This window comes from Giraffa tippelskirchi, chromosome 8 (genome assembly GCF_054371585.1).
Source record: "Giraffa tippelskirchi isolate mGirTip1 chromosome 8, T2T-mGirTip1v1.2.pri, whole genome shotgun sequence".
NCBI classification, from domain to species: Eukaryota; Metazoa; Chordata; class Mammalia; order Artiodactyla; family Giraffidae; genus Giraffa; species Giraffa tippelskirchi.
Window position 1 is genome coordinate 52,932,991 of NC_137282.1, and position 72,089 is coordinate 53,005,079.

The window sequence follows — 72,089 nt, forward strand, 5'->3', positions numbered from 1 at the left end:
TGTTAAGTTGTTTCTGTAGTTTTTTGGTTTTGAGTTCATTTCCAGTGGAGAATAATTTGATTGATTAACTGATTGTTTGGCATATTCATGTCCATGGCTTAAAACTCAACATTCAAAAAACTAAGATCATAACATATAGTCTCACCATTTCTTGGAAAATAGAAGGGAGAAAAGTGGAAAAGTGACAGAGTTTACTTTCTTGGGCTCCAAAATCACTGCAGATGGTGACTGCAGCCATGAAATTAAAAGGTGCTTGCTCCTTGGAAAGAAAGCTTTGACCAACCTAGATAGCATATCAAAAAGCAAAGACATCACTTTGCCAACAAAGTCCATATATGTAAACTCTGTCTCCCACAGACAGAACTCTGGCTTCCAAACATTTATATAGTTATTCACATACTTGAATGTACTCTACAGATAATGTTGTTTAGAATTTCTTCTTTTTTTAATTTTACTGGAGTATAGTTGATTTACAATGTTATGTTAGTTTCAGGTGTACAGCAAAGTGATTCAGTTATACAGATATATACATTCATTCTTTCAAATTCAAAAGAATTTCTACTTCTATGATATTAATAACAAAAGCTTACTAAATAAATTTCAAAATTTTCTCTTTTTTCTTTCTGTCTTCAGAATACATTCTTCCAAGAGTATATATAACTGAAGGTACAGGCTGTTGAAATTTAGTTTTGTATTTCTTTTTTGAGATGTTGTTGCCAGTGTATGGAGAAGGAAATGGCAACCCACTCCAGTATTCTTGCCTGGAGAATACTATCGACAGAAGAGCCTTGCAGTCTCCAGTCCACGAGATCACAAGACTCGGATATGACTTAGTGACTAAACCACCACCATGACTGCCAACGTAATATTCAGATTTAAGACTTTTTTTCATATACTTGCTGATATCAATACATACATATATTTTTTAATTTTTTTGTTTTTAGATTCCTAAGCCCATCTCTTTTGTTTTACAAAGGGGTAATTTACATAGCACAACATTCTCTTATTTTATATATAAAACTCAATAATTTTATTAGATTACAGAATTATACAATGATCACCACAATATAACATGAAACATTTCCATCACTCCAAGACAAAATCTCATGCCATCTGTGTCCATCTTAATTCCCACAGCCAACCCCAGGCAGCCAAAAATTTTCTGTCTCTGCTCTTATTCTGAATCGGAACAAAGGTCCACTCTAATAAGAAAAAAAAAAAAAAAACACTAAATTAATTAAATATTGACATTTTAAAATTCATGACATAAAATTTGACAACAAAGAATATCAGTTATAAACACAATTGTAAATCATTAAAAAATATCATATGGTGAAATGTGCTTTATCAGTAATGCACTAAATAACAGTATGTAGTATTGGTTCTAATAACAACTGCAATTTTAAAGTAATGGCAACTACTAGTGATAATTTTAGTATCTGCAACAAGTATGACACAAAAGAAAGATGATTTCTATTGGTGATAAAGACTCATTATTCTTATGGTTTTATACTTAGATTTGTAAATGAAGAAAATGTCAGAAGTCAGAAAATAAAATATATGTGTCTTCTATGTGGTAAAGAATCCACCTGCAATGCAGGAGATGTGGGTTCAATCCCTGGATTGGGAAGACCCTCTGGAGAAGGAAATGGCAACCCACTCCAGTATTCTTGCCTGGGAAATCTCGTGGACAGAGGAGCCTGGCGGGCTACAGTTCATGGGGCCGCAAAGAGTCAGACATGACTGAGCACTCACTCACACACCATACCCTAAGAACTATTAGACTTTTAAAAGAGAACAATGCTATTATGGGCCAGTCCCTTTGGGATTTCTATGAATGTAGCCCTACTTATGACACAATTTTATTAAATTTACATTATTTGAAAAAAATTCAGCAAAATAATCTTACAGGAAAAAATATTCCCACTGAAAGCCATCTATGAGACTTTTCCATCTTCAGGTTAGAAAATTTCTTTAGCCAAAAAGAAAGTCAACAAAAACTATTTTAGAAGGAAAACTTGGGCCTGACATCAGATATTCCTTTACTACCAGCTGCAAAGAATTTTGCTCTATCCTCTGTTTTCACAGGAGGGTGTCAATTCCATCTTAGTTCAACTAATATTTTAAAATGTGTTTAGTACTTAACAAGAGCCATGAAATATTATCATAAGTAACCGTAGGGAAATATGATGTATAACTGGCTGCCATTTTGTATTCTCTATAAGTTTGATTAATAAAAAACATTCTAATATGATAAGCAAGATTAATAAAGATCTGACCTTCAGTTGATTTTAGATCAGTGTTGCATATATAGAAAAATAGTTTTCATGTTTTCTTACACCTTTTTAAATTTACTGAAAAAAATATATATATAGCTAGTCATATCTCTTCCCCATTTTTAAACTTATTAGTGTAATTAATCATGTTTTAATACTAATTCAGTATTACTAGAGTTTATATTTATAAACACACTGATAGTGGTATTGAACATTTGTCTTTTGGGTTAAGGCATAATTAATATGGTGTTAATTTCTAAAATTCCTGCCCCACATTGTAACAGGATAAGCAGAGAAAGAAAAAATATACTTCACAGATCTTCCTTGATATCTTAAAGAAAGTATACCTGAAAGGAAACATTATATAACCATCAAAATATAAACTGATCATAAATATAGCTAAAGTTACCAACAAAATAAAGCTATAAATAAAAAAAATATGAATCTCTACCTGCTTCAGGTACCAGCTCAGACAAAAAAGAAAATTTTTTTAAATAATGTCATTCTGTCTTCAATTTCCTTATCATTTAACTGGTTTATCATACAGTAAACCAGTTATCTTACATACATTTAAGCCTCCATAGAATCTAAGGTCAAATCAAGAGCTTCTCACATTGAAATCAAAGAATATACTTTTTTCAAAACAAAGCAAAAATGCCCATATGAAAAGTCAAAGATTCTCATACTCTATGATCACATTCCTCAGCCCCTTCCAGTTGAAAAATATCAGCGTAGTTAAACTGAATTATCTTTTCATGTATTCTCTACCATTAAATATTAATAATTAAAAATCCATTAATAACATCAGATTTTTCTTTACCCAGTAGAGGGCAGTGCTAGATATGGAAACCAATATATAACTAGGTTCCGCCAGAGTTAGTGAATGGATGACCCCATTAATTCCCATGCCTAGATTTACTTAATTTGGCTTCTGAAAGCAGAGCATCAAATCCAAAGGAAATAAGTGGCAATAGAGATGCAGAGACATAAAACAAGCACATAGCTTAGCAATAACTACAGGGTTGGGCAGCATTGATAACACCTGTCTTCCTGTTTAATATGAGTTATGGTGTTTTCCAATAATGGATCAAATAGTTATGTACACGAGAGTGATAAACTAGACAGAGTTGCAGAATTAATATTCAAGAGCATTTGAAAACATATAAATTATCTTTTATTTTCTTGTTGCCGACTAGAATTAAGATAGCAAATGCCATTGGAGACCAGTGTTCTGGATGACATCATAGCTTGATATGGTGTAAATTCTAGCTATCGATGTTTGTCTCCATTTGGATATGCACAGTCAGTGATTCATATTTTTGAATCAAAAATGCCCAATTCATGATCCAGTTTTACTTCACTCTATCTTATGATGACATCAATATCCTAGCTCCAAAAAAATTGAAGTAGTATTTCTTAATAAACCTTATTTTCAAAGATATTGAAATAATAATAAAGCAACTTTTTTCAGCACTTGAACACTTTATTATTCTTTTATTTTTTATGGGAGGATAGTTGGTTTACATTGCTCTGTTAGTTCAGGTGCATGGCAATGTGATTTAGCTAGGCACATACAGGTGCCTATTTTTGAGCATCTTAATTTAAAAAACTAGGAACTATTATGTGTGCTTGATCCTTAGGGGAAAACAACATCTACTCTTTTCTACTATATATAGTTTCATTTGTTTTTGCTCTATATACATATCAAATCAGCTCCTAAAAAATTGCGATGCTAATTTATCACTTTACCGCTTCGATACGTATCATCTTGGGTAGAATTTTTACTTTCAAACATCTCCACAATATGTTTTCATTTGAATCTTTTCTTTAGTACTTATTTGATTTTTTATTTTCTAAACGTAAATACATTTAATGAAAATGACCTAATTCTGTATGTTTAGAATTTAGACTGCCCTCTTTTCAGATTTCAGTTTTAGCAACCAGGAATTGTGTCTTCTGTATTTTGTAAAGTGCTTAGAGATAAATATTGGGTGGTGATAATGATGAAGCTTCCGTGGGATATCTCCTCTAGCCCATCATTTAAATCTTGACTAAGAGGAATGTCTGAAAAAAAAAAAAAAGATTTAAATAAGGAAGACTTAAACATTTCCAGCTAGTCTATGTGGCAGCAATTAAATCAACAGTGCCATATGCTGTCTCTCCTATTAAAGCACTCTGCAGGGGAGAAGAAATTGGTGATTTGACAGAAAACTACTGTTCAAAATAATTACTTTTAAAAAAGACACTGTCTACAGAAATCACCAGGAAACAACTATAAATCATTCCTTATTTAATCATTTGACCTGAAAAATATGGACCCAAATTATTCTGCTGTCATAAAAAATTCATAGATATAAGATATTGAATGAGGAGAAAAGAAACTAATATGAAAACTATTTCATGACTCACAGTGAGATGCTCTTAGTTTAGCTCTAGCCTCTGCCATTTACTTAGCTAGGTTAACCTCCATTCTCCTATCAGTTAATTGGTAGCAACATTAAATTCCTCGAAATGTTGATGCTAGCATTACAGGGCTATGTATACAGGGCACTTATTCTCATGGCCAGGCTGTTGGTTGCTTAGCAGATCCTGATGACTCTCATTACTTCTGCAAATGACGTTTTATTTGATGTCAGGCAAACGATTGACTTTTTGAATCTTTCCTTTGTCTCTAAATTGGAATTATAATGCCCACCAGCCTTACCACGGAGTACTGTTAATTTGAAATGAGACAATAATTGCGCAAGTGTGAAAACACTTTGCAAGCGATAAAGTACAGAATAAATATTAGGATATAGAATTAATTGGGAATATATACAAGAATTTAAACTGACATAAGAGAAGCTCTTTTGCATACACCATCTTCTGGGAAATTGTTAGAAAGATCACTTGGAATGAAAGGTTACATTGGCTTGTGGAGAGAAGTTCATTATTTATAGCACCATTATAATTTTTGTTTGTTTTGTGGAAATCATGTTTACATGATTCAGTGTTTTGCCTGAATACTGATGGATTGATTTAGTGGGTTGAAACTAACGGTGTTGACTCTACATATGAAGTACAAGACTCCCACAATACATCTGCATTTATCCTCCTAAAATAAACTTCATAGTAGGTGAGTTTCATATTTTCACTCAAGAAAATTTTGTTACTGCAAATTACTGATAAGAAAAGCAGGGTCAGTATTACAAGGATGTATTTTTAGAAGTACTGTATGTATTTGTTACTTTGGAGTTTCTTAAGAAGCAAAGGATATGGGTGCTTTAAACCTATAGTCTCTGAACAAAGCAGTACAAATGTGGAAAGGCAATCTTACATCCCTCTTTCACAGGAAAAGGGCCATCGAGAGCTAGGTCTTTCTTGAGGACTGTTTTAGAAAAAAGTGTTGAATAGCCTTTAACTCCTTTCAATATCTCTTTCCCTAGACAGTCGTGGCTTCCCTGTGTCCTCTGAGTGTCTATTCATATCTGCCTTCCTCAAAGGATAGGAAAAGACTATTTCTACACTTAAACAACAGATGATACCACCCTATGGTAGAAAGCAAAGAGGAGCGAAGAGCCTCTTGATGAAGATGAAAGAGGAGAGTGAAAAAAGCTGGCTTGAGACTCAACATTCAAAAAACTAAGATCACGGTATTCAGTCCCATCACTTCATGGAAAATAGATGGGAGGAAAATGGAAACAGTGACAGATTTTGTTCTGGGGGGCTCCAAAATCACCACAGTTGATGACTACAGCCATGAAATTAAAAGATGTTTGCTCCTTGGAAGAAAAGTTATAACAAAGATCGAAGCCAGGTCTCCTGTATTGCAGGTGTATTCTTTACCAGCTGAGCCTCAAGGGAAGCCCAACAATGCTGGAGTAGGTAGCCTAGCCCTTTTCTAGCAGACCTTCCCATCTCAGGAATCAAACTAGGGTCTCCTACATTGCAGGCAGATTCTCTACCAACTGAGCTATCAGGGAAGCCCTATGAACCTATGTGACAAAACTTCTCTAGAACCTAGAGAGTGTAAAAGCAGAAACATCAATTTGCTGACAGATGTCCGTATAGTCAAAGCTATGATTTTTCCGGTAGTCTGTACAGATGTGACAGTTGGACCTAAAGAAGGCTGAGAGCCTGAAGAATCGATGCTCTCAAACTATGGTGCTGGAGGGACTCATGAAGAGTCCCTTTGGACATCAAGGAGATCAAATCATTCAATCCTAATGGAAATCAACCCTGAATATTCATTGGAAGGGCTGATGCTGAAGTTGAAGTTCCAATAGTTTGGCCAACAGATGTGAAGAATTGACTCATTGGAAAAGACCCTGATGCTGCAAAAGATTGAGGGCATGAGGAGAAGGGGACAACAGAGGATGAGATGGCTGCATAGCATCACCAACTCAATGGACATGAGTTTGAGCAAGCTCCGGGAGATGGTGAAGGACAAGGCAGCCTGGCATGCTGTAGTCCATGGGGTCACAAAAAGTCAGACATGACTTAGCGACTGAACAGCAACACTTAACCACTATTAGTAATTATGAGGGTATTGGTAAGACATAGCTTATCTAATTTATCTACTTATTCAGTCTAGGATTCCTTAATCTTCTAAACACACACACACACTAATAATCACTATCAAATTTATATAGGCAATGAACAGATTGCTAAGTAGATAAACACATATACAGATAGGTAAATAGATAGATTGATAGATTTGAAACTTGTGGAACTGCCAAACCAAAATCTTTATAAGTGGCAGTAACTTATTCAACTGATGGTCCATATTTATTTATAAGAATGAATGCGGAATGGAATGGATACATTGCCCAGCCTCATGAGAAAATGCCCCGGCCAAGGGTAACATTGGAGACTTGCTTGCACTGTTCTCTCCATAAACATGAGAATGGGTATTAGATCACACATAAATCCAGCTGCCTAATATATCACTCAGAGCATCATACTTTAATACATGCATATCTTATAGTTTTTCCTTTTCTACACCTAACCACCATGCTGCTTCCAACCATAGGCCTGCTTACTCAACTGGTAATGAAATCTCTCTGTGTCAAAGTTAGGCTCTCTTCAGATGGGCTATCATAGAGCTGAGTCCCTTCCCTTGGGAGTACCTCTCTATAAACAGGCATTTTATGAAGAGGTCTATCAATGTGTCTTTCCCACTAGAATAGAAGCCACAGAAAAGCAGGACTGATGTCTGTTTTCTCATTATTGAACCTAGAGACCCTTGCACAGTGCAGGCTCATAGTAGGTGCCTGGTAAATATTGCTAAATCAATAAAGTTGAGAAGAATGAATGTGTTAATCAGAGAAGTAGGAATTCCCTTTTGCAAGAGTTTCAGGTTACAGTGTCTCATTTTAAAACACAAAAGATATGGGGCTGTTTTATGACTAGTTAAGTTGAAAAGAGGTAGATAAGCCGAGAAACAATGAGTGAGATTCTTGAAAGCATCTAGTTAATGCTGTGTGTAACAACATCAAACCTATGGAGAGTCAAAAGAGTAAGGCAACAATCTGGGGTAAATGATGTGGAAAAAATAAAAGTGCATTCCATGGAGAATTTTCTAAACAGTGTTGGAAACTGTACGTACATGGAAAGTTGCTCAGTGGAACTTAGGATTTTCAAATGGGAGGAGGGGATAGCAGAGAAGTATTATGATGATGAAAGAACCCTTGCTAGAAGAGTCTTGCTATTGTGAAATTATGCACATTTTCTCATACAGCTAATTAGGTGCTTATTGAGTTGTACTAATGTTTATTTAACCAACTTAACGTAATATCATGACAATATCTGAATAGAGAACAAGAAACATCATAGAAAGTGATCCATGGAGAGTCAACGAATTCATCTCCTTTGATAGCAAAACTCAGAGCCAGAGAGCTCACTGTTTAGTTTCAGATAACCCAAGAACTTTAAGGATATAAGTTGGACTGGTCAACTTCTTCTTCACCAAATTTTGCACCAAATATGACAAAGGCTTATTAGAATCTTTTGTGTATTTTCTCAGTATATTTTAAAGGGATAAGAAGTATAATAAGCCCTTGTTCTACAAAATTTGCTTTTGCTAATTAAATTGTAATTAGTTAAAGCCATGTGATTTGACTTAATTTTAATGATATGCCTTGATTCTTCAGAAGCAGAAAGAGTGTTCTATAGTCTTGCCTGCATTTTCTCTTTTGGTAGCTATCCAAGTACAGTTCTTTGCAAGTTATGTATCATAAAAGCTAAAAATAATGTCTGGGTATTTGTTTTGGAATAGAAGGAATTCTAGACTAATGTGATAAATGGCATTGCCCCAACTGCACCCATAATGATTCCATTTTGGTTATAGAGTCAGCTCCAAGACTAGATAGCATCTAAAATGTCTAGTTTAATGTACTGAATAGACATTTGCGACATTCAGAATTTTAGAGATGGGAATACATTTGCTTTTGTGTGCTTTGTTCCATACATATAATGGTGAATTCTGACTCAATTATTTTTCTTATTTTAATTTACTTGAGCAACATTTGAATGGTCAATATTCAGGTGAAAAGTATTAAAATAGGAACCATGGAGAGAAGAAAAAAAATATATATATGACATATACATATGTGTCCCAATGACCAAGTCACCTTATAGTCTAGTCAGGAGAATACCATGGTATATGGTTTTTTTCTCTTTTCTCTTTTCAAAAATTCATTTATACACCCTTGAAACTCACATAGATATTGTTGTTATGCCAAGTAAAAATGGAAAATCATTATTACTTAGAGAGCTAAGAATTTGATAACATTACAATTACACTATTAATGGTCAGAATTAAATTATTTTCTTTCAATATATTCCTTCTGAGTACAATCAAGTCTTCAGTTAGAACCACAGAAATCATTTCTAAATGATAAGGATTGGATTCTAAAAAATATCCAAAAAAGCAAAAAAAAAACAAAGAGTTCCTAAATTCCATTCTCTGATACATCTTTTTCAACATTTTTTTCAATGTGTTTTTCTCATAGTTAGAAATAAATCTTTCCAGCCAACCCAGAACTGATTCATCCTCAGCAGAGGAATAGGCATCATGGCAACCCTGAAATGAACAGACCATCCTATGTTCAAAGCTGTGACCAAGAAATGGTTACTGTACTTATTTGCATCAATTTCGTGGTGGTTCAGTGGTAAAGAATCTACCTGCCAATACAGGAGACACAGGTTCGGGAATGCCTGGGGAATCTCAGGGACAGAGGAGCCTAGAGGGGATGGGGCTATAGCCCATTGGGTCACAAAAGAGTCTGACACAACTTAGTGACTAAACAATAACATTGGGAAATGGTGTTGTGTAACCACTGGCAATGAGGAAAAGCTCTATAATCACTTGCTAGTTGTGACAGAGGCTTTGTCCAAAAGGAAGAATATTTTACTTTTGGCTGGAGAGGGATTGGCAAGAACTCGGCTCTGAACAAGCAGCCCCATGGATACTCATTAATTTTAATTGAATGAATTGAATGTCCAGTCTAGATACATAATTTTTCAAACCCAATTAATAAGGTACTTAAGGTATTGACAAAAGTCACTGCAAGGCTTCTAGCTACAATTTAGTGAATTTGAAAGGTGGGCAAGATGCCTAGAAATTATAAAAGAGTCAATGCGGTAATTCTAGTTGAAAGAGGGCTGGGGGAATGATGTTGTATGAACTAGAAAGCTCAATTTATTTATATACTTGTGCACAAGAACTTTGAATTTAAAATGTCAGTTCTAAAACACCTGGATGAGAGCAGAGTCCTAGAGAACAAACAACACTGCCTGAGAAAGAAACAGACATGTCAGATTCCTTCCCTTTCTCACTGTGCACAGGAGCCAAAATCAACATCTTGTGCTGGGAACACCTTTTATCTCTTCAAATGTTATCTGACTTGTTAAGGATATTCATATTTTTTTTCTTCCTTTGGCAAAATGTTTAATATTTTCTTTTCTAAACTGACCCATTAGTTATGCTTAATCAGCCCTCTCCAGGATAAATTTTACTGAAAGATTGATTTCTATATTCCAGCATGCATTTTTAAAACTGACATCATAATCAATGCCAATGTCACATGTCACACTTTCTAAAATAAATATATTCACATCTAGTTACTAGTTCAGTTTGATCTTCGCAAATGTCTTGCATGCAGAGCCGCATTGGTTTTGCTAAGTCAGTTCTAAGTAAGAGAAAGTTCTCCGGGCTCTGATGGTGGAGCTGAGAAGAAGCTGGCAGCAGGCTGGGGGAGAAGGAGGAGCAGGGCTGTCGCTGCTTTTCTGGAAGGTTCTGGAAATCCTATGGTGGGGGACAGTGATCCAGAGTTGACAATGAGGCTCTGGTGGAAGAGAAGCCTGAATGAAAGAAAGAGTGGATACAGGAGGAGGCGGCTGATGCCCTCCGTTAGGTTCAACAGACAACAAGAAGCAGTAAGGGCTGAATAAGCCTGGCTCTGGAGAGGGCAGAGGGTCGGGGAGTGGAATAGGTCCACATGGGACTCAGGTGGGGAGGTGGTATGGGACCAAGGCTGCAAATCATGTGAGGATGCAGAAGAACTATTTCACTTTGCCTGGGCTCCAGGCTTTAGAGAAGAGTTAATGCTTTCAGTTCAGTTCAGTACAGTCACTCAGTCGTGTCTGACTCTTTGTGACCCCATGGACTGCAGCACGCCAGGCTTCCTGTCCATCACCAACTCCCGGAGCTTGCTCAAACTCATGTCCACTGAACTGGTGATACCATTCAACCATCTCATCCTCTGTCATCCCCTTCTTCTCCAGCCTTCAGTCTTTCCCAGTTAATGCTTTATGAACCCTCAGACTGCAGACAGAAACTGAGGCCAGGGGAATGCAAATATTAATTCTTAACTTATTGAATTATATACTTTATATTAAGAGAGAGAGACCCTGCTGTGTATGTAGTAATGTGTTAGATTCTTTTTAATTTGTTTATTTTTTTCAAGTGTAAGGGCTCAGTCGCTCAGGCATGTCCAATTATTTGGGAACCCATGGACTGTAGCCCGCCAGGCTCCTCTATCCATGAGATTCTCCAGGCAAGAATACTAGAGTGGGTTGCCATTTCCTCCTCCAGCAGATATTCCCCGTGCAGGGATGGAGCCCATGTGTTCTGTGTCTCCTGCATTTTCAGGTGGATTCTTCATCACTGTGCCACCTGGGAAGCCCTTAATTCTATTTTATAGGCAATGTTATATTTATTTATTTTTTACTTGGGTGCTCAGGGTCTTCGTTGAGGTATGCAGTATCTTGTTCCTTGTCAAGGGATGGAATCCAGGCAGCCTGCATTGGGAGCACAGAGTCTTAACCAGTGGACCACCAGGAAAGTCTCTAGATTCTGATCATTTAAAAATAAAACCCTACATTCTGAGTGTGTAAATCTAAAAGATTGAATCTAATTTTAATCCAATTGAGAGTCAAGGCCAGGCGGTATACAATGGTCTCAGCCCTCCACTGGAGGGGGGCTCACTGTGAACAGGGGATGGGGGAACAAACCAGGAAGAGACTGAGGGGTCCCAGGACTCACCAAGAGGGAGGCAGCCCAGCCTCTGGGAGGGACCGCAAACAGGCATGGAAATCCCTCATGATTTTCTTCTCGACTCTAGCTCATCTGAGTTTTGTTTACTGAATCTCATTCCTCATCAGGCCTGCATCTTCTTCTTCCTTTTTTTCCCCCTGCCATATGGAAGAGAGAAACAAATATTCTCTCCATTGCCAAACTTACAGATGTAGACGAGCCGAATGCCTGAAGACAGCAATGCTTCTCGGAGCGAATCAGTCACCTCTAAGTCGGGCTGGGCGGGCCTGTGGCCGCTGCTGCATTGGAGCGGAGAGCTTTTAACACAAATGGGAAGTGCCAAGTTTTTCAGATGAGGTTGTTTTTATAGAGATTTCACATATGGTCAGTTTTGCTTAGATGCCTAATTATTTGTCTGGAATTATGAAATCACATGTATGAATGAAGGGGTCAGATGCTGTTTCAAAACATGTGGTAAATGGATGCATACATGCTAGGTCACTTCCGTCGTGTCCAATTCTTTGAGATCCTACGGACTGTAGCCTGCCAGGCTCCTCTGCCTATGGGATTTTCTAGGTAAGAATACTGGAGTGGGTTGCCATGCCTTCCTCCAGGGGATCTTCTCAACCCAGGGATCGAACCCGCATCTCTGCACTGACAAGCAGATTCTTTACCACTGAGCCACCAAGAAAGTGTTGTGGTTTTCTCATGGGCTTTGTCAAATGCCAAGCTGAAAGGGAAACAGTTGCTAAGTGGCAGGATCACTGAAGCTATGGATACCCCTACCTGGACGTGTTCCTTTTTTTTTTTTCTTTTCCTTTATTCTTTCCCTTTTGTCTTTTCCTTTCTTTCTTTTCTGAGGGTAGGCATCAGATGACTGGTGTCTTTTTTTTCCTAATTTTTCAAAATTTATTTTTATTTATTTGGTTGCACCAGGGCTTAGTTGCAACACACAGAATCTTTAGTTGCAGAATATGGGACCTAGTGCCCCAATCACTGCTCAAAACCAGGCCCCCTGGATTGAGAATGAGGAGCCTTGGCCACTGAACCACCATGGAGGTCCTTGTCTGGTGTTTTTAAAACAGGGCATAGGGAGTGCTGAAGGAATGAAAGCTAGAGTAAAGTCCACATTTTGGTTGGGATGTTCTGACTGCATTTCCTTTCACTAAGAGAGCTTCAGATGGTTATTTGTTTAATTCTCATTGTTGTTGAAGAGAAAAACCAGCTTCAGGCAGCAAAGCTCCCCCTGCAGCAGCCCTTCATGAGAGTTAGTGGAAAATTGCCCCAATGCAGCTGCCATTCTGCAAGCTTTTGGGACCAAGTGGCCCCTGGATACAATGCTTAAGTGATCTGACTTAACTGCTGATGAAATCAGAGGGATAGAGAGTCAGCTTGGTCTTCCACAGTCATCCATCATCACAAAGTCTCTCAAATCATCCTCTGATAATGCTACATAGAGACAGTTTCAGGTTGGCGAGGGACTGAACTATAAATTAAATAAATCTGCCCACTGATAGTTAACTGTATTTTATTTATTTTGAATAATGTCAAATGATATTTAAGTTTTAATATTTTTTTAGAATTTATCCAAAAGGGCATGATTACTTCCCCTGGAAAGTGGGATCCATACTTCTTCTATTGGGTAACCGGTCATTCCTTGCCCTTCTCATGTCCTCTTCTGGGTGTATCCCTAAGCATGTTATGGGTATACCCCCATACAGTGGCCTTTGGTCCATGCTTTGTGAACCAACAAGACTCTGTGAATTTGTTGGGTGAAAGATAGGATCCTGGCAAAAAAGTATTGTTCATCAGTGATATGTGACCTGTTTCACAAAGTTAAGCTGAGAGCATTATATTCTCTACCTTAAGAATCTGTACCCATGAAGACAATTTGAGGGTGAGGACTTGAGAAAACAGATCATGGAGCTCAGAGACTGGGACAGGCTTAATGGAGCAACAGGTACAGGAGAGGAGTAAATATCCGTGACACGACTGGTAAGAAGACACAGGTAAAAGGTAACAGACACAGCGAGAAAGGGAGCAGTCATGAGGAAAAGAGATGGGGAGAAAAGCTACTAATCTGTGAGCTGCCTGGAGTCCTGCCTTTGGTGAGCTCTTCTTCATTCAACTTCTCCTGTAATCAGAGAGATGCCTCCATATTGTTAGAGAACCAGAGAATTTTGGTCGTAACAATAACAACAAAAATGGTGCAGGCATGCAAAAAGCATCATACAAAAGCCCAATTGAAAGAGATCATCAGTGTCTTAATGATAAGAGAAAGTTAGCTTAGCCCCACATATTGCAGGTCTCAGGCCCAGCAACACTCTTCTTACTTTCTTAACCTCTGTAACGCAGATTCCTGTGGAATCTTTGCAGTGAGTCTTCTCATTTTTCTTTATCTAGCTTGAGGGTCTCTTTTCCTATGGAAAAAGAAATTCAATCTTAATTAGCATCTCTTTTGTTTACTAAGATAAATAATAAATGCATATCTATGTATTATATCTCCTTGTGAAAATATATCATATAAGTAATCCTAGCTGTTACTTATCCATTGTTTTCTGTATCAAATGTTATGTCTCAACTAAGCCTCACAAAGTATCTTTTTTTAAATTTTTAATTGGAAGATGATTGCTACAATGTTGAGTTGGTTTCTGCTGCACAATAACATGAATCCAAAGTATCCTTTTTGCAATGAGGAAATTGAAACATTAGTTGTTATTATTGCCACAATAAAAATTCACCTAACAACAGACCCTCTTGAAGAGATAAAAGAGAACACACCTTATACATTACATATAAGGTAACATATAAGATGACATGTAAGTTTAAGGCAAAATATTTAAAGAAACAAAGTAGAAAACTCTGTATGCAGATCAAACAGCAACAGTTAGAACTGAACATGGAACAATGGACTGGTTCCAAATTGGGAAAGGAGTATGTCAAGGCTGTATATTGTTACTCTGCTTATTTAACTTATATGCAGAGTACATCATGAGAAATGCTATGCATAAAACTCAACATCCGAAAAACAAAGATCATACCATCCTGTCCCATCACTTCATAGCAAATAGATGGGGGAACAATGAAAACAGTGACAAGCTTTAATTTGGGGGGCTGCAAAATCACTGCAGATGGTGACTGCAGCCATGAAATTAAAAGACGCTTGCTCCTTGGAAGAAAAGCTACAACCAACCTAGACAGCGCATTAAAAAGAAGACAAATTTGCTGACAAATGTCCATACAGTCAAAGCTATGGTTTTTCCAATAGTCATATAGTGATGTGAGAGTTGGACCATAAAGAAGGCTGAGCACCGAAGAATTGATGCTTTTGAATTGTGGTGCTGGAGAAGACTCTCAAGAGTTCCTTGGACTGCAAGGAGAGCAAACCAGTCAGTCCTAAAGGAAATCAATCCTGAATATTCATTGGAAGGAGTGATGCTGAAGTTGAAGCTTCAATATTTTGGCCACCTGATGCGAAGAACTGACTCATTGGAAAAGACCCTGATGTTGGGAAAGATTGAGGGCAGGAGGAGAAGGGGACAACAGAGGATGAGCTGGTTGGATGATATCACCAACTCAATGAACATGAGTTTGAGCAAGCTCCAGGAAATGGTAAAGGACAGGGAAGCCTGGAGTGCTGCAGTCCATGGGGTCGCAAAGAGCTGGACATGACTTGCAACTGAACAGCAACAACTAGTAATTTATTTCCCAGTACAAATTAAATTAATTTAAATGTTAATAAAGTAAATAAAAGAATTGACTGAGTTTGACTTACTGTTGTGAAATTTAAAGTTAGAGAGTTACATTTAAAAATAGAGAGTGAAATCAAAACATATTTCACATTATATCTTGTTTGTATGTAAAATTCAAAGCTTGAATCTTTGTCTTTTTCCTTACTATAGCACTTTTAGTTTGTTAAGCCTTTAGTTATAACATGTACATATACTAAAACACTTGGAAATGTATAAAACAAATTATAGCAATGAATAAATTCGCTTACACATGCTAACACGTAGTAAGCATGTTAGTTTTAATCACACTTAAATATTTGTTAACTATTGGGTATCAGAATTTTGTGCAATGTAATACATCAACAGCTTTGGTAAGTCCATTCCACTTGTTTGCACGAACTGTAGCAACAACAAAAGGAAAAAAAGCCAGAGAATCTGTAACTATATGAGAATAAGAGAATTTATAAACCAGCTTCCAAAGTCTCAACTGAGCATAGATTGTGGAAATCAAAAAATTTTGACTCAGAGTGTTATTCTCATGCAGACAGCAAAGTGAGAAAAACATAAAGTATCTATGGGATACATAGATACTGACATTACCCTGAAGAAATAGAAATGTTAAGAGAGGAAACTAGGACTCTCTACAAAAATGAGAAGCTAAAAATCCAAGGGCTGGAGGAGGCCACGGAGGAGATGGGCTGGTATTGATCTCATTGTCGACCAGTCTTGCATTCCTTGGCTGCGTCGTGTTCAGCTCCGTACTGGTTCCCATGCTTGGCCAACATCCTCCGTCTTTCTCCAGCCTTTTAAGAATCTCTCTGATTGATCACAAAGGGTTTGATGATTTTCTCAGCTGCTAATCCAAAGACAAATTTCCCAGGCTGGTTTCTAAATGTCAACCATGTTAACTAGATCTCAAAGATCTAAGGGAACTTGGGACCCAGGGAAGAGCCAGAATGTTGAAACCTTTTTATCCCACGGAAAATCTAGAGCATTAATATCAAATCAGAGATAATAAAAACCCAAAGATACTCATGAGGTCTCATTTAAATCAGTATTTTCAACTCCTTTCATTTTGAAATTGAGGCCAGATCTGAAACAGAGCAAGGAAATGAGTGCTTCGACCTCCGTGTTCTCTCCTACATTTGTCTCTGCGTTGTATGACTCACAAGATGATTGAAAGGGCATCATTTGGGGGCAAGGGAGGAAAGAAAAAGGATCAACAATTCCTTTAAACTCTTTAAGCTTTATAATTATATTAAAAATATAATGACTGTACTCAAGGATGTTTAATTAACAAAATAAATTGGGCAGGTAATATATATTATTCAAATGTGCTTTTCACATATAATTTTTTTTTTTAATTCATGTACCGTACACTAACTGGTCACTAGGAACACATTCAGTTACAAAGAGTTTGCTATGATTAGGACATGTCAGAAAGGAAAGAGAAATTAAAGTACACCTCCATCTCTTTACCCCTGGAAGAATATTTGAATATTAGTCAAATCAACTACTGTACTTTGATAGCATAAAGGAACTGTAACAATTTCTAACACATGGAAGGGGGTAGGAAAGAAGATAGAAAATACAAGGACTTAAAGTTTTCTGAGTGCCTACTCTGGACCAGAAACCTTAAGAGAAACTTTTCCATATGAGGTCTAACTTAAATGTTATACATATTTTACTGGGTATAATTATTCCCATTTAAAGGTGAGTGAAGTGAGGCCTAGAAAAACCAAGACTTGCTCTAGGTCACACAAGTAGAAAATTATTAAGATTTTCTAAAATTAATATTCAGGCATGTCTAGGCCAACAAATAAATCATCAATATTTTAAATCTGTCAACTTGTTTTTTAACTTCCTTATCAGATAAAAGAAACAAATTTGACGTTTGTGGATCTTTGAAGTCAATTCTGTTGCTAAAAAATTAGTTAGGAAAGTGGAAACCTAGAGCTGCAAGATCCCATCTACAACGTTAAACTGACAAAATTAGGAGAGCTCTTGAAGTAGGGGTACATTTCATGCATTTAAATCCATAAGTTCATAATGATGGGGAAAGCGCATTGAATATCTTTAAAGTGTACAAGGAAATTAAGCAGTCAGTTTCAAAACTGGTAGATAACCAGAAATGAATTCATTTTTCAATATGGTTTTCCTTTCCTATATGAACTATACCTTAAGGTAACCAAGCAGTTGATGTGGGGCAGTTCCTTACTGTAGAAGTATTCCAGATAATAAGTAAAGTACTGGTAGAAGTAGGATACCACCAATTAGTAACCTGGATGGAATTAAAAGAGTGTATCAAGTATCCATTATTCTGTAATAAATCTTACCCCCAAAAAATAGTGGTTTACAAGAACAGTCATGTGTTAGCGTACAGTTCTTTGGAGAGGCAATTCTGTGAACATAATGACTCAGCTGAACAGAACTTCTGTTGGTTTCTCCTGAGTCACATGTGTGGAATCAGTCAGAGACACTGCATGAGCGAGCATCACTCACACATCTGTCAGCTGGTACTGCCAGCTGGGCCTCTAGCCCCACACAGCGTGCTTCCCATTTCAGAGGCTACTCTAAACTTCTTTGACTAGTGGTCACAGGGTGACAGGAGGGCAAAAAGGTCTCTCTGGGGTCCTCAACTTCAAATCCCCAAATTCAAGCCCCTTGAATTATGCCAGTCATGCTGCTGCTGCTGCTAAGTCACTTCAGTCGTGTCTGACTCTGTGCGGACCCCATAGACGGCAGCCCACCAGGCTGCTCTGTCCGCGGGATTCTCTAGGCAAGAATACTAGAGTGGGTTGCCATTTCCTTCTCCATCATGCCTGTCATAGCAAGTCACAATACCAGCCCAACTGAATTCTTTATCTTCTTTTTAAGATTCTCACTAGTTATCTATTTTATATACAGTATCGATAGTGTATATACGTCAATCCCAATCTCCCAGTTCATCCCACCATCCACCTCCATTTTCCCCTTGGAATCCATACATTTTTTTTTTAATACATCTGTTTCTCTATTTCTGCTTTTTAAATAAGATTGTCTATACCAGTTCTTTTCAGGCGAATCCTATGGCTTAACAGGAGAAGTGAAAAAGTCCATTGCAGACAGAGCAGGGGTAAGGGGATGAGAAGAATTTGTGGTCATAGTTTGAAATCTGTCAATAGTTCATAGCAGCATTATTCATAATAGCCAAATATGGAATAATCCAAATGTCCCTCAGCTGATAAATTGTTAAGCAAAACGTAGTCTATCCACACACGGTTATTATTTGGCAAGGAAAAAAAAAAATATTGATATACTCTACAATATGAATGACCCTGAAGAACACTATGCTATGTGAATGAAGCCAGTCACAAAAGATGATACTGTATGCTTACTTTTCTATGAAATGTGCAGTGAAGAAAAATCTTCTGAAAGAATATAGATCAGTGGTTCTGAGGGACAGGAGAGTGGAAAATGGAGAGTGGCTATTAATGAATATTTCCTTTTTGGGTGTTGAGAATGTTGTCAAATCAAAGAATTTTGATCATTACACAGGTCTGTGAATGTACCAAAAAAACACCAAATTGTACATTTAAAAGACTGAACTTATATGTAGTATATGCCAATAGAGCTAATAGTTTTAAAAAATAGCAAAGTCTACATGTGACATCATTGTTACTTTCAACTCAAAATCTTTTTAGGAATAAATAAAAATGCTGCACAAATTTCTCAAGGGCAATTTGAAGATACACCAATTTCTTAGAAACTGGAATAAAAAGTATGTTATCACTGCTGAATTTTTAGACCCAGAGTGAGGCTTCCTTATCTTTTCATTTATTAAATTGTCCATTTTAGAATTAGCATTCACTGAACTGAGATAAATTGTCTATTTTTGCAGATGAATGAACCAAAGTCAAGGGAAAGAATTTAGAACTTTTAAATGATGTCCAAACTTTAAATTATAAAATGATCCTATTATGCATTTTAAAGAAATATCATTTCATTTTCCTCTCATGTTATTTTACATTCATATTGTTGATAGACCTAACAAATGAATGAAAAGTACTAACAGTATACATTTCAACAGAAGGAAAAAGGAGAAGATCCTGTATGGTAATTACATAACGCTAACCCATTTTAACCCAAACATTGTTTATAATCGTGTAAACATCTAGTTTTTGTTTATTATTTTGGGCAGATCCTGTTCACTTTCAATTATTTGAATGTTTTCACAGGGATATTTGCCCATTGCCTATTATCTTAGCTGCCATAAAATAGTGGTTTAAAATAGATTTCTACTTTGTCCTTTTAAGTTGTAAATAAAACCCCACCCAGGTTAGAATTATTGCTGGAACTAAATGAATAAAAGATTAAATACATTAGACTTGTCTTTGAAATGATTTATCAATATGCCTAGAAATAACTGGGCTGGTTTAAACATGAGTGCATTATTTAAAAATCATGGGACACACAGTTGCATGCAATGAAATCACTGTCAAGGTTTTACTACATTTAAATTCTCTTCTGAAGATATTATTTTCATAGTTGTTTAATTTGTGTATTTAAATAAGGAGCCTCATGATGAAAATGAAAGAGGAGAGTGAAAAAGTTGGCTTAAAACTCAATATTCAGAAAACTAAGATCATGACATTCAGTCCCATCACTTCGTGGCAAATAGATGGGGAAAAAATGGAAACAGAGACTTTATTTTTGGGGGCTCCAAAATCACTGCAGATGGTGACTGCAGCCATGAAATTAAAAGACGCTTGCTCCTTGGAAGGAAAGTTATGACCAATCTAGAGTATATTACAAAGCAGAGACATTACTTTGCTGACAAAGGTCCATATAGTTGAAGGTACGGTTTTTCCAGTAGTCATGTATGGATGTGAGAGTTGGACGATAAAGAAAGCTGAGCGCCGAAGAATTGATGCTTTTGAACTGTGGTGTTGAAGACTCTTGGGAGTCCCTTGGACAGCAAGAAGATTCGACTAGTCTGTCCTGAAGGAAATCAGCCCTGAATAGTCACTGGAAGGGCTGATGCTGAAGCTGAAACTCCAATACTTTGGCCACCGATGCAAAGAACCGACTGCTTGGAAAAGACCCGGATGCTGGGGAAGATTGAAGTCAGGAGAAGAAGGGGACGACAGAGGATGAGATGGTTGGATGGCATCACCGACTCAATGAACATGAGTTTGAGTCAACTCCGGGAGTTGGTGCAGGACAGGGAAGCCTGGCGTGCTGCAGTCCATCGAGTCAGAAACAGTCAGACACGACTGAGTGACTGAACTGAACTGAAATAAATTCTGTGATGTCCCTGCCGTGTTTTACTGACTCTCAATTTTTTGAAATTAACTTTTAGTTGGTGAATGTATGATTAATAATTTTTTGTTCAGTTCAGTTTAGTTCAGCTCAGTTGCTCAGGTGTGTCCAACTTGTTGTGAACCCATGGACTTCAGCATGCCAGGCCTCCCTGTCCAGCACCAACTCCCGGAATTTGCTCAAACTCATGTCCATCGAGTAGGTGATGCCATCCAACCATCTCATCCTCTGTCGTCCCCTTCTCCTCCTGCCTTCAATCTTTCCCAGCATTAGGGTCTTTTCCAAGGAGTCAGTTCTTCACATCAGTGGCCAAAGTATTGGGGCTTCAGCTTCAGCGTTAGTCCTTCCAATGAATATTCAGGACTGATTTCCTTTAGGATGGACTGGTTGGATCTCCTTGCAGTCCAAGGGACTCTCAAGAGTCTTCTCCAACACCACAGTTCAAAAGCATCAATTCTTCGGCGCTCAGCTTTCTTTATTGTCCAACTCTCACATCCACACATGACTACTGAAAAACCCATAGCCTTGACTGTATGGACCTTTGTCAGCAAAGTAATGTCTTTGCTTTTTAATATGCTGTCTAGTTTGGTCATAGCTTTTCTTCCAAGAAGCAAGCATTTTTTAATTTCATGACTGCAGTCTGACCATCTGCAATGATTTGGGAGCCCAAGAAAATAAATCTCTCACTGTTTCCATTATCTCCCCATCTATTTGCCATGAAGTGATAGGACCGGACATCACAATCTTAGTTTTTTGAATGTTGAGTTTTAAGTCAGCTTTTTCATTCTCCTGTTTGACTTTCATCAAGAGGCTCTTCAGTTCCTCTTCACTTTCTGCCATAAGGGTGGTGTCATCTGCATATCTGAGGTTATTGATATTTTGTTACTGTGGTTGACATCGTTTTTTTCCCCCTTGGCTCCTATCTGTTCATTGGGCCATATAGGGTTCATTGTTAGTCTGAGTTTCAGGTTTTGAAGCATCTGTTTAGTGCATTCATTTTATTTGATTAACACCTTGATTTGGATAGGATGAATTGAGAGGGTAGCATTCAATCATATACATCACCATATGTAAAATAGCTGGGTAGTGGGAAGTTGCTGTTTAACATAAAGAGTTGAAACTGGTGATCTGTAACAACCTAGAAGGGTGGGGTTGGGTGGAGGGGAAGAAGGAAGTTCAAGAGGGAAGGGATCAATTTTGTATTTTTGTAGATGAATGAGCCAAAATCAAGGGAAAGAATTTAGAACTTTTAAATGATGTCCACACTTTAAATTATAAAATGATCCTATTACCCATTTTAAGGAAACATCATTTCATATTCTTCTCCTGTTATTTTACATTCATAATATTGATAGACTTAACAAATCAATGAAAAGTACTAACGGTATATTGTTGATTCATACTGTTGCATGGCAGAAACCCACAAAATATTGTAAAGCAGTTATCCTCCAATTAAACATTTAAAAAAATTTCCATCTTTATTTTGTCTTGGCTAGATCAGTGAGTCAATGGATATGAGTTTGAGCAAACTCCAGGAGATGGTGAAGGACATGGAAGCCTGGTGCCCTGCAGTCCATAGGATGACAAAGGGTTGAACACAAATTAGCAACTGAAAAACAACAAAGATAAAGTACTTTAGGGTCACACTTCTTCCCCTCAGAATTTTAAACATTATTGTTTTTTCACTCCAGAAATTGCTGAGCAGAAATCCTTTTATAATGAAAAACAAAACACAGCTATGTTTAAAAATCATCTAGAAAATAGAATCAAAGCAATTTCCCTACTGATTAAAAAAGCAGCAGTATACATTATACCTAATAAGAACAACCCTTAAGTGACTTAGCATGTGTGCACACATATATTACTATATTGAAAATTATTTTATAATAATTTGATACTGGTATTTATAATTCCTCCTTTTGTAATCTTACTTATTTTATGAATCTTATTACATTATTTTGAGAAAGATCTATAGGCTTCATAAACATATTGAAAGAGCCCATGACACATATTTTTTAAAATGATTAACAACCTCTGTTTTACAGAATTATCTAATTCTATTCCATCCCTGTGGCCTTTCTGCTCAAACGTATGACAAATAGCATCAACTAGAAACTCCTTAGCAATGCGGAGCCTCCAGTCCCACTCCAAAACCCAAAATCAGAAACCTCATTTCAATAATATCTTTTGGTGATCTGGACATATTTCAGTGTATAATTCTTTAATTTTAACATATTTCCTAGAGCAAGCCCTCTTATTGTCTTATGCATTTATAGTGATATTACCTAAACTATAGTCAGTCTACCAAGATCAAAATAAAATGGAGAGAGAGGAAGGAAGCAAAGAAGGAAGAGAAAGAAAGAAAACAGAAAGAATAGCAATACTCTATTACCAACAAACAACGTATTTGCTAGATTCAAACAGACACAGACATGACTTATCTAAAATAATTACTCATTATATTTTACATGGAGAAAACAATCTTTCTAGGTTCCAAGAGATATGACTCAGGAACTGCCAAAAGAAAATAGACACCTCTTGTTTCGTTTTAGTCCCACTTTTTAATTTAAAAATCCATGAAGATATGTGTTTATTTTAGTGGCAAGAAAGAAGAAACAGATCACACGGGAACATGAGAGCGTTTGATTAGCAAAAGCATCTATGCTAAGACTTGTGAAATGAGAAACGAGAGGAGGCTAAGGAAAACTGACATTGGATAATTACTTCAGTTTTCTTTATCATTCAATTTTGAAAATTTAATGCATGTTTTAGTGTATTTGTTAATTTAAAGGGAACTTAGAAGTCATAGAAGTGCTTGCATGACTTTCATAGACATTCAAACTGATGCTGAACTTTTGGAATGCAAAGTTCATAAAGTAAAGGATGCAGTATCTTTCTAGGAAAATTTTGACTCAGTGATTTCCTGCCAAAAATGTCTTTAGCAATGCTGCTTTCCAAGAATATGAATAAATGATGAAGCACAGAGAACCTTCAAAGTATGAGATAAGGCAACATGGTTATGTAATGACACCTTCTGAAATAAAATTAAAGATACATTCTTATTATTCCATTGCAGCAGTATTTATTGACTATGACGTCAAAATTCTGAGCAGCTCATGAAGAAATGAGTGGTTAAACAAACACTGATGCTGCAAATTTCTTTTAATTCCAATGATTAAAGTTTAAAAACCATAGACTGTTATTAAAAATATAAGGTATATATACACACACACACACACTCCCACACTATTTAACCAGGAGATCTAAAATGAGGATTTTTTTTTTCTTTCAGCTGCAAATGTAAAATTATGAAAAAGCATATTTTTAAAAGAATGTCTTTCCTGAGGGTCAATGATTTATCAGATCAGAAACTAACTTTTTTTATCATAAGAAATAACTGAAAAATACAAGTGAAAATGATGACAGATACACACTTGTAAGTAGAATGGAATATGTGTTATTGACACATATAGTATAATTATTATCAGAACAGATGAATAAGTGGACATAAGCAATGAGTGAATTAAATGACACTTCTTTCTAGGGAACAAAATTCAAGATTTGGAGTCCAAAAAAACGGACTCTCATTGAACATGAGCCACTTTGGAAACTGGATAATGATACAAAAATCATCATTTGAGGAGATTAAAAATAATCTTTGAGAAGAAATAGCCCAGTTGTAAAGAGCAACTCCAAAAGGGCCCCCTGCCTATCTCTCAGTGAGGTTTTGCCCTTGTGCCTTCAGGAATGTAAAGTTTCCAATGTTTTCCACCATTTTGGATTTCTCTCTGGATCCCTGCTTCTGTCTTCTAAGAACTTTAACTCATACCTCACTGCCCTTAATAATCGATCATTTTGCAATAATGTTTATATTTGCTACGTTTTCAAGATACTGAATCTTGTCAGGACACAAGAAAAGTAACTTTTGTGCTCATGATCGCACATGGAGAGATGCCATCCAGACGTCCTAACAAGGAAGGACAACTTTCCACTGATGCTGACGTGGTGAAGCCGAGAGCTGCTTCAAGGACGGCGGTAGCTGCAGAGTCACCCACCCCAAGACTGTGGTCTTTGTGGGCAGATCTGTTTCCAAAGACTGATGAGGCAACATGGAACAACTCTACAGCCCACTGTAGCCTCAGAGGTGCCTGGGAGAGGGAGAAAGCTTTTGCCAGTCTCCACTGCACATTCGCGTCTCCCTCTGCCCAACCCTGCTTCCTTCCCTGCCCTGGGTGATGCTGATCGTAGAAGCACCTTGAGCTGACTGGGCTGGCTCTGTGGTAGAGAATCTGCCTGCAGTGCAGGAGATGCAGGTTTGGTTCCTGCTTGGGGAAGATCCCCTGGAGAAGAAAACAGCAATGCACTCCAGTATTCTTGTCTAGAGAATCTCACAGGCAGAGTAGCCTGGTGGGCTACAGCCCATGGGATTGCAAAGAGTTGGACACGACTTAGCAACTAAACAACGACAACACCTTGCTCTCTTGCCCACCTGTACTTTATCTCAGAACCTTCTTTCTGGGGAGCCCCACCTGAGACGCTCATGCTTTAGAAAACCTAAGCAGGCAAGGATGGTCTTTGTTCTATTTTGTTTGATTTTTCCTTTTTTTTTTTTCCTTCCCCCTAATAGACTTTCTCTGTCTAGTAGTATATTTTTAAAAAATATTCCAGGTAGCTAACTGCCAATTTAGTTGATGGTTATGCACCTCCCAAGAGAGCATTTTAATGAGGAGATTTTGGAAGATGATAGCAACTGAACACACAGAGACTGCCTTGACAACTCAAAGGAATGAAGCAAAAATGATAAGAAAAGAGGTAGAGATTAGTATCTTAATGCAGGCAACTTCTTGGCCTCAACTGCTACACCACTAAGGAGCATATCAATGCCAGGAAAACCAATGCTCAAAAGGTCTCTAACCTCAAAATGAACTCATATAGAACCAAACAAAAGTAATATGATGGATTACATAGTAATACACTAAATGAATCTCTACAATAAAGGATGTATTGTCACATTCCTTTAGTACTAGGGGTGGGGGGCAGAAATTACACCTTAAAGGGCCTGTAGACCTCACCCTTACCTCTTCATAAAATACATTATAAAGCTGTTCTATTATTCGTTTGGAAGTTCTAAAGGATCACAGATTCTAGACCACTTGTTGACTTCTAATGTTCTCATCAGCAGCCTTCCTGGAATTATCCTTGCTAATGATCAGAAATCCAGACCAAGGGGACAAGTTTCCTGGTGTCATAATTTGGCCTGGACCAAATGCTTTTTATATGCTTTACATAGATCATATGAAATTATTTATGGAAATGATTTTGGATTTGTTTAGAAGCTTTGTAATTATTTCCAGTATGTCTAAATTTTCCTTAAATTCCTGAGCCTATTAACAGAGCTATTTACCCATCTAATACTAGGTAACCTTGAATCCACTTGAAAAGCAAACTAATCCAAAACTACAGTTGTGTTTGCATTTTAATGTCTGACTTCAAGGCAGTAGGTGTGGAGAGAAATCTAAATTCTTTCTGGAAAATTGTGTTCCTCCTCTGAACAAGGATGCTCCTCTCTTTAAACATGTCCCTTTTCTTTCATCGTTTTACTTTTCCTCTGGTCTCTCCTCTTTGTTCTTTTCACTTCCTTCTTATTAAGTCACAGATTTTGTGGTGGAGAGAAGCCAGGGGCTCAAAATTTTTTTCAGAGCTCAAGATCTACTTACCTAGGTTGTAGACAAAAAGACATGCCTTTCTCTCCATGCCCCAATTAACTGCTTCCGTTCTTAAGTCCTAATGCAGTTAAGCAGGGAACAGGGGTGTGTGTAGCACAAGAGTCACCAAAGATTTTCCTGTCTGTTGCTGACTCCACAAACAAGGTTTATTGAATATTGCTTTAAAAGGACCACTGAAAAATACAAAGAACTGCCACTGCTAGGTAGAGTTGAAATTATTTGTAAGCACTGATATCAGAATTTTGAAAGAGGGAAAAAAAATCAGTCTTTACTGATGTTAACTTATGGTGAGTACACTGGGTTGTGGTTGCATAACAAACTTATTACAAAATTCAATCATAGCAAACTCAGAAACATCTCAACCATCTGACGCCAGAATTACATATATTATTTTTCCAGTGGTATGCTTAGCCTTGTTTCTTGCTAATCTAAAGAGAAAATAATAAAAATTCATTTATTTCTTGAGAACTAAATAATGTTTAGTAATCAATCTAAATAATTGTTGGTATTATAAAAATTTATGTAAAAGCAGTAGTGGAATATTTTATCATCTATTTATGTATGTATGTGTGCACAACTGTGGTACTGGAAAAGACTCTTGAGAGTCCCTTGGACTGCAAGGAGATCAGACCAGTCAATCCTAAAACAAATCAATCCTGAATATTCACTTGAAGGACTGATGCTAATGTGAAGCTCCAAAACTTTGGCCATCTGATGCGAAGAGCTGACTCATTGAGAAAGACTCTGATGCTGGGAACAATCGAAGGCAAAAGGAAAAGAGAGCTGCAGAGGATGAGATGATTAGATAGCATCACTGTCTCAATGGACATGAATTTGTAAACTCTGAGAGATAGTGGAGGACAGAGGAGCCTGACATGCTGCAGTCCACGGGGTCACAAATAGTTGGACTTGACTTAGGAACTGAACAGAGCAAGTACAATTTATGTATGGATTTTTAACAATATAGCTTAAATATTATAGATGTTTAGAACTTGTTTTGTGAGTTCAAATTGACACCTGATATCCAATTACTCTTACTAATAGTAAATCATATACTTTAGTGCAGAGTCAGCCCCAGTGTGCTATAAATGGTCAATGGATTATGCATTCTTTCAAAAACATATGTTTTGAGGAATAATTAGTATGTTAGAAACTGTTGACTCGTATAATGAAAATAGACAAAGGCTGGAAAGCCAAGTATCTTATATGTATAAACTCTCAACTGATTTTAAAAACTGTCTCTTCCATTGCATCATATTTTTTCTTACAGGCTCAAATTCCTCATCAGTACAATTTAAAATTTTTAAGTAGACTAAATGAGCTCTGAGTTTCTTTGGCCACTTTTGAAAATTATTCCAGTACATCACTTTAGTCTATTTTAGGATATTCTAAATATCTCTTGTTTCTTGGATCTATAAATAAAATATGTAAGATAGAACTGTCTGTATTCAACATGTTAAATTATATCTATGCATACATACAGCTGTTCAGTGAAAAGCACTCTAGTTATATGGAATAATTTTTTTTATTATTGTAAAAAATAGTTATGCTTCTTTTATTTTTATACTGAAAAGAATGCATGATCAGGCAATAGAAATTCACAATCACTTATTGCATTTAATTACTTAATTTTTTTATTCAGTGTAAGTTAAAGTACTAGGCTTTTTATACCATGGGTAACACATGAGTCAATAGATGTTTTCTGAGTCATCTAATATCCTTGAAAAGAATAAAATAAGTGACATATATTTAACTGACTGAAGCCACTTAACTCTCAAAATATATCGAACAGATGTTTTTAAAGAAAGAATACTACCAGTGTTTTTCAATGTAAAAAAAAATGAAATATTTGCTTTGATGTAGCAAAAGAAATGAAGTAATTTATTGAACTATTCAACATAATATGATTTTTACTTGAAATGTGAAAACTGAACTTGCTCTGTCACAGAAACAAGATAGATTTCTCCAGAGTTATTTAGTTTGGGATGATATGCTAAGAATAATAAGCAATTGGACATATGTAGTAGCATAGAAAAGTGTAATATGCTTTTAACATACTATTCTTCGTGAATTTAGACACAGAATTATATTGATTTCATTTGCTTCTTACGGGCTTCCCTGGTGGCTCAGACGGTAAAGCGTCTGTCTGCAATGCAGGAGACCCGGGTTCAATCCCTGGGTTAGGAAGATCCCCTGGAGAAGGAAATGGCAGCCCACTCCAGTATACTTTCCTGGAAAATCCCATGGATGGCGGAGCCTGGTAGGCTACCGTCCATAGGGTCGCAAAGAGTCGGACACGATTGAGCAACTTCAATTTCAATTTCATTTGCTTCTTAAAGAAATTTTCACTAATAATAGAAGATTTAATGTAGAAAAGTGACACATTTTAAAACCATCACAGTAGTTTGTTAATTGATTATTTGCAACTACTATGAAACACATTAATAATACATAATTTTTCTTTGAAAAAGTATCAATTGCCTTTCATTTTCTGGAGACTAGACGAAATTTTTTGTCTAATTTTCATACATTTTGGGCTTAGAAATCGGCTACTGGCTAAAAATTCTATATAGGTATTCATTCCTCCATTTTTTCCATCTTATAACAGTTATTCTTCATGTCTGAGTTTTTCTCTGGGCTCCATTGTTTGCTGGCTGGCACGGGGATATGCAAAATTGGTCACATGGAATATTCTATTTGTGCTTAGCAGTCTCCCTACTTCTGATTTCCCAAGTCAGCCAACCAACTTAAAAAGTACATTTCTTTACAAAACCAAGAATACATATTCCTTTGACAAATTTCAGGAGTTTTTCATTTCTTTCATCCCAGAAATTTGTGTTTGTTTACTCACCTTATTTTGTCTTTCCTATATTCTGAATTACCAATGGTTTCACCCTCCTCCCCTAGGGAAGTCCTGCTACTTAAGGCAGCAGATGAAATATCTAGATAATGATGATTTTTCTAAATAATGACCAACTATTCATTGGTCATATCCTCTTCAAATTAATAAAGGGAAAGATTCTCCCTTAAAATATTTTCTATTCTTCCATGCTTCGACATACACTGTGAGTCAAGGTATCACACAATGGTGATTAGATTTATATCAACTAGCGGAAATCATGCTTTATTTCTAACTTATGATCCATCATGGATTTTTCATCATACAGCTTTATTCACCTCCTCGTGTGATTTAACTAGGAATTCAGCCCATCTTCAATTCATCTGAAAACCATTTATTTACATCTTTATCTTAGGGCTATCTTTTTCAGTCTTACTTTCCATATTATTTTTCCCAGGAGGACAATATATTCTTCAAAACTTGCGAACACATCACTTTGATTTTACTTTCTCATAGAAATAACAGAAGGTCTGAACCACAGGGTATGTATTTCCATGTATTTTCGCTTTCTGCCTGTCATCTTTGTGCTACTTTTCAAAGCTTATCAGGACCTCCTTCACTAGAGTTGCCTATGCAGCTTGTCATGTGGCATTTTTCAGTTGCCTTTCATAATATGGACCCATGTTCTGTATTAACACTTAACTGTCAAGACATTATGCCATATAAGCAGGTTCCTCCAAGATAGAACTCTCACTTCTACCTCCAATTTAAATTAGCAGTGTCAAGTGTGGGTCCCAGTGCTCAGTCTGGATCAAAAGAAGGAAAAAGGAAAATAGACATGAAAATCAATCATCCTGTGTTAAGCATAGCTTGAATAACTTATAAGAATTAGTATACTTGCATTTCAAAGCACACTTGGCAAAATATAATCATCCATTACTCTTTCCAAGATCCCCCTTTCCATAGTCACAGTCCAGGAGAGTTCTGAATTATCTGCAAAATGGAATACTTAGACCAATGGTCTGACAATAATTAAAAAAGTTGTTTTACTCATTGGAGTCACCAAAACCTATATATAATTGATGCATGAAATTAAATACATCTACAATCATCATCAATTTATGCTCTGTTCCAAGCCATAAACACCTAGATATTATCACACTTGGCTGAGAGATGCGGCATCATTTGAAAGAGCGTGATAGGAAAGACAGAATAAACCAGCCTGCCTCTCTAGTATCTGCCTGTTGTTCTGGAAATTTCTTTCCAAAGTTCTCTTTATCATCTCCTAGCATTTAATGATCTTCACTGCCAGCATCAAGGTCTTTCCAAACGTGCGTCACCAAATATTTGTGGGTCGTCTTTCTGTCTAAAATTTTCAGACCAGTTGATTACGGAGGTTGCATAGATCCTATATGAAAGACTGGGCAGAGTATCAGCATTATAAGAAAATAAGAATATAGGAAAGCATTCATCACACAGACATTAGATAAGGAAATATAAAATAATGTTCAACTCTAATCCTAGGGCTAAAATCCTAGGAGACTTCTAACTAAATTTTAAAGCTAAGGAGGGACTCTCAGAACAATGCCACAATCTATTAAAACCATCAAATACTGACTATTCTCAGAAAGAGCATCAGTGATCTCATTGTCCAGGTGACAAACAAAGGATGTTTTTCAGAGATTAGTAAAGTCAATTGGCAACACTTTAGAATATATACTAAAGTCCCATTTTACTCTTGGTTGATTAAAAAATAGAGCAGGGTTTTTTGTTTTTTTTTTTCCCCCAAATAAAAGTTCAGTGCAAGACACAGGAAAGAGAAAAAGTAGCCTCTGGAGAAAGTAAAAAGTATAAAAAAGGAAGGGTTTGGTGGGAGCTTGTAAAAATGAATAGAGCAATGGAGCTAAGCAATAACGCAGAAAGATGGTAAATTTTGATATATCATATTTTGGCCAGCATTGGAAGTTGGCTTCCTGGGAAAGAGACAAAGATCACCCTGGGGAGTAACAGAAGCAAAGAAGCAGAGAAACAAAATACGCTGTGCATAGTTTCATAGTTTGAAATCTGAGTTTAATTTTTAAAAAGTCAGGTTTCATAAGACAGAGATATACAAAAGCAAATAAAATTTCTTTAACATACAATTGAGTATATCTGAAACTCTGCTACTCTTGTTTTTTATTAAATCCAATCTCAAGTTATTTGATTCTAGATTTCACTACACAATACAAATTTTAAAGCCAAAATAATCTCCCCTCAGCATTTTCAGGAAGACTGAGAAAATGTATATAAAGCACTGGGTAGCGACGCTTATTAATTTAATGCTGATGAATCTGAAGAGAAATTTATGAGGTATTATTCAATCACATGGGTTCAGCATTGTCAGGAAATGAAATTTTTATATACCGTTAATAGAGAATGAACATCCTTACAGTTCAGATTGCCAACTGTTAGCAACTAAAACATCTAAATGCACCTATCTCTGCTTTTATGATTGCTACCTTCCTACCGCTTTCCTCATCCCTTCCTTCACCTTGCGTTTATTTTCTTATCTCTTCTCTCATGCTGCCAACTACATTTCCACTCCAGTTGCATTTCCTGTTTCAGGCTGGGGGCATCCAGTTCTTTCCTGATAATCTGTGTTGACAATAACAGTCAGCCATTGTGCAGGCGGTGGTGTTGTTCAGTCACTAAGTTGTGCAAGACTCTTGCAACCCAACGGACTGCAACACACCAGGTTTCCCTGTCCTTCACTGTCTCCCAAAGTTTGCTCAAACTCAAGTCCATTGAATCATCTTCTGCTGCCCCCTCTGTCTGCTGGGAGGACAGAGAAGGAGATGGTTGAATGGAATCACTGATTCCATGGACATGAACTTGGGCAAACTGCAGGAGATGGTGAGGGACAGAGAAGCCTGGCGTACTGCAGTTCCTGGGGTTGTAAAGAGTCGGATACAACTTGGTGACTGAACAACAAAATTGTTTTTAAGTGTATCTCTGAAGATTTCTTCCTCATTTATTACAACCTAGTCATCCCCCCCAAATTTGTAGCTAATAATATAAATCAGTAGTTCTCTAAGTTTTTTGGATGATTGACAGCAAGGTCAAAAATATTTTCATAAGAACACTAAGGCTTTAGTTACTTTCCTTACTTTCATTTTCCCTCAAGTACATCGTGAAGCTTTCTGGAAGCTACGTAAGGTGTGATATCACAACAGATTGAATCTAGAAGCAGCTGTGACAACTCAGGTATCTTCTACTAAAATAAATCTCATGAAGAGATTTTCAGGTGAAAACAATGCCAATTCTCTTGCTGTTATTTATCATTTTAGAAAGCATTGTGATTTTCATTGAAAATATCATATATCTTAACATGTAATGAATTGACTATCATTTTTAAACTGAATGAATACATAATGATTTTGTTGTATCCCTGTATTAGTTACTTATATGGTAGATATCAATAGGTAGAACCTGTGTATATAGAAGCTCTTTGGGTCCTCAATTTTTTGTAAAGATATAAAGCAATCATGAGACAAAACGTTAAGGAGTACTTTTCTAAATCTTTCCTCTTTGTAGGTGCTCTATTTGCTCACTTAGTGAATGAACCCTCATTTTATACTAGGGCATTTGTTGATTTTGTGACTGTGAATTTCTTCGCCTTTTATTTCAAAGTATTCCAGTAAAATACAGAACCCAAAATATACATACCTTTGATTCAGCAGCCCTATTTCTGGGCATCTAGTTCGAGGTTCCCTGGTGGCTCAGATGGTATAGAATCTGCATACAATATGGGAGACCCAGGTTCGATATCTGGGTTGGGAAGATCCCTTGGAGAAGGGAATGGCATCTCCAGTATTCTTCCTGGAGAATTCCACTGACAGAGGAGCCTGGCAAGCTACAGTGCATGGGGTTGCAAAGAGTCAGATGCGACTGAGTTACTAACACGCACACAGTCTAGGGAAGGCAAGTTGTGTCAGAGAGAGAAAAAAAAAATGTAGTAACTGTATTAACTAGGAAAGACTAGGTTGATCCTCTTGTAACAAAGAAATACAAATATCAGTGAATTTACACTTGAAAGATTTAAGACTTATTTATCCTACATGCCCACAAGGAGGCAGGTGGACTTTGCTCCATGGGGATCAAGAAAAAGCTTAAGAACTATTGTAAATACTAAACAATTTATCTACAGATATATGAGGCCAATTGTGCAAAAAATAAAGCACTAATACACTTATTATTTTAAGATAATACTCACGTGCCACATTATGTTATGATAAAAACATAAAAACTAGATTGCTTTATGGGAAGAGGATTATAAAGTCATAGAAAAGTAAGTTTTTTTAAAAGACAATTTAAAATGGAAGTCTACATTATTGTCAGTTGCTTATTGTCCTATTTCATCAACCTAAATATCTCATTTTCTTTCTCTTTGCATAATATTCTGCAAAGTGTACCCCTACTTGTATTTTACATCAGTTAAAATTTTAATAGAAATGTATTTTAGACAGAAAATTTTGGATGACATTCAAAAATAACATTTTTGCAAAGTTGCTTTGACGAATAATTAGATATGAAATATGTATTTAAGTTTCAGACTGGTGATTGCAGCCGAGCAGATTTTTTAAGCCAATAAAGCACCAGTAAATTGTATAGACGACAGATCTAAAAGTTTATAACATTTTTCTTCAGTCTATTTTAGATACGAGGGAAAGTAGTTGGCATATTTTTGAACAGTAGTAAGTTTTTCAGAACATCAAATTTTCAATTATTTTTTAATCTAAAATTCTACTTTTAAAGTGGAAGGAAAATATCTAGAGAAGGTTTTTCCTGAGAGTGTGAATGTATGAGTTAGTTGCTCAAATCTGAGAGTAATACACTAGCCACATGCACATAAATATATATAAACCCCCAACACTTCTTGATTTCCAAATCATTTTTTTGTTTTAAACCACCCTTATTAAGGATGATTTATTGTCCAAAAATGATCTTTTGAAGATGTCATTGGCATAGCCCTCCAGGACTTGGAGATTTTGTATATATTGATTTATACGATGGGAAATCTGGCTTCTGCAGGGATGAATTTGCCCAGAAAACAAAACTGCAGTACAAATAATACTCCCAGATTCTGTTTTTTGTTTCCTATCATTGCTTTTGTTGTACGAGAAGACCCAATTATAAAGCGTTAGCTATGCCTACTGAGACTGTCTCTGCATTGTGATGTTTAGTAATCAAAGGCAGTGAAAAATGGCAGAGCTACGCACGATGAGAGGCATAATCAAAGAGCTAAAGTGAATTATTTAAAAAGCTATTCCATACTACTCAGCCATAAAAGGAATAAAATAATGCCATTTGCAGCAACAGAAATGGACTTAGAGATTATCATGCTAAGTGAAGTAAGTTAGAAAGAGAAAAGCAAAGGCCATATGATATATCTTAAATCTGGGATCTAAAATGTGACACAAATCAACTTGTCTCAAAACAGAAACAAACTCACAGATGTAGAAAACTAACTTGTGGTAGTCAAAGGGGAGAGGGTTGGAGGAGGGAAGATTTGGGAGTTTGAGGTTAGCAGATGCAAACTGTCATATATAGAAGGGATAAACAATGAAGTCTTACTGCATATCACAGGGAGCTTTATTCAATATCCTGTGATAGACCATAAGAGAAAAGAATATTAAAAAGAATACACACAGATACACACACACACACACACACACACACACACACACACACACACACACACACACAGGCTTCCCAGGTGGTGCTCGTGGTAAAGAATCTGTCTGCCAATGCAGGAGACATACGAGACTTGGGTTCAATTCCTGGTTTGAAAAGATCCCCTAGAGGAAGATATGACAACCCACTTCAGTATTCTTGCCTGGAGAATCCCATGAACAGAAGAGCTTGGCTGGCTATGGTCCATGGGGTCACAAAGAGTCAGATTGAAGCAACTTAGCATACATGTCATATATATATATATATATATATATATATATATATATATATATATATGTCACTTTGCTGTATACCAGAAACTAGCACAACATTGTAAATTAACTATACTTCAATAATTTTTAAAAAGACTATTCCACTGCGGTTTAGGTGACAAAAAAGAAGTGAATTTAGAGTATGGAGAAATAGATTCAAAATGTAGTAGATGATTTTCATAGCACCTCTAAGCAGGTCTGTTCAGAGAGAGAGATGGAGCCTCCAGGCCCTCCCTATGTGAATATAGCACCTCTCTTGTAGGCACTGTCAATTGCTACACCCAAACTAGTACCACTTGTTCCCTGCTTCAATATGCTTCACCTAAAGAAAAGTCTTCTGGAAAAAAGCAACCATGAAGCAAAAGAAACTTTAAGATAATATTCTAAATCTAAATAAATATATGCAAACAAACATTTGAGGATAGGGAAAAAAATACCATGACAAAATGTATAACTAAGAATAGATTCTTTTTTTAAAGAAAGGAAAAAATGAAGAATTGACTTATGTAGGAAAGAAACAAACAAAAAGAGATAAAGTAATCTTAGAAATGAAGGCTAGACTATAGGATTTACAAGACAAAATTGATTTAAATGAAATATAATAAGGACCACTGAAGAAACTAAAATAACAAGAAGAATGAAAATGAAATTTCAAGAAATGAAGTTTAAAATAGTCATCAAGGGAAGGGGTGCCAAAGTAGAAAGCACAAAAGAAATAATACACATATTATTGATGTCTCTGGGAGGAAACGCAAAACAACTGAACAGGCTATTATTTAAACATGAACAGAGAAAATTTTCTGAAATGAAAGATAACTAGGGGCTTCCCTGGTGGCTCAGATGCTAATAAATCTGTCTGCAATTTGGAGACCTGGGTTCAATCTCTGGGTCAGGAAGATCCCCTGGAGAAGGGAATGGCAACCCACTTCAGTATTCTTGCCTGGAGAATCCCATGGACAGAGGAGCCTGGCCAGCTACAGCCCATGGGGTTGCAAAGAGTCAGACATGACTGAGCAACTACCACTAACACTAAACACTGAAAGAGCTTACCCTGTAATCTAGAAAAATCAACTCTGAGAGCTCTCCCAGTAAAACCAAAAGATTCTAAAATTAAATCTTCAAGCCTTCCAGGTACAAAGATAAAATAATTAACATTGCAAAAGATATATAGAAGGCATATCACAGTAAAACAACAGGACAAATAAATTTATAAAGTTATGTCCAAATGCATTCATAATTAAATAAGCGCAAATCAAAATAACATTGAGATGTTAGCTTTAGAAAGCATATTGGCCAAAATTTTAAAAGATGTACAGTAGGTGCTCCATATCTTCAAGTGTCACATTCACAAATTAAACCAAACATGGATCAAAAATATTCAAGAAAAAAAAATTCCAGAAAGTTCCAAAAAGTAAAACTTTAATTTGATGCACTCCAGCAACTACTTACAGAGCATTTGCCTTGTGCTAAGTGTTATAAGTAATCTAGAGATGATTTAAAGTGTAGGGGAGGATATGGGAAGGTTATATGCAAATATTATAAGTTCAGTTCAGTTCAGTTGCTCAGTGATGTCCAACTCTTTGCAACCCCATGGACTGCAGCACACCAGGCTTCCCTGTCCATCACCAACTCAGGGAGCCTACTCAAACTCATGTCCATCACATCAGTGATGCCATCCAATCATCTCACCCTCTGTAGTCCCCTTCCCTTCCCATCTTCAATCTTTCCCAGCATCAGGGTCTGTTCCAATGAGTCTGTTCTTCACAAAATGTGGCCAACGTATCAGAGTTTCAGCTTCAGCATCAGTCCTTCCAATGAATATCCAGGACTGATTTCCTCTAGGATTCACTGGTTGGATCTTCTTGCAGTCCGAGGGGGCACTCAAGAGTCTTCTCCAACACCACAGTTCAAAAGCATCAATTCCTCAGCACTCAGCTTTCTTTATAGTCCAACTCTCACATCCATGCATGACTACTGGAAAAACCATAGCCTTGACTAGAAGGACGTTTGCTTTTTAATATGCTGTCAAGGTTGGTCATAGCTTTTCTTCCAAGGAGCAAGGGTCTTTTAATTTCATGGCTGCAGTTATCATCTGCAGTGATTTTGGAGCCCCCCAGAAAGTCTCACTGTTTCCATTGTTTCCCCACCTATTTGCCATGAAGTGATGGGACTGAATGCCATGATCTTAGTTTTCTGAATGGTGAGTTTTAAACCAACTTTTTCACTCTCCTCTTTCACTTTCATCAAGAGGCTCTTTAGTTCTTTGCTTTTTTTTACAATGTCAAGATGGGGGAGGAATAGGATGGGGAGACCACTTTCTCCCCCACAAATTCATCAAAAGACCATTTGAATGCTGAGCAACTTACACAGAACTACTTCTGAGCACTGGCAAAGGACACAAGGCACCCAGAAAGGCAGCCCATTCTCTTCAGAAGGAGGTAGGACAAAATACAAAAGACAAGGCAAGTACTACACCAATATCAATAAGAGACTTGAACTTCAAAGATTTTGGTATCTGAGAGGACCCTGAAACCAACCTCTCCTGGACACGGAGGGATGATTGTATAAATCACAGTGTGGATGAGGTGATGGGAATCAGGAAATCCCTTGTATGGCTGATGGATTTGTCAACAGTGGTGACCATTTTGGAGATCACATTAACAGTGCCTAGCAGAATTTCTTAAGCATATGCTCTGTCTTTTGACAGTTTACCTGCTAGGAATTTATAATATTTTCTACTCTTCACAGTGCTCTCAGGATGCTCTTTTTTTTCTGATAGCAGAATGTCCATGAGCAAAGGAATTGTCTGTTTATTCTCTGTCAAGTTTCTAGAAAAAGCTGGCACATACTTGGTGTTCAGTAATTTTATGAAATCAATAACAAAACAATCAATTTTTGTATAGCATTGTTTGAATAGCAAAAGCTAAAAACAAATGTCCATATAAAGTAATATAAATATCCAAATATAAATAATATAAATTATTATATTTATAAAATTATTATTATATTCATAAAATTAACATAAATATAAAAGTAAAGTAATATAAATATCCACATAAACCTCATATAAATTAATGCAGAATTTTTTTTAATGAGAAGGATCTGTATGTTTGATATCCTAGATTTATAAGTTAATGCAGAGCAGTCTATTAACTATTTATTGAAAAAGTTTTACTCAATACTGTGTTTCAATAACATCTTTATTTTCTTTTTATTGTCCCTTCAACCTGTAATGTGCTTCCCTGGTGGCTCAGTGGTAAAGAATTTGCCTGCCAATTCAAGAGACTTAGGCTCAATCCCTGGTTCGGGAAGATCCCCTGGAGGAGGAAATGGCAACCCCTCCAGTATCCTTGCCTGGGAAATCCCATGGACAGAGGAGCCTGGTGGGCTATAGTCCAGAGGAGTTGCAAAGAGTCAGACATGACTGAGCATGAACACACTTGCACGCACACACACACCAGCCTATAATGTGGGCTATTTCATTCTCAATCTTTGAATGAAAACTTGAACAGGTCTTCATAACCTTCCTTGTCACTCACAGATGCTAAAAAGACTTCAGATCACTTTCAGACCATGACACTGTCATTTCTGTATTAAAATCCCCAGACCAAAGTCATACTGAGATAATTCTATACCGTTTCCCCATTGGCAACTCCCTCTCTCTCTTAGTCTTGGGGTTCTGCAGGCAGTAGGAGAGTGGGGAAGAGCAGTGTCTGGAGCCAACTAAAAATTGACATCTGCCTCTATGAAGATTGTCACGAGCCACAGCAGCTGCTGACCCTCAACACTCCCTGAAAGGAGTTCAGGGTGCAAATCAGGAATGAAACACTGTGTGCCCTGGGAAAGCTTGGCCACACAGGCCTTAAGATAGTCAGATATTTTCAGAAGATTTTTATGAGCCCAAATTCTTGCATCTCCTCATCTAGAAAAGCACTAAAATCATTGGCGGTGACATCCATTCTTGTGACTAACAGACAGCCTCTGCCAAAACATGTACTTGACTCCACGTACTTCCCTTCACTAACATCATACATATCCTGTCCTTCCCCCTTGACCTCTTCAGGGCAGTTTCAGAGCTATCTGAGATGCTGTCTCCTGTGCTATAATCCTCAATATGCTCCAAGTAAAACTTAACTCTCAGCTCTCACATTTTGTATTATTTTTTTTTCAGTCAATGCTAGAGGGGGCCGAGAGTGTCCATCCTGCCTCTCCCCAAGGCTGCCCCATTTTCCTCTTCTCTGTCTAAGTTGCTTGTGACTACCTCATGGGGAGGATGGAGCCACGGATGGAGGAGGGGAGAGAGTCAGACTCAGGAGCGAGCAAGGCTGTGCCCTGTGACCATGGCACGTGCCCCTGCTGATCGCCTTCTCCCCTGTCTTCTTGGAGGCCCTCTTGTGCTTGGACTGGACATGGCCCAGGTCCAGATCTCCCCTCTAAGCTCCCTTGGCCACTCCTCCCTCAGTCCTCAGTCAGTGAGTCCAGCCCCAAGAAAGTGCATCTCCTAGTCCAAGCCCCACACCCTGAAATACCTTCTCCCATTGGCCACCTTCACAAATGGCATGTCCAAAAGGGCCAATTCCTCACTCCTGTTTGTCAAAGTAAAAGGACTAATAGCCCGTCTAACAGAGCTGAACCTTTAAATCCAGAGTAATGGATAAGAATGAAGCTTATTTGGGGCCATTTTAAATGACCCAACTTTAAAAGTGATCTAAGACTTGATGCATTCTGCTGAAATATTGGGAGTTTCATTCAAATAAATTTCTTTTAAGCTATTTTTTTTTAGCCTCAGTCAGGTTAAAACAATTGTTAAATATAATGAGTTTAGCCAAAGTTGGCAGTTAATCTATATAATAATAATTTTTAAAAACTGAAGAAATCCTTTATTTTTAACTGTCAATTCACATTAATTCTAAAATACAAATTTTGCTTTTTAAATTAATCAAAAGTATCAGGCACTATATAAGATTAAATTTTTATATATGATAGTTTGATAAGGGTTTATAAAAATAAACACATGTACTTATTATAATGTCAAACACTGAAATTTGGCATCATGTCTAGTGGATATAGTTACAGAAGGAAGTGTGGGATGATATATGTTAAAGATTTATTTTCAGCAATAACAAACAAAAAAAGTGTGTCTGAAACTCTTCCTTCTTATGGACAATCTTAGTCTGGACATCAATTCTCTGATATAGTGTGTGTGTTCACCTAGTTACAAAGGTATATTACAAAGTAGGGGTTTTCAGTCACATTTAAAATGGTTTCATTTACAGAATATTTGTAGCAAGTAAGGAATGAAGGTTCAATTATATAACAAAAGGACACACACACAAGGAGGATTAAAATATTCCTCTCTGAGCCAAGAAGGCCTCTGTTTTTTCTGGATTACATTCATATTTCCAGAAGTCTGGAAATATGAAAGAGTCTGTAGACAAGGAAGAGTATAATATTCCTGGGATAACTCTTTCTTTTTCTAAGAAAGGAGGGGTGAGCATATTGAGTTCAGTTCAGTCGCTCAGTCATGTCCGACTTTTTGCGACCCCATGGACGGCAGCACATCAGGCCTCCCTATCCATCACCAACTCCCAGAGTTTACTCAAACTCATCTCCATTGAGTTGGTGATGCCATCCAGTCATCTCATCTATATTAGCTGAGGTTTATGAAATGTAAAAGTATTAACCAAACATGGAAAATAAATTTACAATAATAAGTACAAAGCTTGACAAATCTAACAGAACTGAGTATTATTTATTAAACTGGATGACATAATATTTCATGAAATAGAAATTTTGGGATGTACAAAAAGAGGGTAACATAAAGAGATAAAAAAACTTATATTTATTAGTCCAGATTAAATGCGGGAAAAACAAGACATACAAAATGTAGGCAAATCTAATTGATTCACTTATATGAACTATTCTATTTGTATTTATCTATGTACCTTCTTCCTGGAGGATGGCATGGCAGTCCATTCCAGTATTCTTGCCTGGAGAATCCCCATGGACAGAGTAACCTGGAGGGCTACAGTCCTGGGGTTGCAAAGAGTCAGACACGACTGAGCGACTAAGCACATGCACCTTCTTAGAAATTACCCCTGAAACGTTTGAAAAACTTACATTAAGCTAAAAATAAGGCTCATTATATTCTTTAGTAAAGCAGGAAAATGAGAAAATATGAAAAATGAATTGCTATAACTGTTAGAAATTTTTTAATGATAATGAAGAAACTCTAAGGCCAAAAGGAAATTAAACAGTATTTTAATAATGTATAGAAAATCATGAAGTAGGCATTATATTTTAGAAATTATTAAATGTCAACAAAGCAGTGCTCAGAGAAACACTTAAGGCCAAAATGCATTTCATCATTTGGCAAAAGGGAATTAAAATAACTTAAGCATATAATTTTAAAAGTTAGAACTAGAACCACAAACCAAACCTGTGAGAATCATACAAATGAATCAATAAAGATTAAAGCAGAAAATAGTAGCAAAACAAAAATGTTCAGTAAGAACAATACAAACCTCCAGCAACTATTCCTTTGGAAAAAAGTAATAAAAGAGAAAAGATCACTACTCAAGAATTTTCTCAAAAGAAGAAAATGTTCACATATCATAGCATCCTATGTACACATGTATTCAAGAAAGAAATATTAAACTCAAGAAGCTAAATCCAGCAGTGCATTAAAAAAGTTATAAAACAAGTTAAAATTTATTCCAGGAAAGCAGAAGTAGCTATAACATTTGGCAGTCTATTAATGCAATTCATATTTTGACATATTAAGTAGAAAAAATTCTGAAAATGATTATAATAAAACCCCCATGAGCTAGCGAAGTTTCTCAGTCATTTCCAGCTCTTTGCAATCCCATGGACAGTAGCCTACCAGGCTCCTCTATCCATGGAATTTTCCAGGCAAGAGTACTGGAGTGGGTTGCCATTTCCTTCATCCAGGGGATCTTCCCAACCCAGGGATCAAACCCAGGTCTCCCGCATTGCAGGCAAATGCTTTACCATCTGGGCCACCAGGAAAGCCCAAATGAGCAGTAGGGAAATTGCTTAGAAATATTCAACACACATTTAAGAGAAGTTACAAATGAGGAAACTAAGAAACTTTCTTAAAATGATAAGTGTATTCATTAAAAATCTACAGCCAACACTTTACTTAATGAGAAAAAAGTTGAAGCATTTATTTTAATGTCAGGAATAAATCAAAGATGACCACTCTAGCTGAGTATCAACATAAAAACACAGTAAGAACTATCCTATACAATAAAACAAAAAGTGATAAAAATATCTGGGATTGGAAGGGAAAAAGTGAAACTACCGTGGTTAAGACTAAAATGTTATTTAGGAGAGTATCAGAGACAAACTGAATTTATCTTAAATTTCAACAATATTGCTGGTTACAAGATCAATGTATAATAGGTAGCCTTATGTAAAGCGGTTGTAACAATTGGAAAATTTATTCAATAAAATAAAAATTCCATTCTGGCAGCAACATAAAATCAAAGTTACCTAAATATGAATCTATAATGATGCATAAATCACCATGGAAGAAATCATAAAGTCCAGGTCATCACTGAACTTTTAATTTAATAGTTTGTCTAAATATTTCTCTATTTACGTGCCATTGAAACCAAGGTGTGTTTATTTGTAAAAGGACACTTTGTTGCAGGAAGAACTCACGGGCATGTACCCGAAGAAACCATAATTTGAAAGACACATGCATCCCCAGTGTTCATTTTGTTGTTGTTCATTTGCTAAGTTATGTCCAATTCTTTTTGACCTCCTGGACTACAGGACACCAGGCTACTCTGTCCTCCACTGTCTTCCAGAGTTTGCTCAGATTCACCTCCACTGAGTCAGTGATGCTATCTAAACATGTCATCCTCTGGCATCCCCTTCTCCTTTTGCCTTCAATCTTCCCCAGCATCTGAGTCTTTTCCAATGAGTCGGCTCTTAGCATTGGTTGGCCAAAGTAATGGAGCTTCAGGTTCAGCATCAGTCCTTCCAATGAATATTCAGGGTCAACTCCATTTAGGATTGACTGGTTTGATTACTTTGCTGTCCAAGGGAGAATCAAGAGTCTTCTTCAGCATCATAATTCAAAAACATCATTTCTTCAGTGCTTAGCCTTCTTTATGGTCCAACTTTCACTTCTGGAAAAACCATAGCTTTGACTATACAGAACTTTGTCGGCAAAGTGATGTCTCTGCTTCTCAATACACTGCTTGTCACAGCTTTCGTTTCAAGGAGCAAGTGTCTTCTAATTTCAGGGCTATAGTCACCATCCACAGTGATTTTGGAGCCCCTCCCAAAAGAATATCTGTCACTGCTTCCATTTTTTTCCCCTTCTATTTGTCATGAAAGGATGAGACTCGAGGTCATGATCTCAGTTTTTGATTGTTGAGTTTCAAGCCAGCTTTTTCACACTCCTCTTTCAACCTCAACAAAAGGTTCTTTAGTTCTTCTTCACTTTCTGCTATTAGAGTGGTGTCATCTACGTATCCAAGGTTGTTGACATTTCTCCCAGTAATTTTGATTCCAGCTTGTGAATCACCCAGCCTGACATTTAGCATGATGTACCCTGCACAACTGCACTCATCTCACATGCTAATAAAGTAATGCTCAAAATTCTTGAAGCCAGGCTTCAACATGAACTTCCAGAAGTTCAAGCTGGATTTAGAAAAGGCAGAGGAACCAGAGATCAAATTGCCAACATCCGTTGGATCATCCAAAAAGCATGAAAGTTCCAGAAAAACATCTATTTCGGCTTTAGTGAATATGGCAAAGCCTTTGACGGTGTAGATCACAACAAACTGTGGAAAATTCTTAAAGAGTTGGGAATAGCAGACCACCTGACTGGCTCTTGAGAAACCTGTATGCAGGTCAGGAAGCAATAGTTACAACTGGACATGGAACAACAGACTGGTCCCAAATAGGGAAAGGAGTACATCAAGGCTGCATATTGTCACCCTGTTTATTTAACTTATATGCAGAGTACATCATAAGAAACACTGGGCTAGATGAAGCCCAAGCTGGAATCAAGATTTCCGGGAGAAATATCAATAACCTCAGATATGCTGATGATACCACCATTATGGCAGAAAGCAAAGAAGAACTAAAGAGTCTCTTGTTGACAGTGAAAGAGGAGAATGAAAAAGTTGTCTTAAAACTCAACATTCAGAAAACTAAGATCATGGCATCTGGTCCCATCACTTCATGGGAAATAGATGGGGAAACAGTGGAAACAGTAACAGACTATTTTGGGGGGCTCCAAAATCACTGCAGATGGTGACTGCAGCCATGAAATTAAAAGACGCTCTACTCCTTGGAAGGAAAGCTGTGACCAACCTAGACAACATATTAAAAAGCAGAGACATTACTTTGCCAACAAAGGTTTGTTTAGTCAAAGCTATGGTTTTTCCAGTAGTCACGTATGGATGTGAGAGCTGAACTATAAAGAAGGCTGAGTGCCAAAGAATTGATGCTTTTGAACTGTGGTGTTGGAGAAGACTCTTGAGAGTTCCTTGGACTGCAAGGACATCCAACCAGTCCATACTATAGGAAATCAGTCCTGAATATTCATTGGAAGGACTGATGCTGAAGCTGAAACTCCAATATTTTGACCACCTGATGTGAAGAACTGACTTACTAGAAAAGACCCTGATGCTTGGAAAAATTGTGTGGGAGGAGAAGGGGACAACAGAGGATGAGATGGTTGGATGGCATCACTGACTCAGTGGACATGAGTTTGAGTAAACTCCCGGAGTTGGTGATGGACAGGGAAGCCTGGCATGCTGCAGTCCATCAGGTTGCAAAGAGTTGGACACAACTGAGCAACTGAGCTGAACTGAACTGGTGTATATGCACCACCCTTATGGCAGAAGGCAAAGAGGAACTAAAGAGCCTCTTGATGAAAGTGAAAGAGGAGCATGAAAAAGCTGGCTTAAAACTCAACATTGAAAAAACTGAAATGATGGCATTCAGTGCCATCTGCTGCTGCTACTGCTAAGTCGCTTCAGTCATGTCTGACTCTGTGCGACCCCATAGACGGCAGCCCACCAGGCTCCACCGTCCCTGGGATTCTCCAGGCAAGAATACTGGAGTGGGTTGCCATTTCCTTCTCCAGTGCATGAAAGGGAAAAGTGAAAATGAAGTCGCTCAGTCGTGTCTGACTCGCCATCACTGTATGTCTAATAGATGGCAAAACAGTGGAAACAGAGACTTTATTTTCTTGGGCTCCAAAATCACTGCAGATGGTGACTGCAGCCATGAAATTAAAAGACCCTTGCTCCTTGGAAGAAAAGCTATGACCAACCTAGACAGCATATTAAAAAGCAGAGACATTACTTTACCAACAAAGGTCTGTCTAGTCAAAGCTATGACTTTTCCAGTAGTCATGTATAGATGTGAGAGTTGGACCATAAAGAAGGCTGAGCACCAAAGAACTGATTCTTTAAAACTGTGGTGTTGGAGAAGACTTGAGAGTCCCTTGGACTGCAAGGAGATCCAACCAGTCCATCCTAAAGGAAATCAGTCCTGAATATTTATTGGAAGGAGTGATTCTAAAGCTGAAGCTCCAATATTTGGCCATCTGATGTGAAGAACTGACTCATTGGGAAAGACTCTGATCCTGGGAAAGATTGAAAGTAGGAGGAGAAGGGATTGACAGAGGATGAGATCATTGGGTAGCATCACCTACTCAATGGACATGAGTTTGAGCAAGCTGCAGGAGTTGGTGATGGACAGGGAAGCCTGATGTGTGTGCTGCAGTCCATGGGTCACAAAGAGTTGGACACGACTGAACAACTGAACAATATGAGAAACACAGAAGAGGTGGGTTCAATCCCTCAGTGAGGAAGGTCCCCTGGAGGAAGGCATGGTGACCCAATCCAGTATTCTTGTCTGGAGAATCCCATGGACAGAGAAACTTGACAGGCTATAGTCCACGAGGTCACAAAGAGTTAAGACTAAAGAGACTTAGCATAGCAAGGTAGTCTCTCAAAAATTGAGATCTCTTAAAAAACAATCTATTCAAAAATGTTAATAATAGTGAATGTTCAAGAAAGAGGTTGGATAACTGAATTTTATATTTACATAAATTACTTTATAAGACTTCTGCCTTAATGTGTTTTGACCATAAATAATATATTGATAATAATTTGATAATTTGGACAAGAATTTATTAGTCTCAAATACTCTTGCTCAAAAATTTACAACTGATACAATGGCATTACTAATCATTTTTATGTTCAGTTTCCTAATTTTGCGAATATTAGTTTTGAAGCCATGAAAAATAAAATTTCTTCTTAAAAAAATATTTTTTTCTCCACAGAAATAACCTGAAATAAAGTATTAAAGGTTCATAATTTATGAACAATTCTAGTCAATTTATATTTACTTCATTGGTTTTATGGTCTTCTGATTTGATTTATAATTCAAAGACAATTTTGGATTCTCAGGAAAGGAAATAAATTTAAAACATTCTCTTCAGATGCTAAGTGTTAGTGTTAGTTGCTCAGTCATGTCCAACTCTGAGACCCCATTGACTGTGTAGCCCGCCAGGCTTCTCTATCCATGAAATTCTCCAGACAGGAATACTGGAGTATCCATTCCCTTCTCCAGGGGATCTTCCAGACCCAGATATCAAACCTGTGTCTTCCACATTACAGGTAGATTCTTTACAATCTGAGCCACCAGGGAATCACTCTTTTGAGATAAGATGATACCTATGATATATTGTATTCTAGTTGTTACATGTCACCTGTTGATGACAGTGAAAAGAAAAGATTCTAAAGTATTTTTATGAATCATAAATCTTAAAATTCAGAATATTCACGTCCTAGGGCTCTAAAAGCAGCAACCCCCACCTCATGTAGTGCAATCCAGTGGAGTTGACCGTCGTGTGCAAACATCAAAATGATGTGGGACTTATTCAAGGGGCAGCTTACAGGTTTCTAGAATATAAATTGAAAACAATTACAATCAGAAGGAAGATATATTGAATGTTGATGAAATGTTATACCCATAGGTGATTCTGGTGAAACTGAATCGTGCAAAGTTTTTTCAGTCATCCGTCTTGAAGAATCTTATGGAGAATCTTTCATGAATCTTCACATGAAGAATGTGAAGAAAAGGTTTATTCACACTGTCATGTAACAACTTAGAGGAGTGGGATGGGGTCAAAGGTGGGAAGGAGGTTCTAGAAGGAGAGGACATGTGTATACTTATGACCAATTCACTTGGTTATATGGCAGAAATCAACACAACGTTGTAAAGCAATTATCCTCCAATTGAAGACAAATTAAACTGTATAATAAAAACAAAACACACCACAAGGGTTCATCTAAAAATGCATACCTTTAAATTAGAATTTTCTACAAATAAAAGTGATTCATCTCTTAAAAAAGTGTGATTTGCCTCAATGAACTAATATCATATTTTATGGACCATTAATCAATCTTCTCATATTGGTACAGAATTATGTTCAAATCACCCTGGAAATTTTAAAAACTAAAATACCAAATCAATGACTTTATTTACAAGGCATTAAAAATCCTAATTATAGAACACAATATTCTATTGGGTTTTGGATCAAATTAATTAGTATAAAAAAGCTAAGGAGAAGTATTACTATTTTAATGACAGCACTATTACAATCAACAGTGTAGAAATAAGCACATACCTGATTCTGATGAATGAGCTGAGAAATAAAGAGAAATATAAGCTCTGTGGAGAGAGGGTTATTCACATTTTCTAAAACATAGAATATGTTTTGATAATATTACAGAAAAGCATACTTTTAAAATGTATTTATTTTTTATTGAAATATAGTTGATTTACAATGTTGTGTTAGTTTTTAGAAAAGGATACATTTAATAAATTCTCATCTCTAGAATAATACAGTAAAAAGTTTTCAAACAGAATACCTATGAAACATGCTAAAATGATAACTAAAATTTTATTAGCTACCTTGAACAAAGTGACATGATTCCCCTTGTCCTAACGTCATGTATTAAGATACTGGTGTTCCTGAGACTACTCTTCAAATTCACCTCTGCACTGCCTGATTGCTTTGGATGGGCAATTTCTACGTGACTCGCAGGCATCTACAAAAATCAAGACTTCCTTTGTTACAACTCAGAACCAGGAATCAATTTTTTGACACACAGAAAGGAGTGCCTCCTCTAGCCTTCCAAAACTTATGCTGCTTCAGTGATGACAAGTTAATTGATCTTTTCTCCTCTGTGAAAAACCAGTCTAAATCCATGGTTTACTCTGAGGATGCTATAATGAGAAATGTTCTTGTCTTTTTGGAAGTACTTATTTTAAGCCAATCTGAAAAAGATTTTAAGTGTAAAAGCCTCCATCATTTCAAGTGTACAGTTAATTTTCTTAATAATTTTATTCAAATCCAACCTTAGAAGTATTTTTCTCATAAGGTATTTTTAAAATGAAGCTTTTAAAAAAAGAACAACCACAAGAGTATAAAACTCAGATTTTTAGTGTTTTCTCTCATGCTTCTTTGGTGAAAAGAAATGAAATGGAGGTGGTGGAGAGTTTTTCTATTGAGAGCTTGGGTGTGAGATTTATATATTTGTTTCCTTCCTTTGAGCGTAGCAGTAGAAGGAAAGCTATCAAGAAAACTCCTTGTACAGAGTTTCATGTGAGAGAATTTAATCTGAGTGCCAAATAGAATCAGGCTTGCAAGTGTCTGACATTTCCGCCCCAGGGCTGTTTTTTCAAAAATTTCCCATTTCCTGTCAGTGAAATTTGGCACACAGCTCCACACACTCCCTTATGATGGATGAAAGAGGGATAAATAAAGGTCATTTCCTCACCTAATTAGATGTCAGAAGTGAAATCAACAAAATAAAGCAAACTGACTCCAATGTGGAAAAAAATGATATTTCACATGTAAATTTTATATTATTTGGACTCAATTCTTCATAAAATTAACTCTGTTCACACACATTATGGATTAGGATTGTTTGGTTTTCTGTGAATTATCCAAGTCCTGATATTTTCATTTAGAAATATATGTGAACATTAGCAGTGCTGGAATTTAACCTTTAATAATATTTGCAGGAAAAAATTTTAATTCCATGATCTCTGTTAAAAGGAAGCAATACAATGGAAGAAGTTCCAGAACCATATGTAAAATATGTAAATGACTTTTCAGAAATGACTCCAACTGAAATGTTTCAAATGTTTTAAATAAGGTCTTTAAACAGAATATGTTCTGTACCCCCCAAAACAAAAATTATTGTTATAATTATTTAGATAAATTTTTACCTGTTTATTTCAATGACAGGATGACATTTTCAAAGAAATATCCTTTGGGGACTTTCTTGGTCATCCAGTGGTTAAGACTGTGTTTCCAGTGAAAAGGGCATGGTTTTGATCCCCAACTGGGGAGCCAGGATCCCACATACCAACTGGTGTGGCCAAAAAATAGAAATCAAAATTTAAGAAGTATCATTTCAGCTAATGATGTAACCAAGTTAAATTATTTACTATCACCTTTCATTTTTTATTAAAACCTACTCACACATATTTGTACGCTAACACCATACATATAGGTTCATGTAAGTTTTTACCATCAAAATAATCTAAAGCTGTGATTTTATTAACAGGAAAACTGAAGACATTAAATTACTTGAACTTGTGTCCTGATAGCTACTAACAGAAACAAAAGTGTAATAAATTGCTTGTGTAATGTTTGCTTTACTGTTCAAATATGAAATGCATGCTACCAATGAAATGCTTGCTGTTTTGGTATTGGCTGATAAGTGTTAGTAAGTATAGTTTGCTTCATGCTATTTATCTTTTGTGTTTGCTTTACTTCCAAGTATTTCACAAACATCTTGAAAATGAAACTGTAAATTGTCTAATGTCAGAAATGGAGAAAATAATACAGGGAGAAATTTAAGGAAAGTTTCAACAATAACTAAAGATTCAAGCAAGAATTACAACTTAGATCTCTTGAAAAGAAATTCAGTTCTCAGCTACCTATCAGATAGTATCACTGTTTGTAAAATAATCTTCTGTTTAACATCTCTCTTGTTGAAGAACCTAATTTGCCAGGCTCACTTTCAACGGATTGTACCATTGTTGTATTAAGGTTGCGTGTAATAGAAGCAAAGACCATTAAAACAAACATAGTATCTCTCACTTTATTTGATGATTCCTTTTTATGCATACCAAACTATGTAACCTTTCTTTAAAGTAAAATTTTAAGTGGACCAAATGTACTGACCCCTTTCTTGAATACTGGCATAACATTAATGGAATTAATGGTGTTTCACGCTATCATCAGAGTATTCATAGAGTAGCACATTAAGACAAGAGGTTACAGAGATCTAAAAATAATAATGAGCAATCAGTACAAAACCATATTTAGATTCCCAGGTGTAACACTGCAATATCTTCTGAATCCAGTTCCTGAAGGAATAGGACACATTTACAGCAATTAAACAACACTCCCTTTTATCTCATGAAATGGTGAAAATTTGTTTTTGCCATCAGCAGCAATTATTGGTCCATTATCCCATTTTCCCTCTGAGGATTGTACATGATCTTGGACCTCCTTAAACACATGAGCTCCCAAAACTTCAGGCTTACGGAATTAGCCATCATCATGTAAAGAGAGCTTAGTAATGGCCCATCATGAAATAAAGGCAGCACAATCTCAGGACAGGGTACCTGAATATTCAAATAAATATATAAAATTAATAAAACCATTCTGAAAATGCATATCATAAAATATAACCAAATATACACTGCTTAGGTCAGCATAAATGATATTCTCTAGAGCTGGAACAGAAATCACAAATTATAAAAACCAAGAAGGTACCTAATTATATTTGCTTTCAGGGACATCACCTGGGATCAAAATAGCAATAGACAAAATAAATTTATCAATCTAATACACAGGGAGATAAGACATAGTAGGAAATGATTAATGACAGCAGTTTACACTTGAAGGATTTCAAACTACTTTGTAAACAATAAAATTACACCCTAAAAATAAAAAAGCTATCAAGCAAGTGCCTTTCATATGCAAAACACTAGCCTCAGAGTTATAAGCAGAATTCCACCTGCCAAGAAATTTAGTGAGGTGGCCTGTCAGGTAATGGCTTCAAGGTGAAATGTGATTAACATCCTGTAAGTGGGGCAAGCCATACTGGACAGTTATAGCCACTTAAATCACTCTTGGCTGGAGTAGCCGGGGAACATTTAATAAAAAAAAAAAGTAACATTTCATCTGACTTTTGTCCTTTCTGGGGGAATCTTAAAGATACTTGGATAAGTTAGATTTATGCCAATGCATTTTCTGATCCAGGGCAAGGTGGAAAAGAATCCTCAAGACCAGTACACCTCTCTGCCTCTCTGTTCCTGGCTATGATGAAAAAGTATGAAGACATTTATCCTAGAAAGGATGCGTAGCTACCTTTCTCAAGCCAATAGGTGTATGGCGGTGAATAACAGCATCCTTTGGCTGACAATGGCTAAAAGATTGCTTTGTTCTCCCCTATGCTGTGCTATCTGATCCTCCTTGAGACGAAGGTAAGGATGATTTTTTTTCTGTTGAAGTATAGTTGATTTACAAAGTTGTGTTAATGTCTGCTGTACAGTAAAGTGATTCAGTTATGCATATAAATGCCTAGCCATTTCCACATTTCCTGGAATGTGATCCCACTGGTTAAAAATTCCCAACATGGAAAAACAATCTGAGATATCATAGCTATGCATTTTGTTTTTACTCAAGAGCTTCCTCTCCAGATATTGATCCAGCTGACTCTCATCTCTCCCTCGAGCTAGCGGTGTTCAAAATCATTACGGGGTGCGGTAAATGACAGTTCCCAGCATATGGGAAAAAACAAGCTTTGTTAGGAAGGCTAAAATTTCTCTTATCTTCATGGCGATATCAAACTTACCCATTTGCTTTACAGAGTAATATTCTGGTTAACTGACATTTAATTAAAGAACCCTCTGGAACATTTCTTTCTTACTAAGTTAAAAAAGAAAAAAGACGGAACAAATCTTGCATATTCTGTTTATGTCAAAGTAAAACACAAATCTCACCAGAAAGTCTCTGAAGTGATAACTTAAAAGCTCTTCCTTATGATGCTTTCCACAGTAAGCAAGTGTTTATTCTTGAAATCAGATCAAGTAGAAACATATGTCTTATCCCGCTTTCTTCTCTTTCTGTCACGGCAGAGTTAAAGCTATTTTTTACAACTTTAATTACTAATGTTTATCACAGTTAGGACAAAATATTTAAATCACATGTTTATAATATTGTGTCGATTAATTTCTAGTTTTTATCCATGGCGTTGTTTTTTTCTGTACCAATTTTGATACTTAAGAAGGAGATAAATGAAAGGGTAGTGGGAAAATGGGGATAAGTTCAATGATACTCAAGATTCTGTTATCTAACTATATTAAGATGCTCCCTGTAATGACTGGAAGTTTGGGATTAACAGATGCAAACTAATATAAATAGGATGGATAAACACCAAGGTCCTACTGTAGAGCACAGGGAACTCTATTCGATATCCTGTGATGAACCATAATGGAAAAGAAAATGAAAAAGAATAGATATATGTATATCTGAGTCACTTGCTGTACAGCAGAAATTAAACACAACCGTCATATATTATATATACTTCAACAATTTTTTTAAAAGATGCTCATTGTAACTGATACCAAAATCTTTCCTGAAATTATTCCTAATCTTTAGGAATGTTTTCCCTTATCCCATGGAGAAAACCGTATAATTCATGCAAGATTCACCTCACATCCAAACTCTGTTCAAAATATTCAGTATATAAATTAACCACTGTGATACTGGAGCATCTAATTTTGCCCCGATCATAGCTTACATTTTGCCACTGTCACTGCATGTTTTTCAATTTCTATATATAAGTGTATTGATTCAATTATTCTATGCTGTTATTTAGTAAATGCTGTCCATTATCTTAAATTCTGTAAAGAAGGAAGGATGAGTCAGATTCGGATGTGCAACTTCAAACTTTTCTATCAGTGAAACTTTGGACATGTGCATAGATAAATTTGACGTGAAGATGAAAATATGAAATAACATGAGAAGCCCAGGTTAAGAGTTACAGGAGCTCATAAATAGGAAAAGGGGGTAAGAGAAGATGATGATGAAGTGTAGTGGCTACATGGCTACACAGTTTGGACTTCACTCTGTAAAATAAAAGAAATAAGTGAAGTTTTTCAATAGCAGAGTTAAATGGCCAGGTATAGTCTTAAGGAAAATTAACCTGACAGCAATGATTATGTTGGATATGGCTGAGCATGGCTAGAATGTGAGAAAGCACTACACCATGTGAAATTTAATGAGAACCTAAATTAGATAAGTGTCAGTGAAAGAAAAGGGAAAGAAATAGACACAAGATCAATGTTAAAGGTAGATTTAGCTGCACCCAGATGCTGATGATGAGATATTGGAGGTAGGGGGTGGGAATTGGTGTTTGGGGAATTAAACTACTGAAAGGTTTATGAGAAAAAGACTCAGACATAAAAGAAAGGAAACCTAGTCTGGAAGAGGTGAGAATTTAAGATTGGATATCCAAGAATGAAGGTCAGTAAGACTGCTCCCGATTTTAGGACACATGTACACAGTTTCATTAAAAATACACTCAAGAATTTAAAATTCACATAAAAATACATGAAATTATGATCTTGTGAAATTTCTAGGGGAATACACAAAAAGAAAGACAAACTTGGCCCTTCTCTTTGAGGGTGATTCTTACAAGGAATTTTATAGTAGATTACTCTGGGCTGAACTCTGACATGGCAGGGACATACAGTATTGACTTTTGAGAGATTTTTTTTATAGGCAGACTTTCAGAACATGTTGATGATATATAATCATTCCAAGATCTGTGCCAAGGATTTTATGTATGCTCTTATAAGTCAGCTTAAAATAGGAGTGAATTATGTGCTCCAGAAGTTTCTGCTCCCATCTTTGCTTGTTTCTTTCTTTCTTTTTGTTTATTTATTTATATTTTGGCAGTGTTGGGTCTTCGTTGCTGTGCAGCGTTTTCTCTAGTTGCGGCAAGCAGGCGCTAACCTCTATTTGTGGTACACAGGCTTCTCCCTGCTGCGGCTTTTCTTGCTGCAGAGCACAGGTTCTAGGGCACGCGGGCTTCAGTAGTTGCAGCAAGAGGGCTCAGTAGATGCAGATCCTGGGCTCTAGAGCACAGATGCAGTAGTCGTGGCTCATGAGACTAGTTGCTCCAGGGCAGTAGGATCTTCCCAGACCAGGGGTTGAACCCATGTCTCCTGCATTGGCAGGCGAGGTTTTAACCACTGAACCCCCAGGGAAGCCCTGCTTGTTCCTTTGCAACAAAATTTCTTCCTTTGCAGCATAACATCTTTTTGATAATATTACTCCTAATGGTGACTGAGAGGGTAAATATACAAATGGACACTAGTCAGATCACATGTGATAATGTAAGCCTGAGTCACAATCTCTGCAGCAATCAGCTCAGGAAGCCACACACCAACCTCTTCCAGCTTTAGACCCAGAAAGATCAGGACTTGGTCAGTGACTGCCAGCTCTCCACATTTTTGCTTCTGCTGAAAAGTCAGGACTGACTAGAGAAAGCCAAATAAATTCCTCTAACTGCTTTATGAGATGCTCCACTTCTAGTTACCTGCCTCTAGCTTCCCCGTGCCAACAGCTTCTGTGCCAACAATTAGAACACGTCTGAAGTTTTCTCATCTTACACTATAAACCTTTTCCACTCCACTGCCTGACTTTGCGAATCTGCCAAATGCAAGTGATGGTGGTTGACTCCTTTCACTTCAACAAGCTCTGAATAAATAGCTTCTGTTTTTCTCATTTGTGTGGGGCTTCATTTACTTTCCATTTTCTTGTAGAAGCCATCTGCACAGCTCATCCTCGGACCACAGCCTCTGAACGGCGGCAGGACCCATGGAATCCCCTTGTGCCTTGCTGCTCATTGATTGTCAAATCTGCAAAAACACGGGACAATGGAAACAGTGATAGACTTGATTTTCTTGGGCTCCAAAATCACTGCACATGGTGACTGCAGCCATGAAATTAAAAGACGCTTGCTCCTTGGAAGAAAAGCTATGACAAACCTAGACAACATGTTAAAAAGCAGAGACATTACTTTACCGACAAAGGTCCATCTAGTCAAAGCTATGGTTTTTCCAGTAGTCATATATGGATGTGAGACTTGGACCATAAAGAAAGCTGAGTGCCGAAGAATCGATGCTTTTGAACTGTGGTGTTGGAGAAGACTCTTGAGAGCCCCTTGGACTGTAAGGAGATCCAACCAGTCCATCCTAAAGGAAATCAGTCCTGAATATTCTTTGGAAGGACTGATGCTGAAGCTGAAACTCCAATACTTTGGCCCCCTGATGATGAACTGAAGAAGTGACTCATTCAAAAAGACCCTGAAGCTGGGGAAGATTGAAGGCAGGAGAAGGGGACGACAGAGGATGAGATGGTTGGATGGCATCACCGACTCGATGGACATGAGTTTGAGCAAGCTCCAGGGGTTGGTGATGGACAGGGAAGCCTGGCGTGCTGCAGTCCATGGGGTCACAAAGAGTTGGATACAACTGAAATGAACTGAACTAGGGTGTCAGCACCAGGTCTCAAATCTGCTCTTTGGTTTGGGGTCCTCAACTATTCTCAGGATTATTTTTAATACCGTAACAGAAGGGATACGTCAATAAAGATTCTCCTGCCAGCTTAAAAAAAAAAAAAAAAAACTGAAGATTTTTATTTGTTGAGTCAGGACCATAAACAAAACTGTTACCTGTCAGTCCCCAGTGGTGCCTAACCCAAATATCACTCTGTCTCAATTCCTCTGGAGCCACCTTACTTCATTGTAGTGGAGTGTGCCTTTATCAGTGTGCTTGTGGATCAGGACAGTCAATAGCTTTCTGCCTTTACTTGGGAGGACAACAATACACCTGGACATTTATGTCCCAGGGATTCACTGAAGGTCCTTCCTATTTTTCTGCGGTCCTTGATCAAGACTTAAAAGACCTAAATTGCCTTTGTAATTCAGTTCTAATTCAATAAGTAGATGATTCCCTACTGTGTTGAAAGAACAAGTAAAACTACTAAAAGGATCACATTTTCTTGTTCTCAATGTTAGAAGAAAAGAAGACATAAAGTTGCAAAAGATAAATTACAATTTTACCCAAACACAGTCCATTATTTAGGCCATGACCTATCTGTGAAATTAAAAAAAAAAAATTCTCTCTTGACAGACTAAAGACTATCCACACTTATCCTAGGGCTCTTAAAAAAACAATTGAGAAGATTCTAGATTTAACTGGGGGTTGAAAATATTGGGAGCACCCTCCTTTATGAATTGAGTAAGTCCTCAGGAAGAGACCCATTGTTTTGGAAACCCAAACACGAACAGGACTTCTAGAACCTGAAATAGTTTCCTTAAAAGCTTCCTTAACTACAAAATACATTGTGTTTGGTCTGTGCGTGGGTGATTTTTGCCCTTTGGGTGGTTTATGGGAGCAATAAAAAATCCATAACTTACTACATGATTTCACATTTTACCCAGTTGCAAAAGCTAATCTGCTCTGTTTTAGGGCAATAGCTACCACTAAAAACTTGTTGATACTTGCGCTAAACTAGCTCTAGGCTCCCTACTTCATCTCCTGATTCTCAGTCAGTAGCAGCACAACACTTTTTACAGCCAGCTAATTGCTGCTATGAGATTTGGTCACATTCTGCCTCTCATATTACTATTCACCACTATAACAACCTGATTCCCATAACTCTCAAATCCATATCTGAAGAAGAGGGACTTTAGCGTTATCTTAGGGTTAGGAAACTTTTGGTACCTCACTTAGATATATCAGAGGCTCCCATAGAGAATACTGACCTAATATTACTTGTTGATGGGCTTCCCTTGTGGCTCAGTTGGTAAAGATCCACCTGCAATGCAGGAGACCTGGGTTGGGAAGATTCCTGAAGAAGGGAAAGGCAACCCACCCCAGTATTCTAACCTGGAGAATTCCATGGACTGTACAGTTCATGGGGGTCACAAAGAGTCAGACACAACTGAGCGACTTTCACGTTACTTGTTGATGGCTCCTACCTCAAAGCTGTGTCTTAAATTTATCAAGCAAGATATGCCACCACTAATTTAAACTCTCCTTAAATACAGTTCTCTATCTGAGATTAAATCTGCCCAGGTGGAAGAATTTACTAAACTTGCTAGACCTTTTCAACTAGCCAAAGTTCAGAGTGCACATACATATTGCGAGCAGGTATGCTTTTGGAGTAGTACATGACTTTGGAATGCTTTGTAAACAAAAAAGTTTTCTCATTTACTGTAACACCTAATGAAAATAAAAATGCAGTGCAAGTTAAGAAACATTTAGATGCACTCCTACTTCTAGAGAGATGGCTCTTATAAAGCAGTCTGTCGCTCAGTCCCTCAGTTGTGTCCAGCTCGTTGAGATCCCATGGATTGTAGCCCATGATTCTCCTCTGCCCATGGCATTTTCCAGGCAAGAATACTGGAGCAGGTTGCCATTTCCTATTCCAGGGGATTTTTCCCTACCCAGGGATGGAGCCTGTCTCTTGTGCCTCCTGCATTAGCAAATGAGTTCTTTACCACTGCCCCACCTGGGAAGCTTTAAACCCATGAAAAAAGAGAATATGTAAACTAAAAGAAATTTTTCAGCCAAACAGATAGGCTTATTCAGTTGCAATTCTATCTAAACCCTCAAAAGATAAATCTCTGGAGTGAATCAAAGAAGCCATTATAAAATACAATGTTTGGTCTCTGCTCTGATGTTGAAAAGGCAGAATGAAATGACCTGGTTGTATCCTTCAGATAATCTTACTCCCATGGTAGACCCTTGGTGGTACCAGATGATTTTAAATGGAGATTAGCTAAATTTCTTCATGAAACTATTCAACATGATACAGACCAAGTGATGACTGTCTTAAATCAACCTTAGTGGAGAAAGTTTAAAAAGGTAGCTGATGTATTTTCATAGCTTACGTTCACTGTCAAAAACACAACCATGAAGGTGACACACAGCCACAAACCAAAGGTTATAAGGTCCCTTTGAACACCTTGAGATGCATTTTTATTCAGGGTCTATTCTTCATGGGATTTGAATGTGTTTAGTAATTATATATCTATTTTTAGCATAGGTTGAAAATGCTAAGATCCTGATGCTTGGAAAGATTGAGGCAGGAAAAGAAGGTAGCAACAGATGATGAGAGAGTTGGATGGCATCACCGACTCAAAGCACATGAGTTTGAACAAACTCCGGGAGATAGTGAAGGACAGGGAAGCCTGGCGTGCTGCTATCCATAGAGGTGCAAAGAGTTGAATATGACTTAGCAACTGAACAATAACAGAAATCACAGTTGCTAAAAAGCTGCTTGATTTTGTTTCCAAGCCGTATCAACTTTTTATAAAGTGACCAAGACATACACTTCACAGTACTCATTACATGAAAAAAAATAAAACCTTGTAAAGCGTAAACACTTACTCAAATACTACACTATCGTTATTAACTACAATCTCCTGGAAAGGTGGAAAGATTCAGTGTCATCCTTACATTATAACTAACAAGGATTTCAGAAAACCTGGTGCCCCCTTTTTCAAAGGACCTCCCGCCAACCTTCATGGCCATAGGGTTCACTCCCTTGGAGCCAGTCATATCTATTATTTCCTATGAATTGGTAGCTGGAAGAAGGGTACCTTCAGGAATTTTTCCTTCTTACTAGACTTCTCTGCTGCACGAAGACATGGCAAAATATTTCAAGGGGCTAATGTACTATTACCAGTCTTATCACCAATGGGTTAAGCTCATCTTTCCAGAACATCTCTCTTCATAATGTTCAACCAGATTTCATGTACTAGAAGGCTGCTGTTTATTCCCTAAGTCATGTCTGAGTCTTTGCGCCCCATAGACTGTAACCCACCAGGCTCCTCTGTCTATAGCATTTCCTAAGTAAGAATAATGGAGTGGGTTGCCATTTCCTTCTCTAGGGACACTAGAAGACACATCGGAGAAAAAGTGATCTTGAACTGACCTTTGAACACCATCAGATGGATTTTATCCAGATTCCACTCTCCAGGGGATTTGAATATGCTTCAGTTATTGTATCTTACCAATTAACAGCAAATCTTCCTGTTAACAACATATACAGCTGTGAAATTCCAGGAAGTCAATCCTTAGGTTGACATTTCACAATTAAAGAATTAATTAGAATTCCACATGATTTGAAGATTTTTCTGAGAGAAGGTACCATGCTAAGGATTCTCAGAGATCCACTGCCCTCAGTCTTATAGACAGCGAGGTCAGCCATCCATCACCAGACCCTCTGATAAATTGCCTCTAGGTAACTCTTGTCTCATTAAATGAAACCATAGAGAACTCTAGCTGATAGCATTTCCAGTTGCCCCTCCATGGGCAAATGACCTTAAACAAACACATCTATAACCAGTAAGTGTTAGTCGCTCAGTCGTATCCTACTGTTTGAGACTCCCATGGGCTATAGCCCACCAGGCTCCTCTGTCCATGGGATATCCCAGGCAAGAATACTGGAGTAGGTAGCCATTCTCTTCTCCAGGGCACCTTCCCAACCAAGCAATTGAACCCAGATCTCTTGCATTGCAGGCCGATTCTTTACCATCTGAGCACCACGGGAGCTTATCTATAGTAGTCCTTATTAAATACTAGTAACCAAAGGTCTTTTAGACCTGTTTAAAAAAAAAAAAAAAAAAACGTCCTTTGAAGCTCACGTAGACCCATGGGGTAGAGAAATGTCTTCTAGTCATATTTTTTTAAGAGCTATGCTGATAGCAGCTAGACTTGAAAAGGTAGACTTGAAAAGGAAGTACTATTTAACTGCCTATATCCAGCAGTGACTGAGGCAAACCAGAAAAAGAGCCAGTTGCTACAATCTGTTTGTTAGACCTCAGCCCATTCTAAACTTGAATTCAACAACCTTCATAGGGCAATAAGCTAATTATTTGCCAACTAGAAGACACTGATAGAGATCCAAGTATATAGCCCAGATAATGTAAGGCCTTGGTTCTGACCTTATGTAATTACATCTTTTCTTCTGGATATACACATGCCCTAACCAGGTACTACTTTCTTTGTGATCAAGATACCTGGACCTGTTTGTCTCAGACTTAAGCTTCCTGTACTTCAGGATAGTATTTCCAAATTTATCTGTACAGACACACGATTTCCATAGATAACCAAGGTAGGATATGACAAACAACACATGAGTTTTAAAACAAGGCCATTCTTAGCTATGGAGGCAATCTACCTGGGAGAAATACTGACTCATTGTTTCTGAGAACAATCAGAGCCCTGTTCCCAGTGCAAACGAATTGTGCAAACAGAAAAGATTGCAACAAATTGATCACTAACTTTGAAAATATTAATGATAATACTTTTGCTACTAACGGAATACAGATCAGTCTCAACATGTTGTCAAAAGTCATGATGAACAATTACCTTGCTCTAGATTTCTTCTTAGCCAGTCATGGTGGTGTCTGTATCACTGCTAGCACTTTGTGTTGTTTTGGACCAACGAAACAGGTGAGGTATAACAGACTATCCATTGCCTTAAGGAAAAAACTACTTGGCACTCTAAGATTGTTCCTCATGCCCCATGGGGTTTGTTTTCTTGGCCTGAGTTGGGGAATTGGGATTACTGCTTCCAAAATATCTTACAGGGAATGTTATTTGTTCTTGGTGTGTGTGTGTGTGTGTGTGTGTGTGTGTGTGTGTGTGTGTGTGTGAGAGAGAGAGAGAGAGAGATAGTGGTCACGATGCTGGTTTGATGATTCTATTCCAGAATCTTAAATCTTCTATGCAATTAATTGCTCTTTTGCCCAATAATCACCATGATGACACAACAACAAAAAAGGTCAAGAAGATCTCTAAATATAGTTGACCAAGGAGAAATGTGGACCACCCCCAAGCAGTAAACATCTAGAAATTTAGCCTACTCTGAGCTGTTCAACTTCTCACAAGCAAGAGGGGGGATTAAGACTTGAATATATGAACGAATGCTTGAATGTACAAATAAACAATGACTAGGCAATAAACAGGCTTCCCTGACGGTAAAGAATTGCACCGCAATGCAAGAGACCTAGGTTCGATCCCAGGTTCGAGAAGATCCCATGGAGTAAGAAATGGCAGTGGGTTCCAGCATTCTTGCCTGGGAAATACCATGGACAGAGTAGCCTGGCAGGCAACAGTCCATGGCATCGCAAAAGAGTCGGAAATGACTTAGTGACTAAAAGCAAAAACCTGTATTTGATCTATAAAAATGGCAGTTTAAATCTAATCATTAATCTCATTCATGGAGGAAGCTCTAATAAAAGAAAAATGAATCACAAGTGACTATTTCCTAAACTAGATGTAAAAGATAAGATTGAATCAGACATATTTTTCTAAGAAAATGAACATTGTAATATTTGAATACTATTGCCTTTATATTAATAAATCAATTTTAGGTATGTGCTTATAACATCATTATTCTATTGACCTTGACAGTTTATTGAAACAAGCTTTGGCTTGTTAGTTCTCTAGTGGCCATGATATAAGCATGAGTTTTTATCATTTACTGTTCACATGAATTAAAGACTGCAAAAATATCTTTGTGAAAGATGATGTATCACTAAGTATTCATTTTCAATTATTGTTATTTCTTTCTTCAAAGTGTATTGGATCCATAAAAGTGAATACAAGCTGAAAATCATTTCATGGGAAAATAATCCCTTTAAATCGATTATAGTTTTATAAACCTTAGTTTAGTATCTATGTTCATAATAAAAGTCTGTGTTAAATATTTCTTTTGTTCTTAGTAATCACATTGGCTGTTAGTAATCACATTGGCTGTAAAATTGAGAGCAAAATACAATACTAACTCACTTTTGATTTGTTCCACATGTTCTTTTAGATTATATCACTTTTTATGGTAATTTATATGAATAAAAATACTGATATTCAACAGCTTTTCTTTAACTGGTTGGATTTTTTCCCTCTAACTCAAAAGCATATTTAAGACTATTTTTAGACATATTCCCTCATACAAAAATTTTTAATTGCTAAATGTGATCTAACCTAATTTCATTTCAGATCAAGTCCAAATGTATGAATGAAAAGTATAAACTTACAGATTATTTGGAATGTATAGTATAGATCCTTTTTACATCCTATTCCCAAGTCTAATTATATGAAAAGGATACATACATGAATAAGTCAATATGAACATAGATTGTGTAGTACTATAATATTTACTATTAACAATATGCACATAAATGGACAGTTCAGTTCAGTCCCTCAGTCATGTCTGACTCTTTGTGACCCCATGAACCACAGCACGCCAGGCCTCCCTGTCCATCACCAATTCCCGGAGTTTACCCAAACCCATGTCCATCGAGTCGGTGATGGTATCCAACCATCTCATCCTCTGTCATCCCCATCTCCTCCTGCACTCAATCTTTCCCAGCATCAGGATCTTTTCAAATGAGTCAGCTCTTCTCATGAGGTGGCCAAAGTATTGGAGTTTCATCTTCAACATCAGTCCTTCCAATGAACACCCAGGACTGATCTCCTTTAGGATGGACTGGTTGGATCTCCTTGCAGTCCAAGGGACTTTCAAGAGTCTTCTCCAGCACCACAGTTCAAAAGCATCAATTCTTCAGCACTCAGCTTTCTTTATAGTCCAACCCTCACATCCAAACATGACCACTGGAAAAACCATACCCTTGATTAGACGGACCTTTGTTGACAAAGCAATGTCTCTGCTTTTTAATATGCTGTCTAGGTTGGTCATAACTTTCCTTCTAAGGAGTAAATGTCTTTTAATTTCATGGCTACAGTCACAATCTGCAGTGATTTTGGAGCTCAAAAAAATAAAGTCAGCCACTGTTTCCACTGTTCCCCCATCTATTTGCCATGAAGTGATGGGACCAGATGCCATGATCTTAGTTTTCTGAATGTTGAGCTATAAGCCAACTTTTTCACTCTCTTTTTCAATTTCATCAAGAGGCTCTTCAGTTCTTCTTCACTTTCTGTCATAAGGGTAGTGTCATCTGCATATCTGAGGTTATTGATATTTCTCCCGGCAACCTCGATTCCAGCTTGTGCTTCCTCCAGTCCAGTGTTTCTCCTGATGTAGTCTGCATATAATTTAAATAAGCAGGTTGACAATATACAGCCTTGACGTACTCGTTTTCCTATTTGGAACCAGTCTGTTGTTCCATGTCCAGTTCTAACTGCTGCTTCCTGACCTGCATACAGGTTTCTCAAGAGGCAGGTCAGGTGGTCTTGTATGCCCATCTCTTTCAGAATTTTCCACAGTTTATTGTGATCCACACAGTCAAAGGCTTTGGCATAGTCAATAAAGCAGATATAGGTGTTTTTCTGGAACTCTCTTGCTTTTTTGATGATCCAACAGATGTTGGCAATTTGATCTCTGGTTCCTCTGCCTTTTCTAAAACCAACTTGAACATCTGGAAGTTCATGGTTCATGTATTGCTGAAGCCTGGCTTGGAGAATTTTAAGCATTACTTTACTAGCATGTGAGATGAGTGCAATCGTGTGGTAGTTTGAGCATTCTTTGGCATTGCCTTTCTTTGGGATTGGAATGAAAACTGACCTTTTCCAGTCCTGTGGCCACTGCTGAGTTTTCCAGATTTGCTGGCATATCGAGTGCAGCACTTTCACAGCATCATCTTTCAGGATTTGAAATAGCTCAACTGGAATTCCATCACCTCCACTAGCTTTGTTCGTATTAATGCTTCTTAAGGCCCACTTGACTTCATATTCCAGGATGTCTGGCTCTAGGTGAGTGATCACACCATTGTGATTATCTGGGTCGTGAAGATCTTTTTTGTACAGTTCTTCTGTGTATTCTTGTCACCTCTTCTTACTATCTTCTGCTTCTGTTAGATCCCTGCCATTTCTGTCCTTAATTGAGCCCATCTTTGCATGAAATGTTCCCTTGGTATTTCTAATTTTCTTGAAGAGATCTATAGTCTATCCCATTCTTCTATTTTCCACTATTTCTTTGCATTGATTGCTGAGGAAGGCTTTCTTATCTCTTCTTGCTATTCTTTGGAACTCTGCATTCAAATGGGTATATCTTTGCTTTTCTCCTTTGCTTTTTGCTTCCCTTCTTTTTACAGCTATTTGAAAGGTCTCCTCAGACAGCCATTTTGGTTTTTTGCATTTCTTTTTCTTGAGGATGGTCTTGATTCCTGTCTCCGTACAATTTCATGAACCTCCATCCATAGTTGGCATTCTCTCTATCAGGTCTAGTCCCTTAAATCTATTTCTCACTTCCACTGTATAGTCATAAGGGATATGATTTAGGTCATATCTGAATGGTCTAGTGGTTTTCTCCACTTTCTTTAATTTTAGACTGAATTTGGCAATAAGGAATTCACGATCTGAGCCACAGCCAGCTCCTGGTCTTGTTTTTGCTGACTATATAGAGCTTCTCCATCTTTGGCTGCAAAGAATATAATCAATCTCAGTTCGGTGTTGACCATCTGGTGATGCCCATGTGTAGAGTCTTCTCTTGTGTTGTTGGAAGAGGGTGTTTGCTATGACCAGTGTGTTCTCTTAGCAGAACTCTATTAGCCTTTGCCCTGCTTCATTCTGTACTCCAAGGCCAAATTTGCCTGTTACTCCAGGTATTTCTTGACTTCCTACTTTTGCATTCCAGTCCCCTATAATAAAAAGGACATCTTTTTTTGGGTGTTACTTCTAGAAGGTCTTGTAGATCTTCATAGAACTGTTCAACTTCAGCTTCTTCAGCATTACTGATTGGGGCATAGACTTGGATTATCGTCATATTGAATGGTTTGCCATGGAAATGAACAGAGATCATTCTGTCGTTTTTGAGATTGCATTCAAGTACTGCATTATGCACAGTTCAGTTCTGATGTTCAAGGGTCAACTATACTGCATTTTGTTTGTCAGCTAATGGACATTTGGGTCGTTCTACTTTGTACTTATTATCAGTAATGCTGCCATGAAACTTGTACACAGGTTTTAGTGTGGCCACATATTTTTGTTCTTTTGGATACCCAAGAATTGACCCTCTTACCTGGAGTCCTAAGAGACATAGGGGCCGAATTGCTAGAGCATATGGTAAGTCTGTATATAAATCACATACAAGAAATATTTGAGTGAGTCTGTGTGTATATGTATGTGTGTGTGTATGTCCTGTGTGTGGAGGTTGGTACCTATGTATGCAATGGACTGTTTTATGAGATGAAAGTAATAGAAGAGAAATCATTCAATGGAAATTAAATATAAAAATAGTCATATTTTAACAACAATTATGCTTATTTTAGGTTTTTTTACACAGAAAATAGACCTAGAGACATGGCATTTATAGTCTGTTATATCTTTTTAAAGTATTAAGTCAAAAGTACTCTTCTTAACTTACTTTTTCACCTATATCCCAAGCCTAAATTCTATTTATTACTTATTCTAATGAAAAACAATGACTTTGGTACATTAAAGTCTTCCTCATTCTCTTACACGTGTTTTAGTATTAATCAACAATTATACCATTGTTTCCTTTATGTAGTTCATGATATATTCCTGCTCATGTGCTTCAGTCAGTTGAGAAATACCAGCCTGCCACCTACCTGTGTAAAATGGATGAGAAAAATGTCAGATCACATGATCTCCTGAGCAGGCAAAGTGGTACAGCAAAGCTGAAGGAGGGAAAACAAACCTCAGTCAGAGCTCATCCACTATTGGCCTCACTTAGAACCACAGTTGTTGCTAAGTCCTGTCTAGCTCTTTGTGACCCCATGGACTGCAGCACACCAGGCTTCCTTGTCCTTCACTATCTTCTGGAGTTTTCTCAAACTGATGTCCATTGGGGCTACCCTGGTAGTTCAGACGGTAAAGAATTTGCCTGCAATGCAGGAGACCTGGATTTGATTCCTGGGTCGGAAAGATCCCCTGGAGAAGGAAATGGCAACCCACTTCAGTATTCTTGCCTGGAAAATCCAATGGGCAGAGGAGCACCGCAGGCTGCAGTCCATGGGGTCTCAAAGAGTCAGACACGACTGAAGTGACTTAGCACACGTCCACTGAGTCTGTGATGCCATCCAACCAACTTACCCTCTGTCATCCTTTTCTCCTCCTGTCCTCAATCTTTCCCTGCTCAATGTCTTTTCCACTGAGTAGGTTCTTAGCATCAGGTGGCCAAAATATTGCTGCTTCAGCTTCAGCATCAGTCCTTCCGATGAATATTCAGGTTGATTTCCTTTAGGATTCACAGCTTTGATCTCCATGCAGCCCAAGGGACTCTGACAGTGAGCTATTCCGAGAGAGTGGAAAGTGATCAGATCATGGAAGAGGAATTGGTAAGGTGAGTTAATATCTTAGTAAATTTACTACACCAGATAGCAGATCAATACATAAATTATAAAACAATGTCATTCAATGTGAATTTCCAGCAACAATAGGCAGATTTTTTGATGATAAGCTTCTCTTTTATATCCCTTCACTTATCTGTTAGTTGAAAATGCAAATCTAAGTCTCTGATATGGAAAAAAAAATATTCACTGAATGCTGCTTAAAAATCAAAAATTAAAAGACAAACTTGCTCTGATAAAGCTGCCACCAACATTCAGAAATATATGTACATTCATGTGCTTCTTTCTTTCTAGCAAATTTAGACTATTTAGTATATGCAGAATCTCCAGTGGCATTCTGATTTTAATATATAATGCTGATGCATCAAATTTCAGGCTGAAATTTACAATATTAAAAGCAAGCAGTTTTACAGAGTAACTTTCTGCAGTTATCACATTTTGCATAATCGTTTTGACTGATGTCGGATAATGTTTTTCAACAAGTGTCCTCTACCATTTAATGCTGAATTTAGAAAAGAATAGGAGACGTGTCAATATCAGTGTGGTATTCTTTTTTTTTTTTCCTTTTTTGGCTTCTGGAGTATGCAGGATCTTAGCACCCCTACCAGGGATCGAACCAATGTCTGCTGCATTGGGAGCATGGAGTCTTAACCACTAGACCACCAGGGAAGTCCCCAATGTAGTATTCTTACAGTATGCTTTCATTTCTCTGAAAAAATTTTAACTAAAAATAAGTTATAATTAAAGAATAACCTTGAGTCTGATGCTTCATCATAACTGTCATGACCTTGGATAAATAACTCATCTTCTTTAGGTTTCAGATGTAGAGTAAGGGAGTTAACCCAAATGATTCATAATATCCTTTAAAGATAAGACTTCTACGATAATCGTTTGAAATGGAAAACTCATTTCCTTCAGGCAACAAGCATTTTATTAATAATCAGACTCAGATTAAAGTCTCCTGTTTAGTGGCATCCCTGAAAAAATATGATACCTAATTTAACCCACGTTCCATTCCCCCTGTCTCCCCCCAAAATCGTGGACACAATCAATTCACACATACACAAATATTGAAGTTAATAAAAATGACAGTCTGACACAAAAAATTAATGATTGATCAGGAACATATTTGCACTGTCTGTGTCTTTCTTGTCTTTGGGATTCTCAGGTGGCACTAGTGTAAAGAACCCGCATGCCAGCGCAGGAGATATAGGAATGTGGGTTCATTTCCTGGGACAGAAAGATACTGTGGAGGAGGGCACGGCAATCCACTCCAGCATTCTTGCCTGGAGAATCCTATGGACAGAGGAGCCTGGTGGGCTACAGTCCATAGGATCACAAAGAGCTGGTCATGACTGAAGCAAGTTAGTATGCACGTGTGCAGCTTGAGGGTCTAATGGTTCCCTATTATTCAGTTCAGTTCAGTTGTTCAGTCGTGTCCAACTCTTTGTGACCCCATGGACTGCAGCACGCAAGGCCTCTCTGTCCATCACCAACTGCCGGAGTTTACTCAACCTCATGTCCATTGAGTCAGTGATGCCATGCAACCGTCTCATCCTCTGTCATCCCCTTCTCCTCCTGCCCTCAATCTTTCCCAGCATCAGGGTCTTTTCCAATGAGTCAGCTTTTTGCATCAGGTGGCCAAAGTATTGGAGTTTCAGCTTCAACATCAGTCCTTCCAATGAATATTCAGGACTGATTTCCTTTAGGATGGACTGGTTGGATCTCCTTGCAGTCCAAGGGACTCTCAAGAGTCTTCTCCAACACCACAGTTCAAAAGCATCAATTCTATGGCACTCAGCTTTCTTTATAGTCCAGCTCTCACATCCATACCTGACTACTGGAAAAGCCATAGCCTTAACTAGATGGACCTTTGTTGGCAAAGTAATGTCTCTGCTTTTCAATATGCTATCTAGGTTGGTCATAGCTTTTCTTCCAAGGAGCAAATGTCTTTTAATTTCTTGGCTGCAGTCACCATCTGCAGTGATTTTGGAGCCCCCCCCAAATAAAGGCTGTCATGTTTCCATTGCTTTCCCATCTATTTGCCATTATTAGCCTTGGGCAAAAGACTTGGAGTATAAAATATTCAGCAACATCAGATATTTCATATATTTTACCCTTACATGTAATTTTGGCTAAATACAATTAAAAAAAAAAAAGAAGAAGATTCAGTATTTGTCTCATGAAATAGCCATCAGAATCCCTTGACAAATGTGATTAAGACAGTAGAGTATCAGGCACACAGAACACACATTCATGTGGGTTCTTTTATTCCTGTGGGAGTGTATTTTATCCTGTCGCTCACCTCTTCCTACAGTGGGACAGGTGCTCTTCCTACAGACAAGAGCGGTCTGTCTCCTCCCCTGAAACTGGGCAGGGATTCTGGCCCCAGCTGATCAATGGAGCAAAGCTGAAGTGATGCCATTGACCTTCTGAGGCAACATTATTCAAAGAACAAAGCTTCTTCCTGGTTCTCTTGCTCTTTCTCCTCATTCTCTCTTGCACTCACAGGGAACCAGCCACCTTTTTGTGAGGAAGCTCGGCTCACATGGGGAAAGCCTGTGAAGATGTCCCAGCTGAAGGTGCCAGTTAAATGTTCAGCCAGTAGATAGCATCACACCCAGATGCACGGGTGGATTAGCCTCAAGTGGTCCAGGCTCACAACCTTCACATCTTCCACCAGAGGCTCCATGTGTGGAGCACAGGAGATCTGAACTTCCTGAGTCCCCTTCAATTCCTCACCTGCAGAACCTGACAGGTCAATTAAGAATTATTAGTGTTTTAAGCCACATAACATCATGACAGTTTGTTATACAGGAAAAGATAACTAATACAACTTTCTTGAATTTTCATCAGTGATAAAACCTTTCAAATGGACACCCCCTCAATACAACTGTTACTTAATTAATGTTGATTGATTTGACTGAAAACAAATTTTATTTCATAAGCATAGACCGGGGTATACCCCACATACCAAAATCAGATAAAATTTTTGAATAAAGGTCATTATAATAAAGATAATGAGGGACTTACCTGGTGGTTCATTAGCTAAGACTCCACACTCCCAATGCAGAGGGCCCAGGTTTGATTCCTGGTTGGGGAACAAACATCCCACAAGTTGCAATGAAGACTCAGTGCAGCCAAGTAAATAAATAAATTTTAAAAGATAATGATAGTTCTAATATTGGGCCCCAAAATGGTGAGGTAGTAAACATATACAATATAAAATGACAGTTAAAGCCATAGTATATGGACTTCCGAGGTGGCTCAGTGGTAAAGAATCCGACTGCCAATGCTGGAGACGTGGGTTCAATCCCTGTGTTTAGCAGATACCCTGGAGGAGGAAATGGTAACCCACTCTAGTATTCTTGTCTGGAGAATTCCATGGACAGAGTGGCCTGGTGGGCTACTCTTGTCCATGTGATCACAAAGAGTTGGACAGGACAACAAAGTCATGGTATATATGTCTTATATCTGTTGTCAAATGCTAGTGAAAACATATAACTTATAAAAATCATATTATTATTTATTTTAAATTATTAGTATTGCAGAAGAATTTCTTTTTAATTTTTGGCCATGCCATATGGTATGCACTATCTTAGTTCCTCCACCAGGGATAGAACCCACACCTTCTGCAGTGGAAGCGTGGAGTCTTAACTTCTGGACCACCAGAGAAGTCCCTCAAAGAATATTTTAATATAAATGATTCATTTCTTTGTTTTGTTGCCACCCTCACTGAGCCTTAGCCAGGAGCACAGTGGTAGCCTGAGATCCCACGTAACAGAGTGTCCCACTAGGGAACACCCTCTACGGCCAAGGAGGCATAGGAATAGGACCATTTCTATGAGATCAGCTAGTCTCCTCACATTCCTCACTACCCAGAGGTGGCTGGCCCAAGAGAAGGCTGGAATGGCCTGGTAGGGATACAGCCGGAGCATCAGCTCAGAGGCGACATGCCCCAAGAATGGGTACAATTCTCCCAAGATACAGTGCACACTTCAAGTCACAAGCCTTACTATGCACCTGAGTCTCTGAGAAGAAGAATACGCTGGTCAGGCATCAGAGGGTAAAGACAGGAGAGTCTCATTTATGAACTGTGGTTCTATCCCTACTATGCTGGGTTCTGCAGATTTCATAGTCCTAGTCCCCAAAGAGAGGACACCTCCCCAAGGGACACACCAGCTGTCACTGTCCGATAGGCCCTCCGGGCAAGAAGAGAAGTGTATTCATTTCCTAAGCTTGTTGCTGTTGTTGTTCAGTCCCTAAGTTGTGTCTGACTCTTGGCAAGCCCATGGATTGCAGCACGCCAGGCCTCCCTACCTTTCACCATCTCCCAGAGTCCATCAGAGTTCATGTTCATTGAATTGGCGATGTCATCCAACCAACTCATCCTCTGCCACCCACTTCTCCTTTTGCCTTCAATTTTTCCCAGCATCAAGGTCTTTTCCAATGATGCTGTGTGCATTAGGTGGCCATAGTATCGAAGCATCAGCTTCAGTATCCATCCTTCCAAAGAATATTCAGGGATTATTTCCTTCAGGACTGACCACTTTGATTTCCTTTCTATCCAAGGGACCCTTAAGAGTCTAGGTTTGCCATAATACAAATGACCACATATGGGGGCTTTAATCAACAGAAATGTATTCTCTCATGGTTCTGGAGTCTTGAAGTCTAAAATCAAGGTGTCAGCAGGGCTCTGCTTCTGAAGGCTCCAGGAAGAATCGATCTTTGCTTCTTCCCAGCTTCCTGTGTCTCCGTGGGGTCCTTAGCTGCATCTCAAATTTCTGCCTCTGTCTTCCCAAGGCCTCTTCCTTGTGTGCGTCTGTGCATTCTTTCCTCTAATAGGGACCCCACACTGGAATCAGGACCACACTAACCCAGTCTGACTTCATCTTCAGTTCATTGCTGACATCAGCAAACATTCCATTTCCAAATTAGGTCACATTCTGAGCTTCCAGGTGGACAAGGCTCTTCGGGGGACAGTATTCACACACTACAAGGAGTCACACTCCTGGCAGAGGCCACTGACTTTGATCATCAGAAGCCTAGGAAAATATGTTGTACAATGGGAGTAGGGAGGAACTTAATACATATTGGAAAATCCCTAAACATGATTTTATTATTGTTGGTATTCCCTCAGAAACACATCTTTTCCTATTAAGGTATAATTTACATTCAGTAAAATTAATTTGGGTAGTACTTGTCTGTCAGGTGTCACTAGGTTATTGGAAAAATTAATTAGTTCAAAGAAAAATCTAGCTTTTAGGATT